Below are 56,670 nucleotides of genomic sequence, written 5' to 3' on the forward strand. Positions count from 1 at the left end.
AGGGACTACACAAGACCTCTGAAGGTGTCCTGTGGTATCTGGCACCAAGCCGTTAGCAGCAGACCCTTTAAGTCGTGTAATACCCCTTTCCCACTGCACCAAAAACCTGACAACACCCGCTAGCATCCGGCATTTGTAATCGGTGGGAAAGGTAAAACCCGAGTTTCAGTCTACGCTGAAATGACCCTGCAATTGACACAGGTTTTAATTGGCTCCACCTCTGATCGGCTCTGATGTGAACAGGACACCCCGGTTGACTCACTAATTTTGGCCCCTTTACTGGCGCGATGTGACACGCGTAGGGGTTCTGGACTTTGGCACGTTAATAGACAAGAATATCCGTGTATCATTCCATCATTTCATATCCCATTTAGAATCTAAAATCAAAACCAGAAGTTATTGACTTCTTTCCTGCATGGGGGACCATGAAATGTTGTGAGCTGGGCTCGGATCCACTCAGGCACCGCCCCAAGCCGGTCTCCTAACCAGAGGAGTGTCTCTGCTCCCCGCCGCTGAAGAATCGGTGCATGTACCAGCGCATGGATACTCCATGCTGCTTCTACTGTAGTGTTGGGATGTTCATGAACGATCAGATTCTTTTGAACAGCTCAAAATACTTTTTTTCTCTCCAAGTTTTACAGTTTTATGTCATTGTTTGTTTAAGCTGCTGTCTCCTCTGTTTTGCTCCCGATCACACTAGCACCATGACACACCCCTTTTCTGCTGTGTTTGTGATGTCCAACATGACAATCCAGGAAAAAAAACAAAAAACTGCATTTCTCCTGGCAATGGGAATGGCGTCAATCGCCTCAAATTAGCCGGTTTACCCGGTTGTCAAAACGGAATAAGTTGCGATGTGGGACCTCCATGGATCGGGCTTGTTGTTCCAGTACATCCCACAGATGCTCGATTGGATTCAGATCTGGGTAATTTGGAGTCCAAGTCAACACCTTGAACTCTTTATCATGTTTCTCAAACTATTCCTGAACAATTTTTTCAGTGTGACAGGGCACATTATCCTGCTGAAAGAGGCCACTGCAATCAGGAAATACCGTTGCCATGAAGGGGTGTACTTGGACTGCAACAATGTTTAGGTAGGTGGTACGTGTTAAAGTAACATCCACATGAATGCCAGGACCCAAGGTTTCCCAGCAGAACATTGCCCAGAGCACCACACTGCCTCCGCCGGCTTTCCTTCTTCCCATAATGCATCCCGGGGCCATCTCTTCCCCTGGTAAACGGCGCGCACACACACATCCACATGATGTAAAAGCAAATGTGACTCATCAAAGCAGGCCACCTTCTTCTATTCCTCCATGGTGCAGTTCTGACACTCACGCGCCGATTGTATAAGCTTTCGGCGGTGGACAGGGGTCAGCATGGACACTCTGACCAGTCTGCGGCTAATCAGCCCCATACGCAGAAAGCTGCGATGCACTCTGTGTTCTGACACCTTCATATTATAGCCAGCATGAACTTTTTCCAGCATTTTGTGCTACAGTTTTTTGTCTATACATTATGTTGTGTCGTAAAGTAAATACACCGATCAGCGACATCATCTCGTACTTTATTTACTTTTATGGATGCAAATTTAAAGGAATTCCCTTAATCGATAGTAGTTAACCTAAACATCACCAGAGTTGGCGCCATGGTGCGTGTCTTACACGATTGAGCACCTCTGAGTTATTGCGACAGAGCGCGAGGAGTATTTCTCCTCGTCTCACTTAATTTCAAAACTGAGAAGTTGGAGGCAAGACTCGCTGAGCTGGTTCACCCATACAGGAATATTTACGATGCGTCTTGGCGCAAGTTAAATATAATTTTTTTTTGCCATCCTCTGCGATGGAATGAGCCAAATCTGACGTAGTAGATCAGGCCTGGTGCGGATATGGATAACGAGAGGCTAATAAAATTACTAAACATTACTAAAATTCTTAAATATAAACAGACACAGAATAATTTAGTTTAATATAATTTATCGGGAGTCATAACCACAGCAACATAAAGCTTGTTTTGCGGTCGTACCTCTCCCTCACTCAGGGTTTTGTTTTTTCCCCCTCCTCCCGTGCCGTTCAGAAAGTGCCGTTATCCGTATCGTCCCTCTTTAATCCGAATGCAGCATTAGTTGTTGAGGAAAAATAAACACCGTTTCCTCCTTGGCATAGACGTGCGCGCAGCCATATTTGATGTTCGTCATACTTCTGGAAGCCTCCATCTACTTCTACTACTTCGTGCTCTACTGGGTATTTTTTTCTTGACCGCCCCTGCTGTTAAGTACTACTACTTCCTGGCTGGGGTTGATTTTTTTCTCTAAACGCCCTGCGCCCCACAAAGATGCCCGTTGATACAATATAAGAACAAGACTGCAGATATTTGGTTCTTATCAATAAGACAAAATCAAAATTGATTTAATTGTTATTAACAATTAATTGTTAGTCGATTAATTGCAAACACCCCTATTTACTATACTACACCATACAATACTATATTTATAACACCATGCTATACCATACTGTACTATATTAACTACACTTTACTGTATGCACTATACTATACAATACTATATTTGGCCCTATGATGGATATTTGGTGCCAAATTTGATGAGCTTATTAAAAGATACTGTCCAGACCCCTAGCAGTGCAAAATGGGATGATTATGATGTTTACATAAATCGTTCTAAACAATGGAAAGAGTCTGGCGGAAAACACAGAGAAAGAGCGAAGCACGAAAGGGGAAGTGCGTCTGTCTGGCAGTGCCCCCTCTCTCAGCTGAGCAACCAGGAGGAACTGGCTGTCTAGATGACCTACAAGAAGGTAAAGATAAACATGTGGTAAATGGAGAACCAGCTGAGGCAGAAGGATGCAACTCAGGAGGGTTGCAATACTGAAAACTAATCTGCACAGGATTATAACAGGAAACCAGGCACTACGTAGATGAGCCCTGCAGGTCAAAAGCCCTCGTTCAAGAAGCACTATCCCATTTAAAATGCCCAACCATCTTCACATTTTTGCAATGGCTAAGGCAATCCATAGTAGTGTAGAATCCTTACGAGAGCTACAAAAGAAGACAAGGAGGAATCCAGGAGAGATGGCTACTCATCCAGCCGCCTACTGGGGAGATGGACAAGGTGCAGGTGCTGCAGATAGACCATTACAGCAATATCTCCGACAAGGAACGAGACACAAATCTCTCAGCCCATTTTTTTAATCGATTGAGACAGGCTTGGGGTGCAAAACACTGGCATGCCACTCCAAGGTGGTCAACCCAAACCATTATATACTGTACTTCCCCTCCAATTGGTAACCTTCTCCCAAATTTGCATCCCCTGGTGAAAGTCTCTATCAAAGTAGTGCGGCTCCTAAAGGTCATCAAAGGAATAATCAAAACAGCCGAACCCCACCAGATGACAGAAATAGCTGTCACGACCGCAAAAAGAGAGGCAATTTTAAACACGATTGCCATGAATTTAAAGCTTATCACTGAAAATGACAGAGGAGCAGGAATACCCATGACTGAACCTATGTGGAGTCCCACCTGCCCTATGCCGCCATTAGGGAAATATATTTTATGCAAATTAATATATTCATATGCTACAATTCATCGCACACCTAATGGACTGCTGAATTTGAAGAACAAAATTAAAGGTGCAGTGTGGAGAATATACGGAACAGACTTGGCATAAATGGAATATAATATTCAAAAGCATGTTTTAATTAGTGGTTAATCCAATAAAAAATAATACTTGTGTTTTCATTAGCTTACAATGAGCCATTTCTATCTACATAGAAAGCGGGTACACTTCCCGGAGGCCATCATGTTGCACCGCCATGTTTCCTCTACAGTAGCCCAGAACGAACAAACCAGACACTGGCTCTAGAGAGGGTCTTTCGCGTTTTTCGCCTTTTCCACGGAGGCCGCCATGTTGCGCCACCATGGGAAGGGGTTTTCAGTTGGCTGTGATCTGCAACCTGACCGCTAGATGCCACCAAATGCTACACACTGCACCTTTAAGAACATGTTAAACATGCAGACACAATTCTATAATATACTACATTACTCTATATTAGGCACACTATACAATACTACACTACTCTATATTTACTTTACTATATTATATTATATTTACTGTACTACACTTTATAAATGTATTACAATACACTATACTATATTTTCTATACCACACCAAACTGAATTTAGCATACTACACTATACTCTATTGACTATAGCTACAATATATATATATATATATATATATATATATATATATATATATATATATATATATATATATACACACACACACATACACACACACACTATATCCAACGCTTGAATTCATGACTAAATTAATAAAGTACTATCTTATATTTACTACGCTACTGTATCATACCATGATATATATATATATATATATATATATATATATATAAGATACGTTTAGTAAACTACAGTAATACTACTCTTTATTATCTACTTTATTATATGATATCAATCTACTGTAACTCGAGCGAACAGCTTGTTCTGCGCGTGCGCAGCAGCACCAGGCTCGGCAGACAGAGGAAACAAGCCCGAACCGGAGCACTTACCGACACGCAGGGACTGGAGCTGGTGCTGGGGGTCGGCGAACGCTGCACGGTGACCAGCGCCATTCAGCGACCGGGAAACGGGTACCTGAGAGAAAGCGATAGGGGCAAGACGGACATAATTGTTTGTGGACATAAAGCAGCTGTTCCGAGCGGTCCGTCTCCCTCCGCAAACTGCTTCCTGTGAGAGCCCGCTGCGCATGCGCAGCGACCAAGCTGTCAAGCACCGATTAACGCTGTGTGCGCCGGAGGGAAACGGTACACCGATAAGAGCGCGTTCTGTGGTGTCACAATTAAAAAACATATATCGAGGTTTCCTGAAAGGCCAATTAAGAAATTACGGTATAGGTTTTAAGTCGAGGAAACCTGAAAATGTATAGGTCTAACAAATTAAAAGATTTTATTAAGGTTGATCTAACTGATTTAACCCCCAATTGCTACTTAACCCCTAATTGCTCCTGATGGCTGCGTCCGTCGGTGTTTGAATAATTGTAAGTCGCTTTGGATAAAAGCGTCTGCTAAATGCAATGTAATGTAATAATGTAATGACTCCAATCCGGTGAGTCTAGTGAAAATAATGGCAATAATGACATTGCAGCAATGATACCAGAAATAGTAATAATACAGTTGCAGTGGCGACTTGGTGCCATCTCTTTATCCTGCCTTGTTACCTGTAATTAAGAACTATGTGTCATGGTTTTAGGGAGTCACTTGAACTCATTTTAAAAAAAATAAACGCTCCGATCCTCTGTCCAGAAAAATATATATATATCAACGGTCATCTTCACATGGACGTGGATCTACCGATCACATTTCTCTGGGTAAAATGCCGCGTCGTATGTTTATTAGATTGCACTGAAGTGGAGGCAGTATCGACGGACGCGCTCTACGGCTGGATGTCCTGTCTCGGCCCGCGCTGCTGCGTCAATTTGGATCCGGCACTACGAAGTTATGTCCATCAAGTTTGAGCCAGGGCTTAAAAACGAAGTCAATAAGTCACGTGTGCAAAATAATAAGGTTATTAATAATAACAAGACTTTTTATTTCACTAAATTGTGTGGGTTGTTATTTTTTTTGAACACCATATAAAAGGGAATTCAGTGTGAAGTCCTCTTTTAAACCCACGCGGCGGTGCTTGCCTCTAGCACGCTGGAGGGGGGTCCACCTCTGCAAATCAACACAAGCGGGCACATGTGTCCACTTTAGGAGCAACTAGTATCCGCCATGTGGTCCTAGTTTAGCAGGAGCGCACTTAAATTTAGCGAAATCGGCGTCTTTCATGACTCCCATGCTGTGTTTTTTTTTTATTGCTCACATTGAACTACAGCGCCAAAAGACTTTTCCTACACACAGCATTCAATCAAAGACAAATAGTCAATTAAAGATTTCCGACATACTAACCACTACATTGGCGTGCAGGTGTGGTAGAATTATTTTGTACGCAGCAAGTTGAATCTCAGCAGCCTTTTTTTAATTTATTTGCACAACAAATATACATACTGACGTATTACTGATTCCTCCCATGAACGAATAATGTTGCTTTACCTCTGAACTAGGAAACGTAAATATATTCCTTTGTTTAGTTAAGAAATAAGCAAAAAATAATAAAAGTTTGTAAATAGCTATTTTGCTTTTTAGAACACTAGGTTGTTTTTTTAAATTGTAGTAGTTTGTACATATTTTGTTTAATATATACATATTTCACGACACTAATGGTACAAAATGAGTTCACGTCATCAAAACCGCCTTAATGAGGAATCCCTGCTTGTTGTGAAATAACGCAGAGAACGACCATCCGGGTCATTTTGGACCCGTCCTCTTCATCCCATGACGAAATACATTTTAATGGGCAGGACATGGTAGACAAAGACTTATTTTACTGAATATTTTTTTCATCAACTTGATTAAATGTTACCGGCTATTTATTAAATATGGGATCGTGTTCTAATTCCCGACATTTACCAAAAGCTACAGAAACAGTTGAACCGCTCTGATTCTGTGCAGGTCTCAATGCAACTTATCTGACATTCTGCGTTTACACTTTCGCTATAATTTGTTAAAAAAATACAACGGGAGATAAATAAAAGAATTAGCATCAAACACCGTAAATCGTAAATAATTATATGATGCTCTGTTTTTTTTCCCCGGCGGAAAATCTACCCAAATATAGTTTATGTATTAAATAATCGAATCAGCGGCGCTGGTTCCTCAGTCAGAAAAGCAAGATGGCGGCCCCTGGTAAACAGTGAGTTGCTAACTTTATGTTGTTTTTGTTGTTTAATTAAAGCTCATAAAACTGATGCTATTAAGTTAAATGTACCTATTGGATATTATTGTGAAACTGAAACGAATATATCAGCTACTGTTAAGACGGTACCCGGTTCACTTCGGGACATACTTCTCATTTCATTCAGACTATGCTTGTTTTGCTATGCTAACGTCACACACATACCAATTAAATAGAATGTTCGAATATTTCATTTTCACTTTAATTCACTCTATTTTGTAAAGTTACTTCGTTTATAAATTGCAGGTTAACGATATAAAAGTCACTTGTTCTTGAGTGCTGATTATGCATTGTGCTGCTGTGATGTCAGTTGTTTTGTTTGGTTTGGTTCCCCTATTCATTATTACCATTAATTAAGATCTTTAAATTGTACATTTTAATAAATATATAAATAACAATGCTCTTAAGATGGGAAGAGGTACATGAAATAAAGAGCTGTTGTGAGTTTGAATGAGTGGTCCAGTAGAAAATAAATCAGTATGGCACTGGGGAAAGGAGGCTAGTTCTGTTTAGTTTATTAGACAGTCTATGATGTCATAATGCACAGGCGTAAAACAAAGAAATTATCAATTCATATTCTATGGTTATTAGATGAATTTACGCTGTTGATTGACCATAAAAAGCAGTGAAATAGGGTCATGTATGTATGTATGAAAGTATGTATATGTATGTGACGAATAAACCTATTGAATCTAATTGAGGTAAATTGTCATCACAATGTACCTGAAACTGTCACTGAAACTGTCACCAAAACTAATTATGATGGTATGTTTGCCTTTAGTACGGGAGCATTTGTAGTGCCTGAATTTTTTGAATCATTCTTTACTGTGTCACTTTTTTTACCACACTTTTTCACTACATTTTTTCTTATTAATGCAGCAATACTGTAACTTGATACAATCTTCCATGATAACTATGATAAATGTATGATTTATTTTTGATACAGTTTGATGCAGAGTCTGTATTCCTCTACCTACAAAGACACAAAACACGAACAGCCAATCGTACAGCAGGAGCGCTGGGGTTTCCTCCGCTCTCAGGCGTGAGACCTCCCAGAGCTGATGCGTCGGGTCTTCCTCAAACAATGTCTAGAACTTGAACTCTCCGTCCTCCCAACCTGAGCCCGGCGCGGCTCCTGCGATAGGAGAGCGGTTAAAGAAAGAAGAGTCCCTCGTTGCGCTCCAAACGTCCCCGCATATAATCACAGAGCGCAGATTATACAACTTTTTGGACTGTTTTCAGATGACAATGCTGTTCATAATATGTATTTTAGGGCTGCAGCAACAACATTTTAATAGAATTCAAATATTAAAAAAATAAACTATTTGAATGCTGAAATTACCATTCGATTGTGTATTTTTTGTTAGAAATAAATAATTGATTATAAAATATAAATATGCTTAGGTTAGCAAATCAATCCACATGTGATGAGCAATAAAGTTAAATATAAGTTCATCCAGTTTGCTGCGCAATAAACGGACATTAGAGAGAAATATTCCGGTAACTGTGAAGTCGGCGTTGGAAACTCACAATGCACCGTGCATAAGCCCCCCCCTATTAGATTTGAGTGTTACAAATTACAATGCCTCTGATTATTAAAAAAAACAAAACAGAACCATTCAAATGGGATAATAGAGGAATATCTGCAGCCCTGATATATTCATGTATTATTTATTTCTCTTTTTCGACATTGATCAATATAAAAAAAAAAAAAAAAAAAAATCGTGTTAAAAATTTTGCCCATATCGTCCAGCCCTACGCTGCACACACACCTCTCATGTTGCAGGTACTTATTTTGACATTGAAACACTAAAATGAACGGAATAGATTCAGTGGAGAAAAATAGCTCTTTGTTCCCAAGTGTAATTTCCTGACTCCCCAGGTACGGGCTGATCCTGCCCCAGAAGAAAGGAGCTTCCAAGACGCTGATCCTGCAGAGACCCTCAGTGTTTGGGGACGACTCGGACAATGAGGTAGTTTGTTCTCCGGTGGAACCCGTCCAGCCCCCGCCATCGTTTAAATACATGTTTGCTATGACTGTTGAAGTCCTTCCGTCCATCTGTCCTCAGACCTCGGTGGGGGAGAGTCTGCAGAGGGAGGCGGCGAAGAAGAAGAGCATGAAGCAGGTGAGTGGAGGAGGAGGAGGAGGAGGAGGTTGGAAGAGTGGTGGATCACTTTGTGGAGGGGAAGGAAGCAAATGTGGAACCAATGAGTTTTGAGAGGTATAAGTGAGACATTATGCACCCCCACCTCTCTCACTCAGACCCGTCTGGAGATGCAGAAGGCCCTGGAGGAGGACAGCAGTGTGTACGACTACGATGGCGTGTACGATGACATGCAGCGTCAGCGTCTGGAGAGCAGCAAGAAGCTGCTGGGAGGAACTGACAGGAAGGTACTGTCCTGTACTATACTGTTCTATACAGTGCTATACTGTTCTATACAGTGCTATACTGTTCTTTACACTACTATACTGTTCTTCACACTGCTATACTGTTCTATACAGTGCTATACTGTTCTTTACACTGCTATACTGTTCTCTACAGTGCTATACTGTTCTTTACAGTGCTATGCTGTTCTGTAATGTACTATACTGTTTCATAATGTACTGTTCTGTTCTATACAGTACTATACTGTCCTATACTGTACTCTACTGTTCTTTACAGTGCTATACTGATCTATACTGCATTATACTGCTCTATTCTTAACTATACTGTTTTATAATGTACTGTTCTGTATAGTACTATACTGTTCTTTACAGTACTATACTGTTCTGTACAGGACTGTATTGTTTTATGCTGTACTATTCTGTTATATACACTGTTCTATACAGTATTATACTATTCTATACTGTACTATACTGTCCTATACGGTACTATGCAATTCTATACTGTACTTTAATGTTCTATACTTTTCTATACTGTAGCGTTCAGTTCTGTACTGTACTGTACTGTTCTATACTCAGACCGGCCAACCTACACGCATTTTGTGTACAAACCACTCACTTTTTGGTCAAAATGCGCAGGTACGAAATGCCAGCTGAAATTACGCAAACATTTTTAAAATTATATTATTGTGATTTAATTTCAGAAAACCATCAATCAATACAAAACATTTCCGTAGATTTATTCTTCATTTCAACGAAATCCCTTGGATTGGACCAGATGCTAGGACCTTGTGCTTGTGGTTCTGTAACCCCTCCCCATCCTATATCAGATTCTATGCCGGTCAATTTTACAGTGCTCATGTACTCGTACTAGTACTCGTCAAAATGTTAGAGAGTAAGAAAATTAAGAAGAAAGAAAATGTCAGCAGTTCGGAGGTACTTCAAGGCAAATGAAGATTAGATCAATTATTTATCTATTCCCTGGCATTATTCCAAAACTGCAGACTACGTATTTATCACTGTCACTACAGTGGAGCGTCTGCTCTGGTTGTTCATAGTGCACAAGCTCCAAGACTCTTTTTTGAGATTCTGTTCTGGAGTATAGTGTACTGTTCTGTTCTATACAGTACTATACTGTTCTGCTCTATACTGTACTGGACCTTTCTGTAATCTATTCGGATTCATTCATTTGTTTCCCACCTGTAAGCTCAGCTCAATTGCTTTTGGTCTGTGTCTTCAGCCAAAGTACATCAAGCAGCTGCTGAAAGCGGTGGAGGAGCGTAAGAAGGAGCAGGAGCGCCGGGATGAGCGTCAGATCCAGAAGGAGCGGGAGGCGGAGGGCGAGAAGTTCGCCGACAAGGAGGCCTACGTGACGGGGGCGTACCGGCTGAAGCTGCAGGAGCGCCAGGAGGAGCTGGAGCGCGAGCGCAGGGAGGCGGCGCTTGAAGGTTTGGACCCTGACCTCCCCTTCCCCCAGCGACACATGGCTACATGCACGGTAACACGAGATCCTTAGTGTGTGTGTGTGTGTGTGTGTGTGTGTGTGTGTGTGTGTGTGTGTGTGTGTGTGTGTGTGTGTGTGTGTGTGTGTGTGTGTGTGTGTGTGTGTGTGTGTGTACGTGCACGCATTCTTCCTGGATTAGCCGCTCTGGATGTGAAGAAGCAGAAGGATCTGAGCGGCTTCTACAGGCACTTACTGAACCAGACTGTGGGCGAGGAGGAGATACCAGACTGCTCCATCAACAGGTAAGTCATCCACCGTAGCCATGGGGACCCACCCATTAGCCGAGCTAACTGTGTGTGTGTGTGTGTTGCAGGGATTAGGGGGGAGGTAATTTGATCAATAATGTAATGTAATTCTCCAGTGTATAAACTTTTTTTTTTTTCCGGCACTGGAGCCAGGTTGCCAGGTTTGCTGCTTTCTTGTCAAGTTGGGCTACTGTCAGAGGATCTGGGTGGGGTTTGAGAAGTCTTTCAATATACAAAGACTGTTAAAAAAGGAAAACGAGCTCTTGGTTTTGAGAAGTCTTGTAATGTAATTCTCTCGTATATCAACCACTTTTTCAGCAGTAGGGCCGGGTTGCCAGGTTCACTGTTTTCCTGTCAGGGTCAGCACATCTCTATATGAGCGAGACAAGATGAAAACTGTTTTTGTCCCCCCCGCCCCCCCCTCCAGGAAGCAGATCCCGAAGGCTCCTGGATCACCGGAGCGGGTGTTGCCCACCCCTGCTCCCCCGTCAGCCTCGCCCTTCCCCACCCCCAGGGACCACGCCCTCCCCTCCTCGCCCAGCGGGAGCGAGGACGAGCAGCAGCAAAAAGCCGAGTTCAGCAAAACAGGACACTCCAAACGCCACTACAGACAGAGGTCACCATCTTCAGGGAGCGGAGAGGGGGAGGAGGAGGAGAGCAGGAGGAGGGAGAGGGAGAGGGGGGGACACAGGAGGAGAGAGAGGGAGAGAGACAGACACGGGGGAAGGAGAGAGGATAAGGACAGGAGGAATAGGGAGCGTGAGAGAGAGGGCGACAGAAGCCGAGCTAGAGCGGACGACAGGCACGGAAAGAGAGAGAGGAGTCTCAGGGAACGAGAGAGGAATAGAAATGCGGAAAAGGAGAAAAGAGGAAGTCAACAGGCGGACAAAGAGAGAGAGAGGGACAGAGACAAAAAGGAGGGCGACCGGGACAGAGAGATGGAGAGAGGGAAGGTGACGAGGAGGGACGAGGACGATAAAGCGGCGGAGGAGAAGGATAAGAAAGTGGCGGAGGAGAAGAAAGAGAAAGAGGGGGAGGAGAAGAAAGAGGGGGAGGGGGAGGGGAAGAAAGAGAAAGAGGGGGAGGAGAAGAAAGAGGGGGAGGAGAAGAAAGAGAAAGAGGGGGAGGAGAAGAAAGAGGGGGAGGGGGAGGAGAAGAAAGAGGGGGAGGAGAAGACGGAGAAAGTGGCGGAGGAGAAGAAAGAGGGGGAGGAGAAGACGGAGAAAGAGGGGGAGGAGGTGAATAAGTTTGCGAAGCGCAGCAGCGAGCAGACGGTGAGCTCGGCCAGAGAGCGCTACCTGGCCAGGCAGGTAGCGCGGTCCGCCGCTAAGAGCCACCTGGAGAGAGACAGCGACTGAGGAGATGGGGAGAGAGATGGAGGGGTGGATGGAGGGTGGATGGAGGGGAAACGGCAGCGTCCCAGCAGCTCACATCAAAAACGACAGGCAAAAATTGGAATAAAGGGATGAGAATAAAATAGGAAAAACACGCCATAAACCTGAAGTGACCAATAAACAACGATCGATAAGAAACATGTCGATTTTGCACGAAGGCGTCACCTTTCCAGTGGAAGCTGCAGCAGACGGCTCACGTCTCCAGAGGGAACTCTTCACTGATCTGATTTTGTTTGAATAGAATGTGAAAAGTCAATGAGACGCTCATAATAATATTGTGTTCAGAAGGGTTTGTTTATTTTGTTGACTTGTTTTTCTTTGTTTCTTGCTGTGTGACTGAATAAAGAGACACCAGTCCGCATGTTGTTCTCCTGAATTCTGTTTATTTCATTCACTTGGAAGAACAAAGTTTAAAAATCATTCCTCTGACGGTTCACAAGAAAAACAACATTTTATTAAAAACAAATGAATTAATGAATTAAATCGGATCCGCTGCATTATGTTTAAAATACAATATAATGTCAAATCTGGCCCGGAAATTCTATCTTTTAAACATGAATGTTTCATTATTCCATGCAATTTTTACTTTAATGTTTTTAGAAAAAAGAGCTATTTATTTATTCATTCATTCATTTATTTATTTATTTATTATTCATTATTCCTTAATTCACTAATAAGAGGTCTAAGGTTTTTGAGGACGATTTCAGACAATCAGGAAACAACTTTTATCTTTTTATCCGCATTTTTTTGGAGGGGGTGAAAAGAATCAAGTTCAGTTCGGATTGTTTTATTTTGTACAATTCCTTACATAAAATGAATATTTAATTCAGATTTGAGCCACCTGCTGTCGTGTCTTTCTGCCCTCACAGGATTTCTGGAAAACACATCACAGATTTAGTTCCATTGCATATAATAAATATGTATAATTCCAAATATCATATAGTAAATATGATAAAGTCATATACGAGTCATAACAATATAATAAAGTATGTATAGGAAGTATTTTAGGTTTCCATGGATATGTATTTAAAATTATATATTTCCATATAGCCTATTTAGGTTGTATTACATACAGTGTGTCTATATATATATATATATATATATATATATATATATATATATATATATATACTGTATATAGCATAGTTGTGTTCCCTCACTGTTGATGTTGTCCAAGTCCATCAACAGGACGCAGAACATTCCGAGGGACAGATGGGGTTTGCCGCTGGAGTAGTATCGGGCCAGGATATGCAACACTGGCATGTTGCATTCCTTTCCTGTTGGGAAATTAAATACAAATATGAGAATCTTTTAAAAAGTATATATTATATCTTAATTATATATCACAGTTAAAAATACAGTTATCCACATTAAGGGCTGGGCGATATGGAGAAAGGAAACGAGTCACCATATTTTTTTGTAATATCTTGATATCGATAATTTGACGTTATTTTAAGGAAGATTTTGGGAGAAATTCTAAGAAAGAAATGCTTTAGAAACAACCAGTTATCATTTAGATATTAAGATTACACTTAATTTACACTCAAATACACACAAAAAACAAACAAACAATAAAACAACCCCAAAAAACGGAAGAGTCCAGAAGGGATGAGAAATAAGTTGAAAGTAAAAACAAATAAGAACAATAAAAAAAACAATAATAGCCAACCAGACACCTGCATGACTTTACTGTAATGCTCCCTTTAAAGATGACATCCAACTATATCATGATAAGCAGAGTCCCGGACGATAACCAGTCTCATATCGCAATATATGACAGATACATCTCAGTCTATCTGCATCTTCACCTTCGTCTTTGGCACGCCTCACAACCTCTCCCTTGGCAAAAGCGACGGGGACGGTTCCACTTTTGGAAACATCCTCTTTCCTGAAGATTCCCTGGAAAAGAAAGAATTTAAAGCAGTTCAGTGCACCCGTTTGGGTCACATCTTTAACTAAAATCAAAGCTTTGTTTGTCTCCAACATTGGATATTTGGAATCACCTTTGAATCATATTATTTTGAACTGGTTTGATGCAACTTTTATCAGACTGTCTATTTCTATATATTTCTACTCTGTATGTTTGTCTATCTATGTTTATTTGGCTGTTTTTATTTTTTATTTTTTGACCATTAACCTTTTCTTATAATTGTCTGTAGTGATGTATATGAAAATGTATTTGATAAATTCCTTCTGATTCCGATAATAATAACAATAATAATAATAATAATAATAATAATAATAATAATAATAATAATAATAAATCAAACAAGCCAAATGCATTTAATAAAAAATGATAAATATTGTACTTTTTTTAAGATTTGGGTCAACTTAGACCTTGAAGGATCGTGATCAGCCGAATTATTAAGCTTGAATTATGAATAATTGTTCTTCAATTAATTCTCAAATAATCAGCTCACAATAGATTTATCCAGGGCCCTTTCTCAACAAAATAAAAGAAAAGAAAACATGCTTCAAATGATCAACATTTCCACATTTTCAGATGTTTTATGGTAGGCGAGAGCGTTTTTTAACGTTGTGTGTTTAGATTTTATTCATTTTCTATCGTATTACATTTGATTAATTGATTTATTCATACATTATATTGATTTACTGCCATTACCTTGTATTCCTCAAACTTGTTCCACAATTTCACAAAGTCATCGAAAGTGAGATTCACAGTGTTCTTGCCCTATGAGTCACAAGAATGAAGTGAAAAAAAGAATGAGGAGTGCAGTATTATTTTCTGAAGCTTGAGAATAAATTTGTTTTGGGATTTGGGAAATGTTAAAGGTTGTTCTTACAGTCATGAAAATGATCAATTGGGAAGACAGATAAAGATCGAAACCCTGTGGAATTCCTGTGAAAGTAGCACGCAAATACACACACACACACACACACACACACACACACACACACACACACACTAATTATACAGTTATACTGATTAAACAGTTATTAGAGTATTATACTATAGGTATTATACTATATGTACTATAAAGTTATTATAATATACATTATACTATATGTATTATAGTTATTATACTACTATACTATATAAACTATACCGTTATTATAAAATACATTATACTATATGTCTTATACAGTTATTATACTTTAATACTACATGTACTATACAGTCATTACACATTATACTATATGTATTACACTGTTATGACTTTACCATGAGGAAAGTTCTCGTTGAGCAGCAGCTGGAGCTGCTCGCAGCTTAGCTCCTCCTCCTGACGATGGAGGAAGCAGAACAAGGAACAGAGAGAAGAACAAACAGATGAAGAAACGGTAAAGGTGAAGAAAGGGATGATGGTGGATGGATGGATGGAAGGATTGATGGAAGGATGGATGAATGGAAGGGATGGATGGAAGGATGGAAGGATGGATGGAATGGATGGATGGATGGATGGATGGATGGCTTATTTTACCAATTATTTAATAAATACGTTTACAGAGGGATGGAGGGATCAAGACCTTTAACTGATGCACTCATGCACATGCTATGACATATTTATTAAAGTGTTGGTTCATTCATCCCGTGTGACAGGACAGATAACGAAAAACGCACCTGAGCGTAGATCTGAAACATTTCATGCAGTTCATCCTTGTCGGCGGGCTGGAATAGAAAAAAATTAAGTCATTAATAAACGGAGCCTATATTCGTGTTTATAAAGTTTTAAAGTTTATACTGAACGAAATAAAGAGAAACAGAAGCAGAGTCCGGGGTTTTACGTGATATAAAAGACATAAAGGTGAAAATCCACCAACCAGGTACCAACCCAGAATACACACAGCAGCCATTAGGGGTTAGGACAAATGGTGTTGTTGTTGTTGTTGTTGTTTGTTTTTCAGCCAAAAAAACCTTATTCATACATGATCTTACCAAAAACTATATTCACATTGATCACATTTTCCCACATAGCGGTCAGGGACCTGGCCACCCTGCCAGGGGGTTAATTTGTGACAATGACCGTCTGGTGGAACATTATCCTGCTTATTGCACTGCTCTACAGAAAATAATGAGTAAAGTAACTCCACAGTTCTACTAGGGAATTCAGCGCCACCATGTGGCCAATGATGGGGAAACCTGGAGGGACTGGGCGTGACTTGAAGTAAACGGCCCGATCTTAAACCCGAGCGGTGCTTTGTCCATTACCAACACCGCCGTGTTTCACCGCCCCGGGGTTCATGAGGGTGCCCTGGCACCAGAGCACCTTGGGCCTAAGGTCCATGATCGACTTTGTTGTTGTTTCATCATTGTTGTTTACGTTCACACAATTAGGCCGAGCTTTTCGGTAGGCAGATGGAGCCGCTGCCTGACGCTTTCAAGAAGCGTAATATTTCAGAAGAATTGAATAAAGCTCAGTTTCAAATAATTGAGCTCATACTTTAAATGGCACGCCATCAGAGCTGCAGATTCTCAGCCACCACCTTCCTCCTCCTACCTTTTCCTCCTCCTCGTTGTGGTTGTCTCCCTCGTGGCCACTAGAGGGGGCAGAGGCGGAGACGGGATTAATAGATGAACTGACGTCTTGAGAAACCAGTGACGGACAATACAACGATTAACACTCATACAAATTCTGCACTTGAAATTTCAAGGTTTAATTCCTTGATCCCACAAACGTCAGCCGCTCCGGCCTGTTTGGGGCGTGAGGACAATGAGGACTTTACTCGAAGTCGCTGTCGGCCTGGGTGTAGAGGAGCAGGACAAAGTTGCCGTTGAAGTTGGGGCGACTGGTGTAGGGGACGGCCAGGTACTCTCCGGGCTCCACGCTGTACATGTGGTTTTCGTTACTGAAGTTAACGAGTAATTTGTCGTTCTGAGATCTCAGCGGAAACCCTTGTTGGAGGAACTCCTTGTCCAGTTTCCCTTTTGGCGTCTGGGTGGAAAAACAAAATCTATTATTTTCCGTCTTTCTGCACTGTGACTCTAAGAACCTGAAGGTATGGTTACGATATTTTATACCGTGTAGAATGTACTTACCCCTGATGGAACCTGTGGAAATTTAAAATGGGAAGAGAAAATTAGTAACGCAATTATTTATTTTGCCATGCAAGTTTTCTGTTGTAACAGATAGTGTGTGAACAGTATTGGGCAAAAATGACAAAACCTCTGCTATGAATCAAACTTTTGCCAACATTCAGGTTCAGGTAAAAGGATCAGGTAACCTGAACCCAAATTTTTGCCAATATGCAACATGCTAATATGCATTCTCTATAAATTTGTAAAGTGGTAAAGGTGAGCAAACGTTTATCTCACATTATGCAATAGATCATCACTTAGTCTATTTATTGTTAAGTTACAGGGAGTCTTCAGTCCATTCAAGGCCATTCGTTCTCCAATGCTGCAACTTAGATTTGATAGGGCCCGATTAAACAAAATAGACACTCTGAAACAATTAAACCCTTTTGTCTTTCTGAATGGATTTGAAAATTGTCACATCAATCCTTGGTTTGCAACTGCTTTCCACGGAAATGAAATACTACTGCAGTCACAAATTACTTGAAATATTACATTTCTGTATCAGACATTGCAAGACACGTCAGACGGTGAAACTGAGAAGTAGCTAGCGATTCTCATTATTAAAATCATGAGCCACCTTATCAATATCGGTTTGAATCAATATTGAATCAAATGAAAATGGAAATCGTGAGCCTTTGTATCGAAATCAAATCCCAAATCGTGAGATCCTGCCCAATTACCAGCACAAATCTATGTTTGTTTGTTTTTTTTTGTCTTTTTTACAAAAACAAGCTTGTTTGGGGTGGTCCCCGAGGTCACCCCTGGGGCGTGGTAGCGGGTCGGCGTCAGGTCAGGACCTTGTAGAGGTTAACAGACGCGGTGGTTTTGCGCGACTTCTTGCGCTGTCCGGACAGCTTCTGGACCAGGGATAAGAGGATCTTCTGCTCCCCGCCCTCCTGGCCCTGGACTGGCGCCACGGTGAAGCGGTACTGGGGGTTGGTCCAGTAGGAGGCTATGGAGGAGACCCCGCATGTCAGCACCATGAGAGAATGTAGTCCGATATAATGCTTTACCAGAGAGGTTCTCAACGGGAGGGTGACCGGAAAAAACGGAATTTGAATTCATTTCCATTCATTTATATGGAGAGTCAGATTGCTTTGACGCACTGTGGTGCCAGATTTCTGCATCAATATATTCAGATATATACACACAGTATATATCACTGACAATAAATCTGCTATTTTATGAATGGATTGTGAGTATACAAAGAAAATTTATAAGAAAAGACAAAAAAATATATGTAAATAAGGTTTTTGCCACTCTTTTAAAACACAAAGTGAAAGATATTCTTTTGTGCCCGTTCATTCAGTGAAAATTTAAAAGGAAAGTTGCAGAAAAACGGAATAAATAAAGTGGCAAGAAGAGACATGGTGTTGTGGTGGCACCGACACGATACTGTGACAACTTGATGTTCATTCCACTGCAAAAAGGGGGGCAGCATCCTGCTGCAGGAGGCGTTTTGGGATTCAGTGTAAAGCCAGCTTTAGAGATGATGAAAGGATCAATAAAGGGAGGGATTTTGACCCTGATGGATGGATGAAATGATAGATAGATGGTGAAATGATGGATGATGAAAGGATGGATGGATGGATGAAAGGATGGGTAGTAAAAGGATGGATAGTGAAAGTATGGATGAAATGATCAATGAAAGGGTGGATGGTGAAAGGATGGATGGATGGATGGATGGATGAAAGGATGGATGGTAAAAGGATGGATAGTGAAAGGATGGATGAAATAATCGATGAAAGGATGGATGGTGAAAGGATGGATGGATGGATGGATGGATTAGGTATAGATGAAAGGGTGGGTGGATGAAAGGATGGATGATGAATGGTTAGATGGTGAAAGGATGGGTGGATGAAAGGATGGATGGATGGATGGAAAGAAGGATGGATGGATGGTTGAAAGGGTGTATGGGAGTATGGATGAAGGATGGATGGATTAAAGTATAGATGGGAGGGTGGATGGATAAAATGATGGACAGATGAAGGTACAGATGAAAGGATGGCTGGAAGGATGGATGCATGAAAGGGTGGATGGTTGGCTGGATGGTTGGATGGATGGAAGGTTAGATGCATGAAAGGATGGATGGGTGGATAAAAGGATGGATGGATGGATGGATGGATGGATGGATGGAGCTCACAGTAGTAGGGCTGCCCCCCAGCGGACTTCCCCGCCACCCAGCTGCCGTCGTACGGCATGCACTTCCACTGGCGGCTCATCTCTCCGTCCATGAAGTTGGGGTTCTCACAGCAGATGGAGGTCCTGCTTAAAGAGCTGCAGAAGTCGTCCAGGTTCATCCTGATCAGAAGGAAGAATGGAAAACAGATGGATGAAAAGGAAGAAAACATACGGAGACCCTCAGAAAGTCGACGTGGTCTTTCCCGCCGGTTGGCAGATAGATCTGGATTTCTCTCTCCCTCTCTCTTTTTTTTGCTCCATCTCTCTCTATGCGAAGTCTTTCTCTCTCTTAATGAGGAAGTTCATTCATGCCTGAGTGCTACTCACCAGAATTCTCCATTGTTGCGATTTGTGTATTGCTCCCGATCTTCAGGACGGACTCGATTCCACATCGAGGAACTGAGCACAGAATTACAAGCATTATCAAGACAAACAAACTAGGGTTCGGGGACCCCCCAGGGGTCCTCCAGGAGGTTTAGGGGGTCCCCAGCAGCAAAATGATGAATAGTTTAGAGGTCACCGTTTTTCAATTTCCGAGACGTTAGACAATGTCCAATAATGGCTGTTTGGATCGGTTTCGCTGTTATCTCCCCAACATTAGACACTAAACCTAACAATAAAAATCTGCGAAGATTGGGATTAATCCAGAGACTAAATCTGATCAAATAGGGTCTGTGTCCAAATGACAATCAAAGGATCCTTGACGTGGAAAAAGCTTGAGAATCACTCCAGATCAGCAGTTACCAAGCTGAGGGACCAACTCCCACTAGGGGGCGCCACATTTTCACCTGCAGGGAACTGAGCCCTCCTGGGCCACTACATTTGTAAATGAGCAGAATAATGTCGGTGTACACTCACATATTTCACTATTTCACTCACTCACTGTCTTTGTTATTATGCTATACGTATTATCTATGGGGGAGGCGGCACAAACCATGTCTTCCCTTTGCAATCTCAAACCGGTGTACAGTGCTATCTTGAAAGCAATACGTACTTGTCGCTCCATTTTCCATTCCACTCCTGCTGCCCCCAAGGATTCAAAAGCCGCACCAGCCTGGATGTGGTGCCGTCGTGGTTCACCTGAAGATAAAATAAACCGATAAATGATCCATTTCAACCTCTTAGTGTCATATGTAAGACCTCGAAATTGTCCACGTCAGCCATTTCACTGTGTACCTCGGTAACTCCTGTGACACAGTAGGCGTGAGAATACACCAATCCACTACCGGACAGAGAGTTGCTGCCATCCCTCTGAAACACACAGAAACAGGTTGCACATCAGGTCCTGCCCGGAGCTTCCTGGAATGGACTGGCGGCAGAGCAACGTCTTGTTCCCATGAAGGTTTTTAAAAAAGCAGGACGGGAAATAGGAACGGAATCCATTCAGCCACGGTTTTTCGATTTCTCACCTGGTTGCTGGGCGTCGAGGCGCAGATCATGGACTGGCACTGAGTGGCCCGGGTGATTAAGGTCCAAAGTTCTTCATCGTGGGACTCGTTGTGCTTGGAATTGAGTAGGCATTCCATGGATAATCCTCCGCTGAAGTTCCTGAACGCTTCTGATGTACGGCCTCCCGACATGGCTGCGTATGAGCCGCACAGCCTGACATGACACACAGGATGTGACTGTTAAGCACAGTGGTGGATCTCCAATAATATGGGCAGCCATCTTGTGGGAGTTTACTGGGTCCAATAACTGCTCTAACATGGTCGTGTAAACCCAAGGACCATGAGGAACATTTTAGCGTTTTGCCGGGTGCACCGCAGGGCGCAGACGCGGGTCCTCATGATGTTCCCATGTTCCCAGTCACACCACTAAACAAGTTCCAGAGAGGTTTAATGGACACCTGGAGGCATCAACCACTGATCTCGGGATCACTGGATGTTCCTGGTCGCGGTCCAAAGTCGATCTCCACCGCCTTCATCTGTCAAATAGCTGGATGCTTTTCTAAGAAGCGTGGTGCGACGTGGCACTACACGCATTTCAGGACCGTAGGACAGCATTCCAAGAAGGATTACTGCTGTTTCCAAGGCAAAAAAGGTCCTTCTCCTAATAACGTACTTGATATTAAAGGTATTCTAAATGCGTTGACCGGGAAAGTCATTTATATTGTGCCGAATTTAGCTGCATTTGAAACTACGATCTTGTTTTAATTTTTACTAAAAGCAAATATATTGCTTAAATAACAAATAACTTTTGAGCTGCTGGAAAGTACATTTCCATCATTCCACAGGAGCTAGGCTAGTTGATTCCCTGTGCAGCCTGGCACTGAGCTAGCATAGTTCACATGCAGAAGTGGAGTATCCGTCTATTACTGGAAAATAACTGACTGACTGACCAATCAGTGGTCAGTGATTTCTGATCAATAAACGCTGATCTGTTAATAATGACAGTTGCCACAGGCAAGTTGTTGCAGCGTTGGTGTCATTGTTGTGAATATTTTTCGAGATTGACATACTAGTTCGAAAGTAATTTCAAATCAATTTTTGTATGAATGAATTTGAATGAATTTGTATGGTTTGTAACAATATATTATTTAACATAAGTAACTTAGTAAGCAGACGTGTAATCAGCAGGATAATGTGCAGCCAGCCGCTCATTCACGCGAAAGAACTCCCTTCAGTTTGGGCTCTGATCACCCTGTCAGGGCTTCTATTGCAATGATGACCGGCTGGCCGCACATCATCCATTACATACTGTGTATGACACCGTATTTCCACATATTTGCTCTTTTCCCTGTATATACTGTATATTCCCATACTTGGCATAGGCTTTTTCCAGCAGGGGGCCCCAGAACTCATTCCCACTTTTGGTGTTCACAGACATTAACTGCCCAAAGAGCACAGGCAGGAGGTCATCTATGACGACGTCTACCCACTGTCCAGACTTCCAGAACTGAAACAGAGAAGAGAAGACATTTCACATCGGTTGTTGTTGTTGTTGTTGTTGTTGTTGTTGTTGTTGTTGTTGCTGGTGTCATACTTCATATTTGTTCTCACCCTGAAGTGAAATATCCCGGCATAATCCTCGTCAAAGGACTGTTCCATCGGAACAACTTGCAACAGTAGGTCTTCCTGGAAAGTCAGGGAACCAATTCCAGCCAGAAACCAGCAGTTACCTTGGAAGTAGAAATGATTTATACATTTTTAAGTTGTATTTCTAAACAGTATCCACCTAGCAGGGAAATACAGTGGAGCGGTTTGAGGTCCATCCCCACAACCAATCAACAAATGATGCATCTGTAACATAGACGACTCTCTGTAATTGGAATGTAAATGTTTATAATTTTATATATATATATATATATATATATATAAAGTAAATGAGCAATACAATGAACATAGTCGGAAATGTGTGCTTACCAACCCTCCCCTGCTGGAAGTCGAACCTGGAAAGTCCATCAACAGTGAAGGAAGGTTTCCCTCCAGAAAGGATGTCCTGCACACAAACACACACAGTTGTTAAAGCTCTATAAATATATGTTTTATTTCTATCAATGATCTGTGCTGAGGTCTCTCTTCCATGGTGAAATACTGCAGAGAAGCTCTGTGGAGTTCTGTTGTTTCTGCCTCCTTCTGGTGACAAACTGGTCTGGGTGCTTATAAAACATCCAGTGTTTCTCCTTTTCGGCGAGACCATTCTTTTACAGTTTCAACTTGAAACGCCCTCCCCACGGAAATTCTCAGAGTGTTTGGCATGAAAGTGTGTGTGCTGACGAGCAAAGGGTCTACAACTCAAATCCACACCTTGAATTAGCAGCAGTGCAGCAGAGCCAAGCGTTCTGAAAAAAAATCTATATATGCTGTATATATCATGCATATGGATTAAAAGAAATATCCATTTTGTTTGTAAATAAATAAAACAATGGTTAATAAATCCATATAGATATACATATATATATATATATAAGAAAATTATAAAAGCAAAAAGGGATAATGTATGAATATACAGTATATATATATACAAAATGTATATAAAGATATGTACATTAATACATATCATATATCATACAATACAAATTGTATATATATATATATATATATATATATATATATACAGTATATATACTGTATATACACACACTATATATATACACACACATATATATACACACACACACACACACACACTATATATACACTATATATATGAGCTATATATATATATATATATATATATAGATTTATTGGATTTATTAATTTGTTCATTCTTACCTTGGGTCGTTTCCACTCCACCAGCATCTCCTCAAACACCATGGAAGGAATGTCCCCCAGGGAGTCGAGATCCGGACGGAAAGTGTCGTCCAAGAACAGACTCCCGGAGGCGCAGTGCTGCTGCTTCAGCTGCTCGTAGTCCTGGTCCAGGAAGCGGGCCGGCCGTGACGGGCTGCCCTCGACGCCATCCCCGTACCGCAGGTTGATCACCCCTGTGCATGATCCAGGCATGATGGCTCTGGGATGGAGAGAGGCAGAGGAGATGAAGATGAATATAAATAGATAGATAGATGGATAGATGGATAGATGGATAGATGGATAGATAGATGGATAGATGGATAGATGGATAGATGGATAGATAGATAGATGGATAGATGGATAGATGGATAGATAGATAGATGGATAGATGTTCTTACCTCAAGTCTCTTCAACACAAGTCTTGTGTCTCTTCGTCCTCAGTTGTGTCTCATTTATACTGGTTCTGGGACTTGGAGCCCCAGTGGGTCTGGCTCCTAGTGGGGTTGGCCCCCAGTGGGACCGCCCCCAGTGGGAAGTGGTGTGCCTGTGGGGACCGGCCCCCAGTGTGTTATGTATGTATGTATGTATGTATGCATGTATGTATGTATGTATGTATGTATGTATGCATGTATGCATGAACATGTACTCCTCAAATAACCACCTACCTGTTTAACGACCGTTCAGACTTAGGACCAGCTCTCTACCAGTCTGTATTGTACGCTGCGTACAATACCACGACGTCTCAGCGTCAAATATCTCATTGTGCATCACCATATATACTATATATACTATATACAATATATACACTATATATACTGTATACACTATATACACTATATACACTAGATATACTAGATACACTATATATTCTATATACACTATATACACTATAGACATTGTATACACTATATATCACTGCATATATGTATGACATATACACTATACACTATATACACTAGATATACTAGATACACTATATATACTATATACACTATATACACTATAGACACTGTATACACTATATATACCATAAACACTGTATACACTATATAAACTATATATACTATATAATATTCACTGTATACATCTCATCCCATCACCGTTCTCAGTCTCAGTGTCGTTCCCGTAGTCTGTCAGTATGTGTATGTAAAACTAGTCACACACACAAGACGGATTGTACATTATAACTTGTAACTTCACAAAATACTCATCACAAGACTTTCAGAACTAAAGTACTGTTGTTATTTTAAAAGGTGACTCTGGAAAGATCAAACCACAAAATGTTTTTATGGAGTAATTTTTACATCATTTTGCTCATTTTGTTCCCAATCCTTATTTCCTGAGACGCCCCCTTTCACACGTGTTACAAACTGTACTTTTACTTTTTCTTTTTAAACCTTTTTTAATTTATTTTTTATAGCAGCTGTTTTGTTCTGAATTTGTTCTAATTTCAATGTTTAGATAGATAGATAGATAGATAGATAGATAGATAGATAGATAGATAGATAGATAGATAGATAGATAGAATCACATAAAGTGCCTTTCATTCAGAACAGAACAGAACTGCGAACGTCCTGCACCGCAGAGAGCAGATTTACAGGCTTAATAATAAATAATAACTGTGTGTCACAGATGTTGCAGCGTGTTATAAATGTGTCATTTCTTCACAGCTTGTTATGAGGATTCGGGGAGTGAACAACGAAATTTTCAACATTACAGATCTTGAAACTTTTGGCCTCGGGTAACACATGGCATTTGTCACGTAAGATGTCAGCCATGAATGCATCCACTCGTCAGGAGCTTTCTCAGTGGAGTGGAAGGTTCACACTGTCCCAGACCACTGTGGGAGGGAGATAATCACACCTGTCAGCACTTTTCCAATATGCAAAGCAGCAGCACGGCTGTGGAATGTAAAGGCTGGCGAGCAGGATGTTGTTATGACACTCCAGGTAGGTTCAGGAGGTAGAGCGCCGTCTGCTCTGGTTTGGTTTGGTTCGATCCCCTGGTAGCATATTGAAGTATGCCGGACTTGGCACTTGGAGCCAACTTGGACTAACTTGAACACAGAACCCTGAAGAACTTCGCCCTTGGTTGTAGGTTCAAGTCTCAGACAAATCTGGTCCAAAGGTCCAAGTCAGCCTCGAATGGTGAACAATAAACAGGAACCAGTGGCGGGTTTGACAGGAAAACTGACTGTAGACAAGCAGCGGTTTGGAGAAGGCGGCTAGAGTGCTGGAGCTCCATAGTCCTCCATTGTCCCACTACAGGTGGACTTGAAGGGTGGGAAGGGTTGCGATTTGGATGCGGGGGGGTTGGGGGGAGGGCAGTCCAATCTGAACTGTCTGACTCTTGTGCTCCTTCACTTTGCCCATAGCCAACACGTGTTTGAAACCAAGGTGGCATCCATCCATGGTACCAGATCAACCAAAGGTTAATCCTTGGCATTCCATCAGAACCCAGGAGGCATATGTTGTGGACGCTCTGGTGATGGGGGCAGGTTAGGAACTGCCTGTTGGTGGGCCTTCAAGCAGAAGAGAGAATCCTTCCAGGCTTGGCTGGCACGTTGGACACCATCATAGATATTCAGGAATTTTCCACTCCAGTCCACACGCGTTTCATGGATCTGCTTTTAACCTGATAATGAAATGAATCAGACGACTCCCTGTGGTGTGAAGCATCGCTAAAGCCTGCCCATCGCCTTGAGGATCATCTCATCAATCTACCTCTATCAACTGTGAACTGGTTACCCTCCTCCTGCTATAAAACCCAGAACCCACTCTCTGTGACACTGTTGTCACTTCTGGGCCACCGTAGGTAGACCTGAAATCACGTCCTACAAAACAGAGTTTGATCACATCCATCACCGTGTCCTTGAGTGTTGCTTAAGGCAGCTTTGGTCTTTCTCCTGCTAATTATAGGCATCATTTCTCAGAGCTTTCAGGGACTTGTTGATCTTCTGGACTCAACGTGCGGAGCCACATTCATTGGAAGACACGTCGCCATGAGCAGGAATGCATCCCAGCGATGGTGAAACAAGCCTGGCGGGGTTCTTTTACACCAAAGCTGTTTAAATGTGAGAACCTGTTGTGGTGTTTTCTCTCATGGACACTCTGCTCCGGGTTTCAGTTCACCGCCGCCCCTGAGACTTTTCTCTTCTCAGACTGGATTTAAAACTGGTTCATTTTAGGGTTCAAAACCGTTTTTTGGCCGACACGCCTCCATTTTTTTTTACCCATCTATCAATGGAGAGCTACATGCAAATTATCTTGCATAAAGGTCAAAGAACACACCTGGCTCATTTCACCATCGCTGAGAAGCAAAGCTTTTGGTACAACTAGTTAAATAACAGATCCTTAATATTTATTATAATTGTTATTATTATCATTATTATTGTTATCTAAATGTCTGCATTGTTATGATCTTATTATTTTTATTATTTTTATTTATTTATTTATTTATTTATTTATTTATTTATTTATTATTAGGGGTCCAGCCTGCCAATTTTCAGAATCATGAAATCTAAAACTATCTGGAACACAACATCGGCAGAAGCTCCGAACACGTCACGTCTTGTTTGAACCGCGCTGTCACAAACACTTTTTAATTTTTAATTTTTCTGTAATCGTAATTTATTGAAAATGTAATCCAAGGAAAAATGTCACCAATTAAATTACGTAAATATTATTATTATTATTATTAGTAGTAGTAGTAGTAGTAGTTGTAGTAGTGGTAGTAGTAGTATTATTGTTATCATTATCATTATTATTTTCATCATCATCATTGGTAATATGAGTAGTATTACTAGTATTATTACTGGCATTGTTATTATAAGCGTTTTATTGGTTTTATTATTATGATTATTAGAATCACCATTATTATAATAATTATTATTTGTATTATTGTAATTATAAGATATACATACTCAGCTTGTCTCATTGAAATTTCAAAAGTTAAAGTTACAGTTTAAAAGTTTCTTGAATGACAATCTTTAGGAATAATCTATACGGATGAATTAGCTCAAAAACAGTAGGGTTGGTCAAAAGGCCTCCCTCTGTTTCCGCCCGGTCTCGAACCGGGGACCTTTCGCGTGTGAGGCGAACGTGATAACCACTACACTACGGAAACTGAGAGCGCCACGTTTAAGGTACACAATTATACACAAAGACGGAATACGTGCGTCTGGAGGGGGGGGGAGGGCAGCTGAGACTGCGAGGAGCGGAGGTGGAGAAGGTGGAGAAGGGTGGATGAGTTCAAGTACTCGGGGTCGACGATCCAAGGCGGCGGAGCGTGCGGGAGAGAGCTGGAGACGAGCGTCTGTGACAGAGGGGGGGGTCCAGCAAGAGTGAAGGGGAAGGTGCACAATGGCTTCAGGTACCTGGGGTCGACCACCCGAGGCGGCGGAGAGGTGGACGGGGCGGTAGCGGGACGCAGCCGGGTCGTAGGCCTTGGAGGCGGCGGCACCGACAGAAAGGCGGGTCGATGAACCGGGGGTGGCGGAGTCGAGGATGTTGAGCTTGTCATCGGCAGTGACAGGGATGGACGGGGTTGAGAACGAGCACATTAGACGGGCAGCTCAGGTTGGACAAAGTGAGAGATCATATATATTGAGGTTATACGCGGCCTTAGTGGCATTTCGGCAAAAACGACCAAAAGGTGAGAAATGAAGAAGAAAGAGATTTAATAAACAATATAAATTCCATTGGTTTTATTAGTTCAACGTTTAACTCGATCGGTGGAGTTTTGTTTAAAATAACCGGGTTGTTTCCGCCCGGTCTCGAACCGGGGACCTTTCGCGTGTGAGGCGAACGTGATGACCACTACACTACGGAAACTGACCTCACGGGAAAATAACGACGTAATTATTGGTAAATGAACAACGATAAAACCTGTACAGCGCAAAATGTTACTTTACTTCTTCCTGTTGAACAACTCTTTGCATCGTCTGACCAGCGATGGACAACCCATCCCCAGGCCCCCGGGCGCGCCCACGAATGCTGCCCGCTGCCCCTGGCTGTGCGCCCGGAGGAAGGACAAGCCAGGATGGATGACACGCAGAGGAAGCGTTTCACCATACAAAGCGTGCGTGTGCGTGCGTGTGTGTGTGTGTGTGCGTGCGTGTGGAATAAAGATTGTTCCTCTTCTAACATCCTTTTGTTGCTATAGTGAACATGACACGTCCTATCCATTCACACGTCACCTTGCCGTGGCTCCCTGGAATTCATTACGTATGAGAATTATAAAAACAAAACCCACATATATTCTGCTGCCGTACTGTGTGTGACAGAGGGGTCCAGCCAGAGTGAAGGGGAAGGTGCTCAGTGACTTCAAGTACTTGGGGTCGACCACCCGAGGCGGCGGAGAGGTGGACGGGGCGGTAGCGGGACGCAGCCGTGTCGTAGGCCTTGGAGGCGAAAGGCAGGTTGCTGAACCGGAGGTGGCGGAGTCGAGGACGGGAGGACGGGGTGCGGGCTTACCCGTGTCACAAAGGCTTTGCCGGTGTTTCGGTTCATATTTGCCGGTGTCTTAGTTCCTATTTGCCGGTGTCTTGGTTCCTATTTGCCGGTGTCTTGGTTCATATTGGCCGGTGTTTTAGTTCATATTTGCCGGTGTTTTAGTTCATATTTGCCGGTGTCTTGGTTCATATTTGCCGGTGTTTTGCTTCATATTGGCCGGTGTTTTGCTTCATATTTGGCGGTGTTTTAGTTCATATTTGCCGGTGTTTTAGTTCATATTGGCCGGTGTCTTGGTTCATATTGGCCGGTGTTTTGCTTCATATTTGCCGGTGTTTTAGTTCATATTTGCCGGTGTCTTGGTTCATATTTGCCGGTGTTTTGCTTCATATTTGCCGGTGTCTTGGTTCATATTTGCCGGTGTTTTGCTTCATATTTGCCGGTGTCTTGGTTCATATTTGCCGGTGTTCGCTTTTCCTTGCGCTGCGATCGCGTCTTCCGTCCTCCTCCGCTCGTGGGCGTGGCCTATTTTCTAGTTGAACGTGTAACTCAAGCGGTGGAGCTTTTGTTTAAAACGGTTGTTTCCGCCCGGTCTCGAACCGGGGACCTTTCGCGTGTGAGGCGAACGTGATAACCACTACACTACGGAAACTGACGTCAAAGGAGCCGGATCGTCCGTCCCGCACCTCTAGGCCGCTGTGACCAAGCACAGTGGGGCAGCGCGGGGACAGGGCTCCACGCGTGGGCCCGGTCCCTCCGGGCGGCTCAGGACAGTGAGAGCTGCCGCCCCCTGTGGCTCCGTGGGGCCGTGGTGGACTTTGAGGACCTGCCTTTTCAGGGCTCTTCGTGGTGGTTGTGTCATTATTATTCTTTTTTAATAGGCCTAGATTACCGCCCAGTGGACACCCGAGGAAGTGCGGTTCAGAGCACTTCCGCATTGTCCTCAAACCACCGGCATCCAGATGTAGCGGTTTAAGAATAGAAGTATTTTATCCTCAGATTAATATATTGTATACTATATTTTTTACACAGTGTGCTGTCAGACCTCGTGGCGCAACGGTAGCGCGTCTGACTCCAGATCAGAAGGTTGCGTGTTCAAATCACGTCGGGGTCACATGTCTCTTTTTACACGATATTTTTAAAAGATTAATTGATATGAAACTTCAGGCGTCACAGCGGCAAAAAACGGCGCATGTCAAGAAAGGTACAGAAAGTAAGAAGTGAGAAAAAAAATATTGTAAGACGAAAATTCAGCTGATAAAATAATAAAATGTAAGATAGTACGTCTGTCTGTCTGTCTGTCTGTCTGTCTGTCTATCTGTCTGTCTGTCTGTCTGTATCTATTGTTGGATGTAGTATAGCGCACAAAATGGCGGCTGATAGAAATGACAGGGCATTTCACTTAAAATGGTGCCCAACATGGAAAATGTCTCTTTATGACATCTCTCATCCAAATAGCCTTTATGACGACTTGCCTCAGAGGAACTATATAGGAGTGTGTAAAAAAGACGCTCTCTCTCTCTCTCTCTCTCTCGCTTGGTCGCTCTTGCTTTGGCCTCGTCTCCTGGTCTTTGTCATTGTGCCAATAAAGGATCCATTATGCATCGCATCCGTCTCCATCTGATTGAAGAATCTCCCGACATCAACCAACCTGGGAGGGATCGTTTTCCCAGATCCCAACACTATCTATCTCTCTAATAATACCATCCCACAGAATAACAACAAGTTAAATACAGCTTCATTGTTTGGGCGTCTTAAAAACTTTATTCAATAAATTATCCTGGAGAGAACAGTATGTTAAAAAAAATGTTTGAGTAAAGACCATAGACAATAAACCCAAAAATGTGAAATGCAATAAACACCCCAAAAAATAACAACAAAGAATAAAAACAAACATGAAATGAAAAAATAAAATTTACATTTTGGCAAATAAACCTAATGATGAACAATAAACAATGAACAATAAACCACAGAAATAAACCGAAAAATAAGCAGTCCCTCAGCGGGCCCTCAGCGGGCCCTCAGCGGGCCCTCAGCGGGCCCTCAGCGGGCCCTCAGCGGGCCGGCTCGCTGGTCCTGCAGACGCTGACCTTGCTGCAGGTGTCGCTGGTGCAGCGCTCCATGATGAGCTCCGGACTGGGCCGCGGGGGGACGACGGGGATCTGCTTCCTCGGCTCTGCGTTGTCTGGCAGTCACGGGGCGGGGGGGGTAAAAAATAAACCGGGAACATTTGTGAACGTCCATATTTATCACTTCTTGCGGCGGGATATTTTGATAAAACAATCTCACAGATTACCACCGACCGGGGATGACGCTCTCCTGCTGCGCCGCAGGCCCCGGGTTCCCGCGGTTCCTCTGCTGCATGAAGCGCTTGCTGTTCCTGCGGTACGACTCCTGGCTGAGCCGCTGGCGGCCCTTTTTGTGTATGCTCTGTGCGTTCCTGATGGTGCGGCTGGGGAGGGGAGGGGAGGGTTCCAGGGGGGTGAACAACCGGGAAGTGGACTTGCGTTTCTATATTGGTTTTTTTCTGATCTCGCGACCACTCGAAGAGCTTTAGAGTACGTGCCTCAGTCACCCGCTCACACACACGCACACGCACATTCACGCGTCGACGGCGGCGGCGGCAGCCGTGCAAGGCGCACGCCTGCTCATCGAGAGCGGTTAGGGGTTCAGTGTCTTGCTCAAGGACACCTCCGCGTGTTGCCAGGGGGAGCTGGGGAATCAAATCAGGAACCCAGTGATGACTGGACGCCCCGCTGTACCTCCTGAGCCAGCGTCACCCCTCTAGTCAACAAATAGTCAACAACTGGCAAAGAACAAAGCCCATTGTTCTTTGTCAGAATGTGAATTATTGATACAGAGGTTTATTGATTGTTTATTGCTCAGAATAAAACTCTCTCGCTCCCTCTCGCTGCCTATTTAGCGGTTGACTGATTTGTCCCTGGTTTTTGTTATGGTTTTTTTTGGTTCCTTCGTGATCAAGTTGCTGCTGCTGTGACATGACTTACTGCAAATAAAGGAACCTTGAAAGTCAAGTCTCTCTCTCTCTCTCTCTCTCTCTCCCTCTCTCTCTCCACACAGACAGGAAGTGAGGGCTGATAAGATTTCACAAGGTTGCTTTTCCCACCAGGAAAGGGAGAGAACAGTCTCACTGTCGCCTTACTTGTTCTTTACAGTGCTATAGAGATATAATACAGTATAGTTTGTAAAGAAAACCTTAATTCATCCAGGGAAACACACACAACACACACACACACACTATTACATTTCACTGCATATATGTATGGAAGTATGTATATGTATGTGACAAATAAAAATCTTGAATCTTGAATCTTTAATCACAACACACACACACACACACACACACACACACACACACACACACACACACACACACACACACACACACACACACACACACACACACACACACACACACACACACACACACACACACACACACACACACAGACACACACACACACACGGCGTTACCGTCGGGGTGGCGGGGTCCGCCTGTGGAAGGTGTTCCTATCGGATTCTGAGAGGTCCTTCCTGCCGGCGCTCTGGAGGAACATGGAGGGGACGTGTCCCGTCTCCTCCCCTCTCCTGGGGGAACAGGACCGACTTCAAAGACAGCTAACGTGCTGATAATAATAACAATAATAAAAATAATAATAATGATGATAACAACAACACTGATTCTAACAATAATAATAATACAATTGTAATAAAGAAAAGACGATTAGCAGCAGGATGTTGGCATGCAAATAATAATAATAACAATGATCATAGTAATAAAAATAATAATAGCAACATCGATAATAATGATGATCATAATAATAATAATAATAATAATGGTGCAATAATATAATAATGAAGTCAATGCCATCAGCCTCACCATCATCATCATCGTCACTATAATGAGATCAAATCTTATTGTTATTGATTTTATTGATCATTCATTTCATACTGTGTCAAGCTCGAAATCTTTTTTGTTTGATTTTTAAATATTTAAATGTTAATATGGACGTCTGTGGCCGGACTGAAATCCATCTTTGAAACAGAAAAGTATGTAAATATGTTTGTTGATATGATGTAAGTGCCGTCTCGTCTCACCTGACCACCCACCAGCCGTCCAGCAGCTTGTGGATCACCTCCACGCTGTCCCCCACCTCCAGGGTAAGCTCATCGTCCTGCTCCGCCCGGTACTGGGTTTTGGTGATGTACAGCTCTCCTGGACAGACAGACAGACAGACAAGGTGACAAGGAGACAGTTAAATGACATAGAAGAGAAAGTCAATTCCAGGTCCAGGAAGTAAAAGTCCTGTTTTGGGGTTTCCCACCCTCCCTCTTGACTTTCTACACTGGGACATGGCCGACCAACTGGACCAAAATCTGATTGCAACAATATTTTTTATATTCAGTACCCTTTGGGTTAGGGTTAGGAAAATAACCTTTTCCATATATGACAATAACATTTTTAATATCTATTAACCCGAGGTTTAGGGTGACATAATAATAACATTTCTAATATTTAGCATATTTATTCATATTTATTAGAATTAGGGTTAGAATAATAACATTTTTAATATTTATCATATTTATTAGGATTAGGGTTAGAATAATAACCTTTTAATATTTATCATATTTATTAGGATTAGGGTAGCATAATAACCTTTTAATATTTATCATATTCAATAACCTTTTAATATTAATCATTTTTTATCAATATTGATGAGGATTAAGATTAGGATAATAACCTTTTGAAGCATATTTTAAAAACCGCCTGTGAGAAATGACTGCAGAGCATTTACCAGTGTGCTCAGGCGTCTAAGTTAGTCTTAAGTTCATCAGTAAATGCAGAAACTGTTGAATAATGGTTTTCTGGTGTGAGCGTTGGGGCCCTGCTTCCTCTTGCTGTGTGCCCATAACACCACAGGATTTCTGCACCTCACCACACGGCTAGCATGACTCCCACCACAACATTCTGTGGGTGACTTTTTATTTGCAGCATATTTTGGAAATTTTTTATCTTTGAATTGCCCTACATAATTATTTTAGCATAGACTTGTCTTGTCTTGTTTTACCTTACATTAGTCTCTTATCTTATCTTACATTAGTCTATCTTATCTTATCTTACATAAGTCTATCTTATCTTATCTTATTGTATCTTATCTTATCTTATCTTACATTAGTCTATCCTATCTTATCTTATCTTATCTTAAATAAGTCTTTCTTATCTTATCTTACATAAGTCTATCTTATCTTATCTTATTGTATCTTATCTTATCTTATCTTACATTAGTCTATCCTATCTTATCTTATCTTATCTTATCTTAAATAAGTCTTTCTTATCTTATCTTACATAAGTCTATCTTATCTTATCTTACATTAGTCTATCTTATCTTATCTTATCTTATCTTATCTTATATTAGTCTATCTTATCTTATCTTATCTTAGTCTATCTTATCTTACATTAGTCTATCTTATCTTATCTTATCATATCTTATCTTATCTTAACTTATCTTATCTCACATTAGTCAATCTTATCTTATCTTACATTAGTCAATCTTATCTTATCTTACATTAGTCTATCTTGTCTTATCATATCTTTTCTTATCTTACGTTAGTCTATCTTATCTTATCTTATCTTATCTTATCTTATATTATCATATATTATCTTACATTAGTCTATCTTATCTTATCTTATCTTATATTATCATATATTATCTTACATTAGTCTATCTTATCTTATCTTATCTTATATTATCATCTATTATCTTACATTAGTCTATCTTATCGTATCTTATCTTATCTTATCTTATCTTACATTAGTCTATCTTATCGTATCTTATCGTATCTTATCTTATCTTACATTAGTCTATCTTATCGTATCTTATCGTATCTTATCTTATCTTACATTAGTCTATCTTATCGTATCTTATCTTATCTTATCTTATCTTACATTAGTCTATCTTGTCATATCTTATCTTATCTTATCTTACATTAGTCTATCTTATCTTATCTTATCTTATATTATCATCTATTATCTTACATTAGTCTATCTTATCTTATCTTATCTTATCTTATCTAATCTTACATTAGTCTATCTTATCTTATCTTATCTTATCTTACATTAGTCTATCTTATCTTTTCTTGTCTTGTCTTGTTTGATCTTAAACCTGCCTTCGTAGTTGGGCTGCTGCTCCTCAGACTCCTCGGGTCCGTCCAGAGGCTCCAGGTAGGAGGCAGGGACCCAGCCCCGCTTGCTCTCCCCCTGGCAGAACCACCAGCCTGGAGGAAGCACAACCTGGGTCAGAAGGTCCTGGAAAAGCCCTCAGAAAGATCTCCAGACCCTCTGTCCTTCTCTGACCTTCAGACATTATCTTCTTTCGCCCTGGGAGACCCCGCGGTCCCCGCCCCACGTTACGCACGGGGAGACTCCGTTATGCGGAGACGCGCAATGGGGGCGCGGGGGACCCTGGGTTTTACTTATTATTTTCAGGTTTATGTGCAGTGACTTTGAAATATTTAAAAAGTATGATTAAATCGATAATGAAATACATAATTTATTACATGAATAAAATGTGTATATATTTACATTTTTACTTAAGCAATTCTAGTTCTCACTTAATCTTAATATTACAACGTAGAAATGACGACAGTTGAAATTTCATATATTTCGCTCTACCTCAAAGTTCCAGGCCGCTACACGTGATAGGCTGCAGCCTGCGGAGCGGTCCATGGTCCTGAGATTCGATGCCATGTGTAGTTCGATGCCAATTTTGACCACTTTATCGCTATTCCCTATCTATTTTAGTTGTTTTTTTCAATATCGTATGAGTTTGATAGGAATTATAGAACCATTTTTGTACGCCTTTTATGTACAATAAATTATTCAAAGTTTAAACAAGTTTCTGCCTGGACTGCTGCCCGTTCCGCTACCTACAGATGCCGTGACAGTAATAATTATAATGTCATAATATTATTTACAGATCACTGGAAAGTGTGGGCGTGACACCGCTTATAAATATGCTTCAGTTGCACCAGGTCTCTGAAGACGATCGAGCTCAGCCGCCTTTTTTGGCCTCTGCGCAGTTACCACCACGTCTGTGCAGACGGTAATAGTGTCACTCTAACTGCGTGTGGCTATTAGCGCTGGTGTTTGTGAATTGGACGCAATTTGCAACGAGGCTCATTTGCATAGAAAGGGGACAATTTTTCACCAAATATATGAAAATACCTAATTGAAATATGTGCAAATAGCACCGGCGCACCAAGGTGCTATTTGCGTGGCAGAGCAGTTAGTGGCGCAGTTCACAGTTTGTTGCTTTGTGAATTGGACGTTTTGTTTTTATTTTAGATGTATTTATTTTCCTCCGTTTCCCAATTGAACGGAACAAAAGAAGCCCTGTGCATTCAGTGCCGCGTCAAAAATGGCAACTTAATTCCCCCCCGCCAACATGTGAATAGGCCAATCAACATCTCTTATTGCACCCCCAATCAAAGCAATTGCCTTGATTGCCTTCCCTCCTTCTCTGACCTTCAGATCTTCTGTCCTTGTCTTCACTCCTTCTGTTAAATAGATAGATAGATAGATAGATAGATAGACAGATAGACAGATGGATAGATAGATAGATAGATAGACAGATAGACAGATAGATAGATAGATAGATAGATAGACAGATAGACAGATAGATAGATAGATAGATAGAAAGATTCTTACCGTTGTTGCTTTTCTCCACAATCTCCACCAGCTCCCCGCTGTGTAGGGCGATCTCGTGCTTGGACGTGTTGGTGTAGTCGGCGATTGCCCTGTAGCTCTCCAAGATGATGGGGCCCGAAATCTCTGATTCCCCACCGACGGAAAAAAAACAAACAAATAAAATTTAAATCAGAAGAACGTCTGTACATTATTTATTCTGCTTTTTATTCAGAGATAAGATGTATAGTATATTCATATGTATTTTTTATCAATACAATAATACATAATAATGATATGACAATGAATGAATGTAAGTTATTATATCGTTTTTTTCTGTCCGTCAAAATTGATGCTATATCTATGTGTACAATTAGACGTAAAAAAAACAACATTTTTTTTACGTCCCATCTCACCAGTGATGTTGCCTTTGACATTGTCGCTGGACAGGACAAAGGTCTCATTCCTTTTGGTGCTGAAGAAGAAAAGGAATGTCGTCATTTTCACGTATAAATAATATAGCATCAATATAATATTGTGATATGAGCCTTGATATTGTCTGAGATTTTGTTTATCGTAGTATTGTGACATAGTTTAAATGTTGCCTTTAAAGAGCAAAATTAGGGCACTTTTCTGAACTTCATACACCGTTAATCACATTTTGGCAGCGAATGGTTTGCTACGTTGCTACAGTGTTAGCTATGTTGCTGTGGACAAGCCTGAAAGCTTCCTTTAACTAGCACTATTTACAGAGTAGCGGTGTGATTATCAAGATAACGTGCAGCCAGATGGTCATTATCTCAAAATAACCCCCTTCAGGGTGATACAAGACCTGAGCACCCCGTCGGGGGGGCTATTTTGCGCTGGCTGTACGTTATCCCCTTACTTGTACCATATTGTATCATGTTTTTGTCTTTTGACGTTTGTTAAGTTTTTTTTTTTATCAGATGTTTATGCTTGATGCATCATGAGGACAGTGTATCCAGTGTTCTGCAGACTGAAAACGTGGAGGGTTAGAATATTCCAGGTCCAGAAAGTTGAAATCCTGTTTCCATGTCTTGGCTCCAGTCGTGCACTGATCCACCGGTTGGACCTCTGGGTTGATGCCAATTAGCTGAATCCACAAGGTTAGACTCTAAATCCTGGAGCGGGACTTTCAATTTCTGAACCTGGACCCCCCCCCCCTCCCATTTTTTTTCGGGGGGGGGGGACTGACTCTAGAGCTGCTGTCTCCTGTGCGCAACAGGACAACGGCAGACGTCTTAAATTGGAAGCAGGACGCCCCGGCGCCTCTTAGGTACTGACGGGTTGGGGGCGGGGGGGCTCTCGTCCTCGGGCCGCACCCTGAAGAAGTCACAGAGCAGCTTGGAGCGGGAGATGTGGGGGGGGAGGCCCAGCAGGGAGCGGGAGTACTCAGTCAGGGTGCTCTGCCTCGTCTCCGTGGACTTCTCGCTGTCCACCCAGCGGGGTGCTGATGGATAGATAGATAGATAGATAGATAGATAGATAGATAGATAGATAGATAGATAGATAGATAGATAGATAGATAGATAGATAGAGAGAGAGAGATCAAATCAAAATCCTATTGTTTTATTGGATGTACTTCTTACCTTTACAAAACAACAAGAAAATCTCTTTTCTTCTCTTTTCTCTGTATTATGTTTGATATTTGTTGTTAATATGTAATAACCTAATGATAACAAATATTGCTCATTGTCAATCAATCAGGTTAATATACACTGATCAGCCACAGCACTAAAATCACCAGTAATAGCACTAATATTGTGCAGCTCTCCCTCGTGCCACCAAAACAGGCATGGACTCCACAAGACCTCTGAAGGTGTCCTGTGGTATCTGGCACCAAGACGTTAGCAGCAGATCCTTTAAGTCCTGGAAGTTGTGAGGTGGGGCCCCCATGGATCGAGGCTTGTTGTTCCAGCACATCGCACAGATGCTCCATCGGATCGGACCCTAACACTGTCCATCCACATGATGTAGAAAAAAACGTGATTTGTGGACAGAGGTCAGCATGGACACTCTGACCGGTCTGCAGCTACACAGCCCCATACGCAGCAAGCTGTGGTGCACTGTGTGTTCTGACACCTTTCTATCATAGCAGCATTAACTTTTTCACATTTTGTGCTACAGCAGAACTTTTGTGGGCTGGACTTGGCTCCCCACGTGCATCAATGAGCCTTGGACGCCCATGACCCTGTTGCCGGTTCACCGGTCGTCCTTCCTTGGACACTCTTGGTAGGTGGTAACCACTGCATACCGGGAACACCCCACAAGACCCGTCGTTTTGGAGATGCTCTGACCCAGTCGTCTAGCGTCACAATTTGGCCCTTGTCAAAGTGGCTCAGATCCTTACGTTGCTTCCAAAACATTAACTTCAACAACTGACAACTTCGCTTGCTGTTGGTGGTTTTAATGTTGTGGTTGATCGGTGTATATTGCTTGTCTATCTATCTATCTATCTATCTATCTATCTATCTATCTATCTATCTATCTATCTATCTATCTATCTATCTATCTATCTATCTATCTATCTATCTATCTATCTATCTATCTATCTATCCATCTCTCTATCCATCTATCTATCTGTTACATATATAATCATATTTACAGATATAACATCTGCTTTTCATCTTTCTTGGTTCACCTAACATTTCAGGTTTGAGTTTAGTTTTCATCCAAAATGCCCCTGGGCATGAGGAAGGATGTGAAATTGGGTTGAGACACCTGGGACTGAACCGAAACTGAGAAACTGAGGAGACTATGCAACCTTCCTGTCACACTGAAAAAGGAGAAGCAGTAAAACTTTGGTAACACATTTACTTTTGTGGAAGTGAATGCGTCTATCTATCTATCTATCTATCTATCTATCTATCTATCTATCTATCTATCTATCTATCTATCTATCTATCTATCTATCTATCTATCTATCTATCTATCTATCTATCTATCTATCTATCTATCTATCTATCTATCTATCTATCTATCTATCTATCTATCTATCTATCTATCTATCTATCTATCTGTCTGTCTGTCTGTCTGTCTGTCTGTCTGTCTATCAATTTATATCAATCCATCTATAATTGGTAAAGTACTTTGTTGCCGTGCTGAAGTACATTTACATTTGTACAAGTACATTTTTATACATGTATATTTCTATTTCTATATATTTTAACATTATTATGATTCCCACTGTACTATTTGTATTGTCTACATTGTAAAACAAATCTGCATGAGCATAATCTGCAGAACAAAGTTACAGTAGAACTTTATGAAGTATTGTACACTGTGTTATATCATGGCTCTGGATATGACAAGTGCATTTACTTTTAATACTTTAAATACATTTAAGTACATTTAGTTTGAGATCATTTTGCTTAAGTACAAATGTCAGTGTGTGATTTTGTGTCGTGGTATTTGTACATTTAGTTCAGTAAGAGGTAAAGTAATTAAGCACGGGTAGTAGCAGCTTTGTACCATAATGTACTATAATAATGTGTAAATAAGAAACTTGAATTTGGAGTTTTTGAATAGAGAATGTGTGTTGCATTATGATTTGGTGACGGGGAAGCAGCGTCTCCTCACCTGGCAGGGAAGGGATGATCCTGTCTTTCTTCTCGATCTGTCCCGCCTCGATGGGGAACATCTCCTTCAGGGTTTTCTGGGAACCGAAACACAGCTTTTTTGGCAAGTGGTTTAAAAAATATTAAAATGTTTGTGGGTATTTGGAAATGTGGAAATTTTGGGAAGAAATCATGTGCAGCAAAGAAATCAAGTGAACATATGGGCGGTATTCCCCATATATACATACATACACACATGCAAGTACACAAACACACACACACACACACACACACACACACACACACATTATTATAATTATCATATTAAAAGTGTCACTTTCACTTCACCTCAAATTAAACTCATATTTAGTTGAAAAATACAAACTTCTAAACAGCACTAGACTTCACCCACTGAGCTCCACAGCGTCAGTGCCTTGTGCCACCCACTGTGATGCACAGATCGAACTGAATGTTGTTGAGAAACTCACATGGAAGGTGTGGATCTCAGGGTATCGCCTGTAGATCAGCTTCTCGGAGAGGTCACTCCATTTAACGATCAGCATGTAAACCTGCCACAACAACATGTCATTTTAGAATGAAATAATAATGTTTCATTTCTTATGCAGGCAAACGCAATTAACTGGCCGATTGATGACGGGGCTGCTGCTCCATAGAATAGACCCATTTAGGTTTCCAGAATAACATCTTGATGAAAGGTATAGATTGAACATAGCACGCCAGAGCTATATACAGAATATATAAACATAATCTGTAAATGCATCTTATAGCCTTATGTGGCCACAATCAGAAATTAACTGTGGCGCAAATGCATCGGATTATGCTTTTTAACAAGTGACACTTATAGTGTTGAAGATGCATTTATTATATTGCCAGGCCACCAAAGTGCTTTACTCAATTGCAGGTCATCTATTATTTCACATCTTACACAAGTTAAGATATATATTAATATTATTTCATATTATAGGCTATTATATTCGTGGGACTGAACATACCTTGGCTAAAAGGTGTGCACATACACAATATGTAAGATTACTTAAATTAAAACTTGCCAGAAATCTCTTTCAGAACATGATTTAAAACATCAGGTGTTAAAAACTGTAAGTTGGTGTAGGATTCATATCAGTTCCTTTCAAAAAAAAAATATTTTAAGGGAATGCAATTTTGTATAAATGGAATGTACAGATCATTTACTTTATATCAGTTTAAGTGGAAAGGCAACTATTATTATAAATAACGTGTTCATGTGTTTGGTAATCGATTGCCAGGAAGCTTTTCTGTCTTTATTAATATCAGGAGCATCACCCTTTTTGGGTAATCATGTGGTTAAACATTTCAATATTGTTTATCTATGGTTCCATCTGTAATTCTAGCACTGTGGATGTTCTGTATTGATCCTGTATTGAACTGACTGCATTCCACCGATTGGTTGATCCATTGAATAATAATAGCTAAATAATAACACATCTAAAGAAATACAAAAAAGGCAATACAACACACAATATAGACACATAATATATTTGGAAATATACAATACAACTAAAAGTTACTAAACAAAGTATAAATGAAACAAACAAAATGACCAATAAGTACAATAAGTATAAAAATGTACAAAAAAAATAACAATTTAGCAAAAATGTGGCTATATACAATAAATCTAATAATTTACGGAAGAATAGAACAATTTTGCAACATACACTTTACAACAACCAAACAATAAACCCCTTTATCAACAACTCACACTGTGTGTGTGTGTGTGTGTGTGTGTGTGTGCGTGTGCGTGTGTGTAATCTTACAAAGTGCTGGTTTGGGAAGAATCTCTTCTCGTAGCCCAGAAGCTCCACGTGCCGCACATAGATTTGCTCCATCATGGACGTTCAGAACACGAGCTCCACACTGTCCTAGGGCTCCAGCAGCCGCTCAAATATATATATATATATATGAGGGGTTCCTCTTTACGAGGCGTTCGATTGTGAGAGTTCTCTGATCAAAGAGGAACTGGTCCAGTTTTCATTGGTTGGAAGCTGAGGCACTTAATATCACATTTTAGTTCGGGGGTTTCCTTCTCTTCCTTTGCTGCAATGTTGAGGTGAAACATTCCAGGTCCAGAAAGTTCTATATTCAATTTTTATTTTTGACATTAACATTCCCTGACGACAGACGGTGAACATGTCAACACAGTTATGAGTTATTATTATTATTATCATCACCATCATCATCATCATCATCGTGTTGTTTCCATGGAAGCATGCCGTCTGTGGGCTTTTCAGGTCCTGCTGAACATGGGATTTCCAAATCTTCAGCAGAAAGAGGAAGAATAAACAAGGCTGACACACAATGACAAACTTCTGCTCTTTAACCAAATACCACTCTAGGGAAAGCTTATATTTTTAAATATGGAGAAGTAGCCTACTAGGTGATTTGGGGGAAACAATAGAAAGAAATATTATTAAAAAAACAAAATAAAGCGGATTATTTTTATACTCAGCACAATTGTCTTGGGCCTAACCTTAAAAAAATAAATAAATAAATACAATTTTGTGAAAGAAATGCAATGTTTCTTTTTTTCCCTATAAGAAAATACAGTTAAAAAGAAAAAAACATATGCTTAATTTGTTTGCCTTTATATCAGTCTAAATTAGTTAGTAAGGTTAATAGAGGGTAAAATCATTGAAAAAGTTGTTTTTCAACAGCTGAACAATTTCTTGGCACTACACGACTGTTTTGATGTCTTCCCGTCAGGATCTCGACCACACCACAGCACTGACACTGCTTTTGTTAAGGTCTTGATGGACATCCATCTAAACACAGACAGTGGCAGAATTTCAGTCATAGTATTACTCGATCTCAGTGCTGCATTTGACACGGTTGACCACAACATATTACCTGACCGACTAGAAAACTGGGTGGGACGTTCTGAAACAGTACTAAACTGGTTGAAATCCTACTTAAAGGCCAGGAACTACTTTGTATTTATAGGCAATTACACATCTGAGCGGACAGAAATGACATGCGGAGTTGCTCCATTCTGGGGCCTCTTCTGTTTAACATCTACATGGTCCCATTGGCTCAGATTATGGAAAACAACAAAATATGTTTCCATAATTATGCATACCACACACAAATTTACTTAACCATATCACCAGGGGACTATGGTCCAATACAATCACTGAGCAAGTGCATTGAACAAACCGATGATTGGATGTGCCAGAATTGCCTCCAATTAAACAAAAACAAAACTGAAGTCATTGTTTTTGGAGCCAAGGAAGAACGACTAAAAGTCAAGTCGGTGCTCAGCTTCAGTCGGTAATGTTGAAATGCACAAATCAAGCCAGAAATCTTGTTGTAGTCACAGACTCAGATGTAAATTTCAACAGCCACATGAAAACATTTACAAAGTCAGTCTACTATCACCTGAAGAACGTATCAAAGATTAAAGGACTTATGTCTCAGCAGAATTGGGGGATGGGGGGGTTATGCTGGGGTTTTATTTGATGAGGTTAGGGTTAGGGTTCATTTGCGTTATCTTTTTTAATGTTATTTAACACACAGGTGTGTGTGTGTGTGTGTGTGTGAGTGAGAGAGAGAGAGAGAGAGAGAGAGAGAGAATTTGTCTGCGTGTGTGTGTCTCTGTATTTTTCAACTAAATATAGGCACATTTTAGGTGAAGTGAAAGTGACACATTCAATATGATAATAATAATGTGTGTGTGTGTGTGTGTGTGTGTGTGTGTGTGTGTGTGTGTGTGTGTGTGTGTGTGTGATTTCTCAGGCGTGGCTCGCTTTGATAGACTTAGACGTTAGACTACTGGTGTTCTGTGACCACAATGATTGTAAAAAACCTGTTCCATACAATGTTCCATACAAGCAAAACACCCGTCATGGGTTCAATTTGTATGTACCTAAGCATTAACCACCTCATAGAGAGCCTGGGCTGGCGCTCGCGCTGCCCTTTTCTTATGGCCTTGATGAGCTCAGCTGCTCCTTGAAACATGGACACAAGCCAAAACATGCAAGGTAAGCCGATTTTGTTGCACCACCTAAAAAACGTTTTTCCAATCTCGCTGCCTGGGAACATCCGTGACCGACAATGACTGGCATATCACAGCTGGAATGGGGACACGTTCTCCGTGAGGGTCCCCCGGCTGGCCTTCTGCTGGTTCCGCGCCGCTTTTTATTTCCTGTCACACAGGCCCCGTCGCAAACATTAAACCTTCGCCGTCAAAACCAGCCAGCAAGCGCGTCAACTTGAGCACCTGACGTGCACTTAACGTTACTCAACCGTTTAAAACAAGTTGGGGAGGAAGCAACGTTAATCTATCAACCTAATGGAGACTACCATAGTTACCAGCCAGCAGCGACTAATATTTACATTTTAATGATAATGAAACTTACATCATTCAGACTTTCGACCACTTACAGTAAGTTCTACCGTTCACAGCGTTTCCGCAACACACCCAGGAGCGGCCTGTTTAAAACACTCTCGCCCATAAAGCTCTGATAGATCGTCTAGTAGTTCACTCTCAGCTAAGGGAAAATAGGACAATGTTGAAATAATTTACCAGGACAACGCACGATTTCTTTCAGGACATTTTACTTTTTCTCCTGTTTTCCATGTCTTTTCCACGACTGGACAATTGGTCAACGTTTTTCCCGGGCTTCGCAGGTTTTCCAGGATGCGTGGGAACCCCGGCACTGTGATTATTCAGCGGCGGAGAGGAGAACGCTTCTGAAAAATTGTTAATACAAAAAAAAAAAAAAGCTTAAAAATACGAGGGATTTACGGGAAAATATTTTAACGGGGTGGGGGTGGGGGGGGGGGGGGGGGGGCAGTGGGAGAAAAGGGTAAATGCGAGAGAATCCCGGGAAAAACAAGGGTTGAGAGGTACGAACCAAACAGCCAATCAAAGGTCACAGTCAGTATTGAAAGTGACCAATCAAAGGAGTGGAGACGGCAGCTGGGTCTATTCCATCCCTGCCTCCTTCCTCGCTCGCACAGCCGAGCGCCGCCGAGTACTGCCGAGGGCGGCCGAGTGCGGCCCACTTTACGTCCGCCGCCGCCGCCTCTCAGCTCGCGTTTCCACTGCGCCAGCGACCTTGTCACCGAAACCTTATTTGTGCCTCAAAACGACTTGGTTTCATTCACCAGGCTTTATATTTCAAAGATTACAGCCCACCAAGCCAACCCGTTTTACCTGTTGAAATGCCTGTAAAGGGGCCGAAACCAGTAACATTGCCAAAAAGTGATCGCAGCTCCTTGCCCTGTGACTGAAAGGTTGTTTTAATTCTGCCTCAACTGGGCTTGATTTCACTCTCAATGGTTATATTTGACAGATCGTAGCAGTGAGCACCGACCAGCTTCGAGCACTGGTCTCTGTTATACTCCAAGGGACAAGGGGCTCCTTGGAAAACTTGCAGCCAGGAGCTCCTAAAAATATAAGAATTGCATGGATTGTGCGGGTGTGCGTGGGCGTCTCCCCTCCATTACCTTAGGAGGGGACGTAACCTAAGTTTGAGGGTGATTGATCAGGGGTCCGGCTGAGTGGGAGTGCAGCAGCAGCAGCGGCATTACTCATAAAACAATGACCCACATTGTTTTTCACAATTTCTCCTTGTATTGTTTCTGTTTTTTAGGTTGTTAAGACCTTCTATCGGCTAATAATTGTAGTTTCATGGGTCCGTGTGGTTGTGTGTGTGTGTGTGTGTGTGTGTGTGTGTGTGTGTGTGTGTGTGTGTGTGTGTGTGTGTGTGTGTGTGTGTGTGTGTGTGTGTGTGTGTGTGTGTGTGTGTGTGTGTTACATATGCAAATGTTGATTTTAAGAATTAAAAGTCACTGGCGGACACCAGCTATAACACCCCTATTTTGTGAAATACTGTATTCCAAACCCTCTAAGGTGGTCCGGGCGCATGCATTTGACATTTAAATGCATCAATCTTTAAAAGGAAAAGAGGCTAGATCTGTGAAAATCGCTTTCGCACATCCCCCCCCGCAAATTCAAATCAAACTTCTCAAGTTGACCCCGACAATTTAAACCTACAGAAAATGATGATACATGGGAACCACTGGGGCTCCCCCACATCAACAAACTCCTGAAAACTGACTGGATTCACCCAATTCGCATTAAAAAATCTCCCAAATGCGCATAAATGAGACAGATGCTGCATTTTCCTTAAAATGTTTATTTTACAATTTAAGGAACACATTTGTGAAGGAATAAAAATAAAGGCAAACATTGCAACTAAAAAAAAAAAAATGTAACCCTCTGATTTTTTATGGAAGTAAGAACACATAAACATAATATACATATCAAAATACCCCCCCCCCAAATTAACCCAACCCCAATAAATAAAATAAATTATGCCTATTAGTTGAAATTAGTTGGAATCCCCCGCACCATATTTCACAAAATAGGGGGCAACATTTTGCATGGGGCCCCCAAAAAGCCACAAGCAACAAGACATCGTTCTCCTACATCAGATGTTGACAACACTTGAACTTGAACTTGTTTGTATCTTTTCTTCGAGTTCAAGAGATTATTTGTCACATACATATACATACGGTCGTACATATATGCGGTGAAATGTCCTGACACCCGGTGCAGCCATACAGTGTGCACTTTATCTCTTGTAAATACAACTTTTTTCCTCTGAGTTGAGTCATTTAAGATTACTATTATTATTATTTTTGAATTGGGGATCATCCGTTTGTTCGTATAGAGGAAAATAAACTGGATTCCATGTTTGTAGGAGGATGAAAACCCCCCCGGACTCCCCTCCTGCCAGGCCCGGCCTCCACTCCGGAGACGTTCACGGTTTGCAGGGTGGATTCATTCAATCAGTTTGCTTCCAGGCGTCTTCGTATAACCTAGGGGGGGGGGGAATATGAAACCAAATTTTGAAAATAACAAATTCAGTTGGGAATTAACACAAAGCATTATATGTTGGCGTAACTGGTTTCTTTGGAAATGAAATGTCAAATGCCGTTTTCGGTTTCAAATTGTTGGAAAATTGCATTTCAGCCAATAATTTTTTTTACAGGGTATCATCCCCGTTTCAGTAGTGTAGTGAACGGACCTTTCACAATTGGTTGTGAAATCGCCTGATCTCTATCTACAGGCGAACGCAGTGTAACGTAGTGTAAACATGACGTAACGCGTTCACTTGATTTGTCATTTTGAAGCAAAAGCGACAAAACGTCACATTATGTTTCGCACTCCAGAAAAGAAAAGGATGTTTCCGCCCGGTTTCGAACCGGGGACCTTTCGCGTGTGAGGCGAACGTGATAACCACTACACTACGGAAACTGTGACAGTGCCCAGCAAAAACATGAACTAGAGCACTTAACAAGATGTAGGTAGCAAACGATGTTTTCAAACTTGTCCAGCTGCATTTTAGTACTTGCAATTATTTGTATTATATATGTATTATGTATTTGTAATTGCCTTTTTCTGGTTTCTGCCTTTTTCTGGTTTGAGGAGCGGGCAGCTTTGTGACATCATCTGAAGATATACAAGTCCAAGCTCTGCCTCTCAGAAGCCACTTGCGATTGTTCAAAGAACATGTTTTCCCAGGGCAGGAAGTTCTAAGAACCATTGGAGGACCCCTCCCGCTTCATTTGTGTCTACACTCCATCATCCAGGAACGATCGTAAAAGCCCATCTTCAGGGATATTTAAAATGAACGCCAGGACAGCAACATGCAGTGACGTCCACTGATCAGCCAAAACATTAAAAGAAGAAGAAGAAACAGTCTTTATTTGTCACACAACACACCACACTTATAACCACAAATATCGTGTAGCTCCCCCTCGTGCCACCAAGACAGACTTGGACTCCACAAGACTTCTCAAGGTGTCCTGTGGTATCCGGCACCAGACCTAGGGTGTCGGAAAAAGCTCTTATCAGTTTTCCGTCGTGTAGTGGTTATCACGTTCGCCTCAGGCGTGAAAGGTCCCCCCTTCGAAACTGGGCGGAAACATCCCTGTCTTATAATTGTATGTGATCGATATCATTCCCCATTTGGCGGAGAAATTGAACACCTGTTGTAATTTCACTGGATTCAGGAGCGCACTGCTTTGTGACATCATGATCCAAAGGGATGCAAGTCCAAGCTTCGTCTCTCGAGAGCGATCAATGTCAGAGAACGTTTTCGCAACACAGGAAGTTCTAAGAACCGTTGGAGGAACCCACCTTTTCTTTCTGCCAAAACACCTTGTCATTATTGTCTGCATTTTATTTTGTCTTTCTTTTAGGTAAATACCTTTATATTACATATACTACATTACAACTTTCCAGTTTAGATTTTAAAATTTTAACAGATTTTAAGTTTCTCCGCCAAATTTGGATTGATATTGATCACATAGGACTATAATATAGAAAAGTTTCCGCCTGGTGACTTCTGAAAGGCAGAGCGTGGACTTGTATATCCTGGGATGATGTGACGATGTTGCCTGCTCCTGAAACCAGTGAAATTGCAACAGGTTTTCAATTTCTCTGCCAAATTTGGATTGATATTGATCACATACGACTATATGATGGAGATTTTTCCGCCCGCTTTTGAACCAGAGACCTTTCGCGTGTGAGGTGAACGTGATAACCACTACAGGTTCGGGTTACACACCCGAATATATGGCGTCATAACAGGCGAGGCCCTGATGGAGATCCTATCTAATTGGTTTATTTGTCTGTTAGTCTATCTGTCTTCTATAGTAGGAGGCACTTGAAGAGGCCTCTTCCAGTCGGTTGACAGCCAAATTGCAAACAAGTTCCAGCCAGTTTCCAGCCAGCCACCATGTGCTCCCCACCCGGTTGCCATTACCCCCAACTCCTCATGTATCAAGACAGGGTGTGTTTAATTTTGACTATAAACACAGCCATTTTTTCAATTGCAGTGTGCACCATGAGATGGCGCTAACTTCATGAAAAACACAATCACATTCCAGAGAGCGATTTCAGATTTTCACTCATAACCTGAGATATTGTCCTTGAACCATAACCAGAGGTCATTTCTCAAAACAATTTTTTTTTTGGTCACCATAATGACAACAGATCTTTATGACTTATTTTAATCTACATGTTGCGCAGCTGTTTAATTTCAAAAGGGGAGCAGTTTTTTTATTTACTTTTTTAAAATGACAAAGTTCAATGGCTTTTAATGGAGCACTCAAACTGGGTCAATGTAATTATAGTTTCAAGATTATTGTCAAATACTTGTTAACGATGCAGGCATCACAACCAGTAATGAGATTCTTGGTCTCAGAGCCAACTCGACTTTACAAAATACGTAAATTAAGGGTGAGTAGTGATTACAATAGAATAGTATCTAAGAACAGAATTGAAAGAGCATTTAAACAGATAATTTTTAAACTAAATTTTCAAATCGAAAATGGAAAGATGTAGTGTAGTCTATGTAATATGAAGGTATTTACCTAAATGAAAGACAAAATAAAATGCATACAATAATGACAAGGTGTTTTGGCACAAAAAAATGGTTGGTTCCTCCAACGGTTCTTAAAACTTCCTGTGTTGGGAAAACATTCTCTCTCATTGATCGCAAGTGGCTTTTCGAGAGACAAAGCTTGGACTTGCATCCCTTTGGATAATGATGTCACAGAGCAGCGCACTTCTGAATCTAGTGGATTTACAACAGGTGTTAAATTTCTCAGTCAAATATGGAAAGACACTGATTACACACGACTATGCAGTAGGGAGGTTTCCGGCCAGTTTCGAACGTGATAACCACTACACTACGGAAACTGGAAATGCGTTATATTTGTGGTTATAAGTGGTTGTTTCAATGTTTTGGCTGATCAGTGGACGTCACTGACTGTTGCTGTGCTGGCGGTTTAAATATCGCTAAAGAAGGGCTTTTACAATTGTTCCTGGATGATGGAGTGTAGACACAAATGGAGAGGGTGGTTCCTCCAATGGTTCATAGAACTTCTTTCCGTGTGGAAACATGTTTTTTGAATGATCGCAAGAGACTTCTGAGAGGCAGAGGTTGGACTTGTATATCTTCGGATGATGTCACAGAGCTGCCCGCTCCTGAAACCAGTAAGAGTTTGACAGGTTTTAAGTTTCTCTGCCGAATTTGGATTGATATTGATCACCTACGATTATAAGATTGGAATGTTTCTGCCCGGTCTCGAGCCGGGGCCCTTTCGCGTGTAAGGCGAACGTGATAACCACCACACAAAAGAACCTGATACAGCTTTTCTGCCACCCTAAGTCTGGTGCCGGATACCACTGGACACCTTGAGAGGTCTTGTGGAGTCCATGCCTGTTTTGCTGGCACGAGGTGGAGATACAAGATATTTGTGGTTATAATTGGTCGTTATAATGTTTTGGCTGAACAGTGGACGTCACTGCCTGTTGCTGTCCTGGCAGTTTAAATATCCCTGAAGAAGGGATTTTACAATCGTTCCAAGATGGTGGAGTGTAGACACAAAAGAAGAGGGAGGTTCCTCCAATGATTCTTAGAACTTCCTGCCGTGGGAAAACATGTTCTTTTTCAATTTCCCCGCCAAATTTGGACTGATATTGATTACATACGACTATAAGATTGCCATGTTTCTGCCCGGTCTCGAGCCGGGGGCCTTTCGCGTGTTAGGCGAACGTGATAACCACTAAACCACAGAAACTGACAGCACCTTTGACACACCCGAGGTTACACACCCAAATATATGACGTCATTACAGGCGAGGCCCTGATGGAGATCTTATCTAATTGGTTCATTTGTCTGTTAGTCTGTCTGTCTGTCTGTCCGTCTTCTATAGTAGGAGGCACTTGAAGAGGCCTCTTCCAGTCGGCTGACAGCCGAATTGCAAACAAGTTCCAGCCAGTTTCAATTTTTTGCTGCTCAGTGGACGTCACTGCCTGTTGCTGTCCTGGCGGTTTAAATATCCCTGAAGAAGGGCTTTAACAATCGTTCCAAGATGGTGGAGTGTAGACACAAAAGAAGAGGAAGTTCCTCCAATGATTCTTAGAACTTCCTGCCTTGGGAAAACATGTTCTTTTTCAATTTCCCCGCCAAATTTGGATTGATATTGATCACATACGACTATAAGATGGAGATGTTTCCGCCCGGTTTCGAACCAGGGACCTTTCGCGTGTGAGGCGAACGTGATAACCACTACACTACGGAAACTGAAAATACCTTACAGACACCCTAGGTCCGGTGCTGGATACCACAGGACACCTGTTTTGGTGACACTGGGTGGGGCGACAAGATATTTGTGGTTATAAGTGGTTGTTTTGGCTGATCAGTGGACGTCATTGCCTGTTGCTGTGCTGGCGGTTTAAATTTCGTTGAACACGGGCATTTACAATTGTTCTTGGATGATGGAGTGTAGACACAAATGGAGAGGGTGGTTCCTCCAATGGTTCTTAGAACTTCTTTCCGTGTGGAAACATGTTCTTTGAATGATCGCAAGAGACTTCCGAGCGGCAGAGGTTGGACTTGTATATCTTCGGATGATGTCACAGAGCTGCCCGCTCCTGAAACCAGTAGGAGTTCGACGGTTTTTAAGTTTCTCTGCCAAATTTGGATTGACATTGATCACCTACGACTATAAGATTGCCATGTTTCCTGCCCGGTCTCGAGCCGGGGTCCTTTCGCGTGTTAGGCGAACGTGATAACCACTACACCACAGAAACTGACAGCACCTTTGACACACCCGAGGTTACACACCAAATATATGACGTCATAACAGGCGAGGCCCTGATGGAGATCTTATCTAATTGGTTTACTTGTCTGTTAGTCTGTCTGTCTTCTATAGTAGGAGGCACTTGAAGAGGCCTCTTCCAGTCGGCTGACAGCCGAATTGCAAACAAGTTCCAGCCAGTTTCAATTTTTGGCTGCTCAGTGGACGTCACTGCCTGTTGCTGTCCTGGCGGTTTAAATATCCCTGAAGAAGGGCTTTAACAATCGTTCCAAGATGGTGGAGTGTAGACACAAAAGAAGAGGGAGGTTCCTCCAATGATTCTTAGAACTTCCTGCCGTGGGAAAACATGTTCTTTTTCAATTTCCCCGCCACGTTTGGATTGATATTGATCACATACGACTATGAGATTGCCATGTTTCTGCCCGGTCTCGAGCCGGGGTCCTTTCGCGTGTTAGGCGAACGTGATAACCACTACATCACAGAAACTGACAGCACCTTTGACACACCCGAGGTTACACACCAAATATATGACGTCAAAACGGGCGAGGCCCTGATGGATATCCTATCTAATTGGTTTATTTGTCTGTTAGTCTGTCTGTCTTTCTGTTTGCTATAGTAGGAGGCACTTGAAGAGGCCTTTTGAATCAAGTGGAATTACAACAGGTGTTAAATTGCTCCATCAAATATGGAAAGACATTGATCACATACGACTATGCGGTAGGGATGTTTCCGCACAGTTTTGAACAAGGGAACTTTTGCGTGTAAAGCGAACGTGATCACATTCGACTATAAGATAGAAAGGTTTCCGCCTGGTCTTGAAACGGTGACTTCTGAAAGGCAGAGCGTGGACTTGTATATCCTGGGATGATGTGACGAAGTTGCCTGCTCCTGAAACCAGTGAAATTGCAACAGGTTTTAAGTTTCTCTGCAAAATTTGGATTGATATTGATCCCATAGGACTATAAGATTGCCATGTTTCTTCCCGGTCTCGAGCTGGGGTCCTTTCGCGTGTAAGGCGAACGTGATAACCACTACACCACAGAAACTTATAGCACCTTTGACACACCCGAGGTTACACACCAAATATATGACGTCATAACAGGCGAGGCCCTGATGGAGATCCTATCTAATTGATTTATTTGTCTGTTAGTCTGTCTGTCTTTCTGTTTGCTATAGTAGGAGGCACTTGAAGAGGCCTCTTCCAGTCGGTTGACAGCCGAATTGCAAACAAGTTCCAACCAGTTCCCAGCCAGCCACCGTTGGATCCTCCAACGGTTCTTAAAACTTCCTGTGTTGGGAAAACATTCTCAATCATTGATCGCAAGTGGCATTCGAGAGAAGAAGCTTGGACTTGCATCCCTTTGGATAATGATGTCACAGAGCAGTGCACTTTTGAATCTAGTGGAATTACAACAGGTGTTAAATTGCTCCATCAAATATGGAAAGACATTGATCACATACGACTATGCGGTAGGGATGTTTCCGCACAGTTTTGAACAAGGGAACTTTCGGGTGTAAAGCGAACGTGATAACCACATCACTACGGAAAATGATACCGTTTTTTTGACACCCAAAGTCTGGTGCCGGATACCACAGGACACCTCGATAAGTCTTGTGGAGTCCATGCCTGTTTTGCTGGCACGAGGTGAAGCTACAAGATATTTGTCGTTATAATAGGTCGTTTTAATGTTTTGGCTGAACAGTGGACGTCACTGCATGTTGCTGTCGTGGCAGTTTAAATATCCCTGAAGAAGGGCTTTAACAATCGTTCCAAGATGGTGGAGTGTAGACACAAAAGAAGAGGGAGGTTCCTCCAATGATTCTTAGAACTTCTTGTCGTGGTAAAACATGTTCGTCTTCAATTTCCCCGCCAAATTTGGATTGATATTGATCACATACATAAGACGGAAATGTTTCCCCCCGGTGTCGAACCAGGGACCTTTCGCGTGTGAGGCGAACGTGATAACCACTACACTACGGAAACTGAAAATACCTTACAGACACCCTAGGTCCGGTGCTGGATACCACAGGACACCTGTTTTGGTGACACTGGGTGGGGCGACAAGATATTTGTGGTTATAAGTGGTTGTTTTGGCTGATCAGTGGACGTCATGCCTGTTGCTGTGCTGGCGGTTTAAATATCTTTGAACACGGGCTTTTACAATTGTTCCTGGATGATGGAGTGTAGACACAAATGGAAAGGGTGGTTCCTCCAATGGTTCTTAGAACTTCCTTCTGTGTGGAAACATGTTCTTTGAATGATCGCAAGAGACTTCTGAGAGGCAGAGGTTGGACTTGTATATCTTCGGATGATGTCACAGAGCTGCCCGCTCCTGAAACCAGTAAGAGTTCAACAGGTTTTAAGTTTCTCTGCCAAATTTGGATTGACATTGATCACCTACGACTATAAGATTGCCATGTTTCTGCCCGGTCTCGAGCCGGGGTCCTTTCGCGTGTTAGGCGAACGTGATAACCACTACACCACAGAAACTGACAGCACCTTTGACACACCCGAGGTTACACACCAAATATATGACGTCATTACAGGCGAGGCCCTGACGGAGATCTTATCTAATTGGTTTATTTGTCTGTTAGTCTGTCTGTCTTCTATAGAAGGCGACACTTGAAGAGGCCTCTTCCAGTCGGCTGACAGCCGAATTGCAAACAAGTTCCAGCCAGTTTCAATTTTTTGCTGCTCAGTGGACGTCACTGCCTGTTGCTGTCCTGGCGGTTTTAATATCCCTGAAGAAGGGCTTTAACAATCGTTCCAAGATGGTGGAGTGTAGACACAAAAGAAGAGGGAGGTTCCTCCAATGATTCTTAGAACTTCTTGCCGTGGGAAAACATGTTCTTCTTCAATTTCCCCGCCAAATTTGGATTGATATTGATCACATACATAAGACGGAGATGTTTCCGCCCGGTGTCGAACCAGGGACCTTTCGCGTGTGAGGCGAACGTGATAACCACTACACTACGGAAACTGAAAATACCTTACAGACACCCTAGGTCCGGTGCTGGATACCACAGGACACCTGTTTTGGTGACACTGGGTGGGGCGACAAGATATTTGTGGTTATAAGTGGTTGTTTTGGCTGATCAGTGGACGTCATTGCCTGTTGCTGTGCTGGCGGTTTAAATATCTTTGAACACGGGCTTTTACAATTGTTCCTGGATGATGGAGTGTAGACACAAATGGAAAGGGTGGTTCCTCCAATGGTTCATAGAACTTCTTTCTGTGTGGAAACATGTTCTTTGAATGATCGCAAGAGACTTCTGAGAGGCAGAGGTTGGACTTGTATATCTTCGGATGATGTCACAGAGCTGCCCGCTCCTGAAACCAGTAAGAGTTCAACAGGTTTTAAGTTTCTCTGCCAAATTTGGATTGACATTGATCACCTACGACTATAAGATTGCCATGTTTCTGCCCGGTCTCGAGCCGGGGTCCTTTCGCGTGTTAGGCGAACGTGATAACCACTACACCACAGAAACTGACAGCACCTTTGACACACCCGAGGTTACACACCAAATATATGACGTCATAACAGGCGAGGCCCTGATGGAGATCTTATCTAATTGGTTTATTTGTCTGTTAGTCTGTCTGTCTGTCTGTCTCCTATAGTAGGAGGCACTTGAAGAGGCCTCTTCCAGTCGGCTGACAGCCGAATTGCAAACAAGTTCCAGCCAGTTTCAATTTGTGGCTGGTCAGTGGACTTCACTGCCTGTTGCTGTCCTGGCGGTTTAAATATCCCTGAAGAAGGGCTTTAACAATCATTCCAAGATGGTTGAGTGTAGACACACTGATAACCACTACACTACGGAAACTGAAAATACCTTACAGACACCCTAGGACCTGTGCTGGATACCACAGGACACCTGTTTTGGTGACACTTGGTGGGGCGACAAGATATTTGTGGTTATAAGTGGTTGTTTTGGCTGATCAGTGGACGTCATTGCCTGTTGCTGTGCTGGCGGTTTAAATATCGTTGAACACAGGCTTTTACAATTGTTCCTGGATGATGGAGTGTAGACACAAATGGAGAGGGTGGTTCCTCCAATGGTTCTTAGAACTTCTTTCCCTGTGGAAACATGTTCTTTGAATGATCGCAAGAGACTTCTGAGAGGCAGAGGTTGGACTTGTATATCTTCGGATGATGTCACAAAGCTGCCCGCTCCTGAAACCAGTAAGAGTTCAACAGGTTTTAAGTTTCTCTGCCAAATTTGGATTGATATTGATCACATACGACTATAAGATTGCCATGTTTCCGCCCGGTCTCGAGCCGGGGTCCTTTCGCGTGTTAGGCGAACGTGATAACCACTACACCACAGAAACTGACAGCACCTTTGACACACCCGAGGTTACACACCCAAAAACATGACGTCATTACAGGCGAGGCCCTGACGGAGATCTTATCTA

General features: G+C 41.9%; 3 protein-coding genes and 1 long non-coding RNA gene across 4 annotated transcripts in view; 1 reads left to right on the top strand and 3 right to left on the bottom strand.

Annotated features, from left to right (window-relative positions):
* The window catches only part of ssh2b (slingshot protein phosphatase 2b), a 24,533-nt gene extending 19,819 nt beyond the window's left edge, over window positions 1-4,714 (bottom strand). Inside the window, exon 1 of the mRNA XM_080013532.1 lies at window positions 4,587-4,714. Within this exon, the coding sequence (XP_079869658.1) occupies window positions 4,587-4,649 (63 nt within the window). The 5' untranslated portion in view covers window positions 4,650-4,714. The remainder of the gene's footprint in view (window positions 1-4,586) is intronic.
* A 2,094-nt stretch (window positions 4,715-6,808) lies between these two features.
* On the top strand, window positions 6,809-12,757 carry nsrp1 (nuclear speckle splicing regulatory protein 1; the record flags this gene model as incomplete). The annotated part of the gene is made up of 8 exons (XM_080013534.1): window positions 6,809-6,828; window positions 8,753-8,843; window positions 8,940-8,996; window positions 9,134-9,262; window positions 10,494-10,701; window positions 10,897-10,999; window positions 11,430-12,009; window positions 12,160-12,757. The coding sequence occupies 8 exons, from the start codon at window positions 6,809-6,811 to the stop codon at window positions 12,358-12,360; spliced, it is 1,389 nt and encodes a 462-aa protein (XP_079869660.1). The 3' UTR covers window positions 12,361-12,757.
* Window positions 12,758-13,078: 321 nt separating this feature from the next.
* LOC307240516 lies at window positions 13,079-14,297 on the bottom strand. Its single transcript, XR_013844513.1, has 3 exons — window positions 14,205-14,297; window positions 13,557-13,673; window positions 13,079-13,270 (listed from the first exon to the last, which is right to left on the bottom strand). It is a non-coding gene; the product is annotated as an uncharacterized lncRNA (long non-coding RNA).
* Window positions 14,298-31,268: 16,971 nt separating this feature from the next.
* On the bottom strand, window positions 31,269-42,463 carry ncf1 (neutrophil cytosolic factor 1; the record flags this gene model as incomplete). The annotated part of the gene is made up of 11 exons (XM_080013535.1): window positions 31,269-31,479; window positions 31,598-31,746; window positions 32,790-32,903; window positions 33,414-33,531; window positions 35,484-35,591; window positions 37,024-37,146; window positions 37,416-37,474; window positions 38,305-38,470; window positions 40,600-40,675; window positions 41,066-41,146; window positions 42,392-42,463. 11 exons carry the CDS (start codon window positions 42,461-42,463, stop codon window positions 31,349-31,351), a joined length of 1,197 nt encoding a protein of 398 aa, XP_079869661.1. The 3' UTR covers window positions 31,269-31,348.
* Between the last annotated feature and the right edge of the window lie 14,207 nt (window positions 42,464-56,670).

This window comes from Zeus faber (genome assembly GCF_960531495.2).
Source record: "Zeus faber genome assembly, chromosome: 14".
NCBI lineage: Eukaryota > Metazoa > Chordata > Actinopteri > Zeiformes > Zeidae > Zeus > Zeus faber.